The following is a 69,925-nucleotide window of genomic DNA, read 5'->3' as shown; positions in this document are numbered from 1 at the left end:
GCGTAGGGTGGTGAAGAGTTAATATTCCAGCTTATCCATAGACAATGCACATGACGGTAGGGTGGTGAAAAGTTAGCGTAGGGTGGTGAAGAGTTAATATTCCAGCTTATCCATAGACAATGTACATGACGGAAGGGTGGTGAAAAGTTAGCGTAGGGTGGTGAGAGTTAATATTCCAGCTTATCCATAGACAATGCACATGACGGTAGGGTGGTGAAAAGTTAGCGTAGGGTGGTGAAGAGTTATATTCCAGCTTATCCATAGATAATGTACATGACGCTAGGGTGTGAAACGATAGCGTAGGGTGGTGAAGAGTTAATATTCCAGCTTATCCATAGACAATGTACATGACGGAAGGGTGGTGAAAAGTTAGCGTAGGGTGTGGAAGAGTTAATATTACCATTATCCATAGACAATGTACATGATGGTAGGTAGGGTGGTGAAACGATAGCGTAGGGTGGTGAAGAGTTAATATTCCACTTTATCCATAGACAATGTACATGACGCTAGGGTGGTGAAAAGTTTAGCGTAGGGTGGTGAAGAGTTAATATTCCAGCTTATCCTAGACAATGCACATGACGGTAGGGTGTGAAAAGTTAGCGTAGGGTGGTGAAGAGTTATATTCCAGCTTATCCATAGATAATTTACATGACGCTAGGTGGTGAAACGATAGCGTAGGGTGGTGAAGAGTTAATATTCCAGCTTATCCATAGACAATGTACATGACGGAAGGGTGGTGAAAAGTTAGCGTAGGGTGGTGAAGAGTTAATATTACCATTTATCCATAGACAATGTACATGATGGTAGGGTGGTGAAACGATAGCGTAGGGTGGTGAAGAGTTAATATTCCACTTTATCCATAGACAATGTACATGACGCTAGGGTGGTGAAAAGTTAGCGTAGGGTGGTGAAGAGTTAATATTCCAGCTTATCCATAGACAATGCACATGACGGTAGGGTGGTGAAAAGTTAGCGTAGGGTGGTGAAGAGTTATATTCCAGCTTATCCATAGATAATGTACATGACGCTAGGGTGGTGAAACGATAGCGTAGGGTGGTGAAGAGTTAATATTCCAGCTTATCCATAGACAATGTACATGACGGAAGGGTGGTGAAAGTTAGCGTAGGGTGGTGAAGAGTTAATATTACCATTTATTCCATAGACAATGTACATGATGGTAGGGTGGTGAAACGATAGCGTAGGGTGGTGAAGAGTTAATATTCCACTTTATCCATAGACAATGTACTTGACGCTAGGGTGGTGAAAAGTTAGCGTAGTAGTGGTGAAGAGTTAATATTCCAGCTTATCCATAGACAATGCACATGACGGTAGGGTGGTGAAAAAGTTAGCGTAGGGTGGTGAAGAGTTATATTCCAGCTTATCCATAGATAATGTACATGACGCTAGGGTGGTGAAACGATAGCGTAGGGTGGTGAAGAGTTAATATTCCAGCTTATCCATAGACAATGTACATGACGGAAGGGTGGTGAAAAGTTAGCGTAGGTGGTGAAGAGTTAATATTACCATTTATCCATAGACAATGTACATGATTGGTAGGGTGTGAAACGATAGCGTAGGGTGGTGAAGAGTTAATATTCCACTTTATCCATAGACAATGTACATGACGCTAGGGTGGTGAAAAGTTAGCGTAGGGTGGTGAAGAGTTAATATCCATCCAGCTTATCCATAGACAATGCACATGACGGTAGGGTGGTGAAAAGTTAGCGTAGGGTGGTGAAGAGTTATATTCCAGCTTATCCATAGATAATGTACATGACGCTAGGGTGGTGAAACGATAGCGTAGGGGGTGGAAGAGTTAATATTCCAGCTTATCCATAGACAATGTACATGACGGAAGGGTGGTGAAAGTTAGCGTAGGGTGGTGAAGAGTTAATATTCCACATAATTGACAATGTACATGACTCTAGGGTGGTGAAAAGTTGAGATCGTGAAAAATTATATCCATAAAAAATATGTACATGAGGGTGACATAATGGTGAATAGTTTATGTGATTTGGTATTTAAAGACTCAATATGCCCCCTTTCGCAGAGAAAAAGGCATATATATATATATGCATGACATGCTTATATTATGGTGCGGGGATTATATTGCAATTCGAAAGAAGATAATAACGTTTTTATTTCTAACATAAATGAGGTGAGGTCGTAGTATAATTCTTTGATTTGCCCTTAAGTTCTGCGCTTTACCCAACCCCCCCCACCCCCCCCCCCCCTCCATCATCTACTCTCATTATATCCGACCACCATGCCTATTTTAATTGGTAGCCAGCCATCGTTGCCTGATCATGCCTGATGGATACAATACACAAAGAATATATTGCGTGTGTGTAGTATAGCGGTTGTACACAATGCGATTCTTACACTTATCAAATTGGCAATTTTTACACATTGGATGGGCTACCTTCATCTCCGATTAGGTGTGTGAAGAAAGCTTCACCCGGTAGCGAATTTTTTTTTCCGTACTCGAGAGGGCAAATACCCCATGTGCGCATGCGCGTGGACTTGTGATTTTCTCTGCTACTTTCCCATACGAAATGTAATTGTATTCGCATCTACTGTGCACGATTCGCGTTCTACGAGTAAACGATGGCATAGTAGTCTTCAACAACAGACTCTGATTTGCCAGTTTGACAAAACAATTACGCATATATCGTGCGTAGCATAGTACTACTAGTATTCAAGTCTGAGTAGTTGTATGATTCAGACATTTTAGTGCTTACAGAAATGCATCCCAAATTGAAAGCATGGTATAGTAGTCTGCAAGCACAGACGCTAATCGACAGTTTGACAACATAGTGTCTTGAGTAGTGCTTTATATTCAAATATGTGTAGTTTTATGATTCAGAACCCTACTGGTGCGTGTATTGGAAAGGCATCTCAACTTGCAGAGTGGCATAGTAGTCTGCAAGCACAGACGCTAATATGACCTCATGGTGTGTGGGTTTTTTGTTCAGAGCCAGAAGGGCATTCGTTGTGTTAAGAGTTAACATCCTTCTGGCTCTCAGCAGACCATGATTATAAATAAAAGTAATACAGAGAGTGCGAGCATACTGGAGGGAGGGCTAGAGAGAGAGAGAGAGAGAGAGAAAGAGAGAGAGATATGGAGAGAGAGAGAGAGAGAGAGAGAGAGAGAAAGAGTGTGAGAGAGCAGTGGCACAATACATAGGCCTACCATGGGGTCTGGAATCATTAAACTACACAAACTTGCATAAAATCACTACTCATCAATACACAATATATTATTATGTCCTTGCAGACTACTATACTACACTCTACACATTGAGATGCATTTCTAACGCACGCACCAGTAGGGTCTGAATCATACATCTACGCAGACTTGAATAAAGTACTTCTCAGCACACTACTAGTATGTTGTCAAACTGTCAGATTAGCGTCTGTGCTTGCAGACTACTATACCATTCTATACAAGTTGGCGACTTGAATAAAGTACTTCTCAGCACACTACTAGTATGTTGTCAAACTGTCAGATTAGCGTCTGTGCTTGCAGACTACTATACCATTCTATACAAGTTGCAATGTATTTCCATATGCACTACTGGGTCTGAATCATACAACTACACAGACTTGAATAAGCACATCGCGACACATACGCATATTGATTTGTCAAACTGGCAAATCAGAGTCTGTGTTTGAAGACTACTATGCCATCGTTTACTCGTAGAACGCGAATCGTGCACAGTACATGCGAATACATGTACATTTCGTATGAGAAGTAGCAGAGAAATCATAAGTCCACGCGCATGCGCACATGGGATTTTTGCTCTCTCGAGTACGGAAAAAAAATTCGCCACCCGGTACATCATGGAGCTGATTTTTATCCAGCCGACAAAGAGGACGCTTGTCACCAAGCCTGCGATGGCTCCCTTTAAATAGGAGAGGGAAGGTTACGACCATTGGTTACGACATTATCATAACAACAATTATGATAATAATGATGGTGTTCATAATAATAACAATAATGATTCAAATTTAGGAATGGAACCTTCTTATACAGTGCGTCCCATAAAAAACGAAACCGAGAATTATCTATGTTTTATCATAACTTAAAGATAAACTTGAGTTCTGGTAAAAAAAGAAATTAATTCTCACAGTATCTAACGAAACTTACACTGAATGTTCAAGATTACAAATAAATGTCATGTGCCAAACAATTTGGAAGAAAATGTATACTGGTTGAGTAATGAGCATAGAAAGATAAGGAAATCAGGAAAGTACTAGCCCCGACACAATGTGTGTTGTCCCATATACACCTTTCTGTGTAAGTGATTGTTACTTTACCAAGACTATGTCAAATTATGATGATTTTGATGACTCCAAAACCTTGCATTACACACCATTACTTACATGCTATATGATCAACTTTTCTGATCCATTCCACACCTTTTCTTTCACAATGCAATCGCATTACCAGAACTCAAGTTTATCCTTAATGACACATAATTATTATCCGTAAAGCTTAGATCCTCATCTTTCATTTGATGCAACTCATATGATGCATATTTCACACATGAGTGATTAAAAACAATTTGAAGAACAGGTACCAACAAGTCTTTTGGCGAACGGTATCTAAATTTCAAAGTGGAAAATCATTTTCCAGAAAGTTCATTTTTTGTCCTTTCATATGACACCTCAATCAGGAAAAAATGAGCCAGGAATAACAAACTTTCGTTTGTTTAAAGTAATGCTTACATTTCCATAATTTTATTAAACGAATACGGCTGTCTGCCTATCGACAAAGAAGACGTAAGACTTCCTGCATGACTGATTGTCAACCAAACGGAGTATGTTGCTACGACAGGCAGCCAGTGAAAACGAATTCGTTTAATAAAATTATGGAATTATTGTAAGTTTGTTTAAACTGATAATCAACTATGCTCTGCATATGTTAACATGTCATATTGTTTTTTTTTAATGTTTGGAAATGAAATAGAAAAACAAAAAAATCGATTCTTATTAAAAACGTTCTCCCTACCGCTACCTTGCTATTACTGTAATGTTTATGCAATTTACCTATTTTGTTAAAGAATACATTCAGGACGGAATGTGAATTTTACTAACCTTCTGAAAGAAATAAAAGCACTGGAAACAGTTTCTTATCTTTGAGTTGCATCGATGCATGAATATGCCAAGAAAGAATACACCAATAATGCCACCATTTGTGATTCCCTTGATTGAAAGACCCAGCTATGAAGGAACACAATAAATGTATAATAGAGAAATAAAATGCAGTTAACAAAGTAAAATGCCTAAAAAACCTTCAGCAATTATCATAATATTATTATCTAAAACTCTTCCTTTATTCGAGACCAACCAGTAGGTATATGCATTTGTTTGCCTATATTTGAAATGAAAAAAATATTATAGTTAAAGAGGACCAAGATTAAGATCATCATAATTTCAATTATATCTTATGTCTACTACTAGTAAATACAGTAAATATAACCAACATTAATAAACATGCAAATCTGTATTTGAACATGTAACAAATCGGACTCTGGACCAGCGAATATAATTTCTCTTTTATAGATACTTTCCATTTGATCGGAGGATTGTTGGTCACATGATTTTGAATAAATAATCTACTGAACGACTACGTCATTGAGCGTGCATTTTGGGTTATATTCGCCGTGCATTTTTATACTATTTAGTGGGCTTTTGGGGTTATTTGCGACCCGTATGTTTGGTTTTATTTTTTTGGATATATATTTTGTTGATATAATTTGGGGGGATATTTTTTGGATATAAATTTGTTGATGTTTTATCGAACAAATATTGAATGTTTTCATTCGTTCAATAGTGCGAATATTTTCATGAGTTGAAATATTACCGTTCTTTTCAACGGACATCAGCCGAGTTTAATAGATCGTTAATCTTTCAACTCATGAAAATATTCGCATTATTTAACTCATAAACATTCATTATTTTAATACCATTAATTTCAACTCTTGATATAGCAGAAAAGTAACTTGCAACCCTAGCCCTAACACCATGCCCTCGACAAAATGAAGCCGGAGCATAATTATGTCAGATCACCCGTAAACTATACCAATCAGAAACAGATCAACATCATAGTTTTAGATTGCCCATCAAAGTTAATTTTGACAAAAGACAAGCTGCCAAACAAAAACGTAATACGGGTACCTTGGTATCATTTAACTCATAGGTAACCTCATCAGTATTTACCTAATTAGCACTGTACTCCCTAAGACCAAAAAAAGAAATCATTTGGTTGTCCTCGATTTCTTTTCTGGAGTAGGGGCGGGCGGGCGGATTTTTTTTATTTTTTTTTTATTTTTGTAATATTTTTTTTAAAATACATATTTTTCCATAAAAAAATAAAAAAAATCATGGAAGGTCAAGCATTTAAACGAACGAAGTCAATAAAAACACTTTAATATGGTAAAAGACTAGTTTAATGTACAATGAATATCAAAACCAACACAGAAAGTATTTTTGGCTTTGAAATACAGCACCTTTTAAATCTCCACTGTTATACTTATAGCTACGTGTGCCCTCTATGGAATAGAATGTTAAGCGAATTTTAAGAGGTAAGAGGTCACTTTTTATTTTTTATTTTTTATTTTTTATTTTTATTTTTATTTATTTTTTTATTTTTTTTTTGGGGGGGGGGGGGGTCTCGAAATTTGTAAATTTGACATTTTGCTCCCTGGGGGGGGGTAAGGTCACCCTTTTAGGTCAGCCATGGGAATAATTTTTTTTTTTTTATAATTTTTTTTTTAATAAAAAATAAATTAAAAAAATAAAATAAAAGAAAATCCAAAGGGGGGGGGGGGGGGTTAGGGGGGTTATGGGGGGGGGGGTTTACACACAGAAAATTACCAAAGTACCCCTGTGTACGCGCCTGCTTCTATCTCTGAATTCAACAATCTGCCAGCAAATACAGTGCCAGCTGACTGTCCAGGAATTCCAAAGGACTACTCATGAGGCATCTTATGGCTTCATCCACTCTCTCACGTGTCACCTTCTTCTCCCAGTCTCTCTCTCTCTCTAAATATCTCTTCTCCTCTCTCTCTTCATTCTCTCTCCTTCTGTTTAGGACAAAAATAAAATTCTACTTCAACTATAATATGTCTCGATATAACTGGACAAAAAAACTGATCTGAGTGACATCTCGGCTATCATCGTACGTACTTATTACGTACTAGGTAAATAAATCAAATATTCATTGAAATTGAAATGTTCTCAGCAAGTATATTTGACTTTTTATCAAAATTACTCTAGTTTGAAGTGTTTGGCAGACTTTCTGAATATCTGAATTGAATATACGTGTCAGACGCTATATTGCATCAATTTCTATCTCGTGATCGTAGATCGCATACAACCGATTCATTTCTGTTATAGACGGCACAATATTTGTATCCACGTGTTTAACTAATTCAATAGTTTCCATTGATTAATTGACATTAAGTTTCTTCATTCAATATATGAGGGTTATTAGGCTGACATTTAACAATTTATTGCAATGTTATTAACTTAAATGATATCAATCATGACGGCAGCTCTCATATGTCTACTTGAAGAACATAATTCTTAAAAACAGATACACACACTCACTCGAACACGAACGCCCACGCAAACAAGCACCCCTCAAGACTTATTGATATCTATATCTAAGTTCATAACTTTATTTCCTTTTTCAACAGGGTAAATTTTTAAAACATGTAGAAATAAATGAACAAAAAGCCCATATGGCGGAGAACTATTACAAATCAAATTACAATCGAAGTACAAAGGAACAGTTGTCAAACAAACATCACGAAAACGCAATGATAAAGACAATTTTTACTATTCGCCGTCATTGACTCAATTGCTTAAAATGACATTTGAACACTGCCTTCTTAAATACGAAAACCAATTCCATGTCTTCTTTTTTTTCCTTCTTCAATGCGAACATTTATACTTTTCAAAACGCATTAAAAATAATCAAGTGCGAGATGAAACTATGTTTGAATTGGTTACACGTTAGTATGGTGGCCCTGAAGGGACATCGCGAATAGACTAAATCGTGAAAAATATGCGATAAAATTCACGATATCGCCAATTTTATCGCATATTTTTCACGAAGAAATTCACGAAATTGACGATATCGTGAACTTTATCGTGAACTTTTCACGATGAAATTGACGATATCGTGAATTTTATCGTGAAAAGTTCACGATATAAAGTTCACGATATCGTCAATTTTATCGTGTACTCTATCGTGTACTCTCCTGACGGGCGCTTCGTAAACAAAACCAGCCCTAACTGGGGGAGACAGAGAGAAGGAAAAAAGGGAAAGGGAAAGAGAAGATAAAAGAAAGAAAGAATAAGAAGAAGAAAAGAGGGAAACGGGGGGGGGGGGCGAAGGGCTCTTGCCTCCTCCTCACTCCCCCCCACCGCCAAAAAATAAATAAGGAGAGAGAGAAGGGATAGGGAAAGGGAAAGAAAAATATAAAAGGAAAGAAAGAAGAGGAAGAAGGAAAGAGGGAAACGGGGGAAGGGCGAAAGGCTCTTACCTCCCCCCCCCCCCCCCCCCCCCCCCCGCCAAAAAAATAAATAAGAGAGAGAGAGAGAGAGAGAGAGAAGGGAAAGGGAAAGAAAGAAGAGGAATAAGAGGGAAACAGGGGAAGGGCGAAGGGCTCTTGCCTCCTCCCCCCCCCCCCCCCCCAAAAATAAATAAGAGAGAGAAGGGAAAGGGAAAGAAAATATAAAAGGAAAGAAAGAAGAGGAATAAGAAGGAAAGAGGGAAACGGGGGAAGGGCGAAGGGCTCTTGCCTCCTCCCTCCCCACCCCCCGCCAAAAAAATAAATAAGAGATAGAGAGAGAAGGGAAAGGGAAAGGGAAAGAGAAGATAAAAGGAAAGAAAGAAGAGGAAGAAGAAGAAGAAAAGAGGAAAACGGGGGCGAAGGGCTCTTGCATCCCCCCGCCCAAAAAATAAATAAGAGAGAGAGAGAGAGAAGGGAAAGGGAAAGAGAATAAAAAAGGAAAGGAAGAAGAATAAGAAGAAAAGAGGGGCTCTTGCCTCCTCCCCCCTCCCGCGCCAACAAATAAATAGGAGAGAGAGAGAGAGAGAGATAGAGAGAAGGGAAAGGGAAAGGGAAAGAAAATATAAAAGGAAAGAAAGAAGAAGAAGACGGAAAGAGGGAAACGGGGGAAGGGCGAAAGGCTCTTACCTCCCCCTCCCCCCTCCCACCATAAAGGGAAAGAGAAGGGAGAGGGAAAGAAAATATAAAAGGAAAGAAAGAAGAGGAAAAAGAATAAGAAAAGAGGGAAACAGGGGCAAAGGGCTCTTGCCTCCTTTCTTTTCTTTCTTTTCCTTTCTTTCCTATTCTCCCTCTTTTTCGTTTTTCTCTTTCTTTCTTCTCTTTCCCTTTCCTTCTCTCTCTCTCTCTCTTATTTATTTGGCGGGGGCGGGGGGACGAGGCAAAAGCCCTTTGCCCCCGTTTCCCTCTTTTCTTCTTCTTCCTCTTCTTTCTTTCCTTTTATCTTCTCTTTCCCTTTCCCTTTCCCTTCTCTCTCTCTCTCTGATTCATTTTTGGCGGGGGGGGGGGGGAGGGGGGCAAGAGTCCTTCGCCCTTCCCCCGTTTTCCTCTTTTCTTCTTCTTCCTCTTCTGTCTTTCCTTTTATCTTCTCTTTCCCTTTCCCTTTCCTTTCTCTCTCTCTCTCTGATTTATTTTTGGGCGGGTAGGAGGAGGGGGGGGAGTGAGGAGGAGGCAAGAGCCCTTCGCCCCCCCCCCCGTTTCCCTCTTTTCTTCTTATTATTCTTTCTTTCCTTTTATCTTCTCTTTCCCTTTCCCTTTTTTCCTTCTCTCTGTCTCCCCCAACTAGGGCTGGTTTTGTTTACGAAGCGCCCGTCAGGAGAGTACACGATAGAGTACACGATAAAATTGACGATATCGTGAACTTTATATCGTGAACTTTTCACGATAAAATTCACGATATCGTCAATTTCATCGTGAAAAGTTCACGATAAAGTTCACGATATCGTCAATTTCGTGAATTTCTTCGTGAAAATATGCGATAAAATTGACGATATCGTGAATTTTATCGCATATTTTTCACGATTTAGTCTATTCGCGATGTCCCTTCAGGGCCACCATACGTTAGGCCTATCTTTTGAAATAGATCATAATTATATACAGCGATTTACAACATCAATGTCAAACGTAAGTTGACAATATTTCATTAACTTCCAATTGCAATCAACACTAGTAAATGGAAATAAAAGCAAAACTTGATTTTGTATTAACGAGCAGTATTTGTAATTAAAAGTTACTACTGCATAAAACTGAGATTTCTCAATAACAGTATTGTTCAAAATAGTTTTGACAGAAGGAATGCAACTTCGGACAAAAATGAACTCTGATGAAAAAGGCTTATTAAACTGAGCCGTCTCGAGTTATGTAAATACACATATTTAACAGTTATAGTGTTGGATCTATCATGTTCAAAGTCTTAATCGACCAATTTGATAAAGTGGTCACTCCTCGGCCCAATTACAAGGTGATTTAACATAACAGTTTTCAGAGTGAAGGGGCACTCAAATTAGTTCTTTGAATCTGTCAAATTGTATAAACAGTATACCCCCGCACCTTCGCATCTGGAATCAACTACCAGCCACTGCAGTTACTGCCCCAACAGTTGCTGCTTTCCAGATGACCGCCCTCCCTGTCATCAGAGGGTTGGAACCTCCTGTAGTAGGTTCCAGAATGCTGTAAACCATATAACAGCATGATTTTTTTTTACTTGCACGTCACTATTTTACTGTATAAAGAAATTGTACACTTTTTTGTTGTCTGCACCTTCACCTGTTGTCACAACACATCCCATCCCAGTATAGCTTGGAAAAGCTGTTTCAGGGATTACCTCATCAAGTATCAAGTACCCATCCCAACACGATACATCCGGACCTGATAGCTCTGATTTGATCCCCCCCCCCCCCGCCCCCACCCCTCTCCCAACCCCAACCAACAGCTGGGCAACCCCACCCATGCATGTATACCACTGATCTCTTTCCGTAGAGATCAGTGGTGTATACACAACTTTTATCTCGTTTCGAAACGATAACCAACTACGCATGCGCGGCACATGTACAACTGATCGAAACGAAATCAATTAATAATACTTTCTGTCAAATATTGGACAATCAAATAAAGAAATATCATGGCCAATGACGATCCAAGAGAGGTAAATTGAATCGTTTCGATTTTTTTGATGTTTTAGTGAAATAGGTTCATAGAAAATGTGTAAGAACTAGTCGATAACGTTGCTTGTTTTTTTTTTATACAGTCCCATATTGTCATTTTTGTGTTGGTCTGTGATTGACTGGAGTGGCATGTTGATATCGCTTACCTTTCCAGCTTTGCCAAGTTTGCTTTGTCTTTTAAAGTTTGAGTTTGACTTTGTCTTGTCTTTTGGATGCACAGCTAGCAATAGTCTGAATTTTTCACTGAAGTAGCTTTATCGATAGTGTCTTAATAGTGTCTTTTCAGGATCAGGATTCAGGAAACAACTTAACCAGTTAACAAGTGCCAAGTCATGATTTATTTAATAATGTTGCGTTGTCCTTGTCCTTGACAAAAAAAAGAAAGAGAAACAATAAATATAAAACAAGGAATGTAGGCCGAAGGAAGGGTCACTTAAGGAATTCAACAGTCGCACTATCATTGCAAATTGACATTGTCCGTACATTAGGTTTACTGTTACATGTGTAAAAAATAGGTCCATTTTGTCACAAAATTATTTGATTTAGGTCTAGATCTAGATCTACATGTAGGTCTAGACCTAACTTTAACCCTTTGAGAGCGAGCCCGGCGCACAGCGATTGTTTCCCCTGTGACGGAGCGATTTCGGTTACATCGCCAGTAATGGAAAATTTGGCGGTGCTTTCTACTTTCGCCTAGTCTACCATTGCACCTCATTCAGTCGTTTTCGTGATTTTTTAGTAAATGTAAACTAAAAATGAAAGATCAGACTTTTTTCTTTCTAAAAATATAAGTTTTGTTCTTCAATACGAAAAATAAGGTCTGTTATTTTTGAGGGAAATTGCCGTCTTATTTTGCTGAAGCTTCACGTCTTTCCTTTTCAATACACTCACAATACAAAATGCGCAAGCACCTCCATTCATTCCCCTATTGTCAATGACAATGATTGTCTTCTGCTAAAGCTCGGCCAATTATCCTACATCCTCTTCTTTCAAAACAGTAATCTTCCAGAGTAGATACTTCTGTACATTCGTTTGTTCCTCTAAGTGTAGGGTCCTGAGATGAGCTGAGATAAGCGTTTCATAAAAGAAGAGGTCCATAGGCATGATTCGCTAAATTGGTCATGTTGATGAAATGAAAAGGCACTGGTAATCATAGGGGAGAAGAATTATCAACTCCTTTTATCAAAGCATACTTTTATACTTACACAGTTTAGAGTAAGGTCGGTTATTTGTAGCCAAGTGAAACACGGCGAATCGCAAATTTAATTTAAAAGGAATAGGTCTTTATGAATAGGACTACTATAGGCCTAATAATATTATTATGGGGGCAGATCATTTGCAGTTGCTGGACCAAACCTTTGGAACAATCTCCCCGAATTCATACGACAGGCACCCACTTCTACAACATTCAAATCTTCACTAAAAACGCACCTCTTTGGCCTTAATTAATTAGACTATCCTAACTTACGTTCTTTGTTCTTGACCATGTTAGCTATCTCTTTATTATGTTATTTACTATGTTAAGTTAGTCATTTTAGTAGTATAAGATTTGTATATTTCTCTGTGTTAATTCATTTTATGTGATTATATATATGCTTGTACAGCGCAAAGAGAAACTTATGCTTATTTTGCGCTATATAAATATTGTATTATTATTATTATTATTATTATATGAATAACTACAATTCATCTATCGAAATGTGGGAAAAAACGCCCTCTCATATTGACCAGCGAAAATCATCCAATCACCGATGGAAAATCGCCATGTAATCATCTTCACCAACAAAACCAATAATCCAAAGCCTTGAATCACGGCAAGAATGTAGAACGGACGCGCACGTACGCGTCCGTCTCCAGCTGTACCGTCTGTACGGTTATTTCGATCCGAACACTAACTTAGGGTAAAGTTGAAATGATATCACCTTTTTCTCTATTTTTTCCCACGTAACTTTATTATTTTTTTAATAGATGAGATGAATGTATATCTAAATAATACTTCAAAGAACTTTGGCACATAATATCTAATAATAAGCTGGAAAACTTTGTCAATAAATTAGGGATACATCTCGGCTTCTGTAGAAGCCCGTCATTACAGACTTAACAAGTCGCTCGGCTTCTGTAGAAGCCCGTCGTCTCCAAAGTGTTAAATTTTGGTTTTCTAAAAGTTTTAGAAAACCAAAATTAAAAAAAGAAAATACAAGGGCGAATGGGCATCCACAATATGTGACAACATCATTTCATCATGGACTCTCTGATTCACTTTTGTTCTCAAATGAATAATATGGTATTGGCCCGTCCCCCCCCCACCCCCCCCCCCCCCCCCCAAAAAAAAAAAAAAAAAAAAAACGGGGTCGAAGGGACCGCATTCGTGTTCTTAAAGTCTCTGGTAAAGGGGTACTTTTCATGCAACAAAATCCGGCCCGTATTGACTTTACACACCAGAGATAAAGAGGTTCTTTCAAAGGGAGGGAAGTTCAGGGAACATGCATACGGGTACCATAAAACTGAGTTGGGGGGGGGGGTGGGGGTTTTGGTAACAACACTTCAGGGGAGTAAAAATGTGTACATATCTAACTACAGTCCATATCAGAGACTGAAGCTTTCACAACTTCCCATTTCAGGCTTTTTCAGGCTTTATATTGTACAGCACATATGGGGCTTTAATATGTTCTGGCTTCTTTTCAGGCCCAGTGAGTAAAACTGACTGGCATCCATGCTTTCAGTCTATTCCTATATCTGCAATTTAATGTGACATAATTTATTGCATTTTGTTTAATTTTTATCCCTCTATTCAGGTAACCGCATGCAAGGACAAATTACATCAAATGGTAAGAGTCTGAATTGAAATACATGTACATCGCAGATCCAGTGCTTAGTTAATCAATGCAACTTTGACTGAGAATAATGTTTGAGAATGAACTCTAATAATGATAATAATATGAAAAAATATGTGAAATTATCGCAAGAAATAAAAACTTTTTAATGTGATACTTTTCAAATACTTTTGAAATGAAGTAATAATTTTCTAGAGCTCAGTATTTGCTTCAATTTCATTTTAACAGAGATTTATTCTTTTTAATTGTTTTATTGATGGTTTTGTTAATGTTCATGTTTCAATGTTGGATAGTACTCAGAGTAAATGAATTTATTTGTGGAGCATTTCTTTGATTATCATTTGTGAAAGATGTTCAAATATTCTATGAAATTAGTGTGACAAATTAGCACCTTAAAAATTAGGACTACATTATCATACTTTGCATATCATCTTTTGTATTAATTCCTTTCATTTTTAAGGTCTTTGAAAGTCTTAGATTTGAGATATTCAAACATTTCAATGATTGAAATGTTAGTGTCTGTTTGAAAGGTTGTTTTAAAAACAACCTTTCACCAAGTAATATTGCAAACATGCAAGTCTGTTTTAGTGCATTATCGTCATGTGATGGAATTAATGTGACAAACTTAAACATTATTTTATATGCAATGTTTCTAAAAGAAAAAAAAATCTTTCTCTCTCTCTCTCTCTAAACAGTCAGAGAACCTGGTGAAAGTTTTGTTCCCACAGAAGATTGGAGAGTTAGGGGAATTAGTAGAGGTAAGGGTTTATTTTATTCACTATTTTTTTTAAATTCATAAATTACTTCATTCTATAAAATGAATATCCTTTGGCTTTGACTTTTATTTTTACCCATCTCTCTCTCTCTCTCTCTCTCTCCTTTATTAAAGGAGATGACATGATTTTATTTTGGATGATTAATGATGAAGGATGTGAAACTGTTTCCTGAGGTGTGAATGATTGGCTAAAAATCTCTCTCTCTCTCTCTGTCTGTCTCTCTCTGTCTCTGTCTCTTTTTCTCTCTCTCTCTCTCTTTCTATATCATGCTCTTTCTCTTGCTTTCTATCTATATTACTAGTAAACTTTCATTGCTTGTGTGTACTTAAACCCCCTCTGTCAACTGGCCAATATGACATTTTGTTTCTTTAAAAAAAAATTCACATAAAATGTAATAGTATTCAAATTATGAAGTATGTGATATTTAGTATAGATACATACAATTTAATAATTCTTTGCAGAGTGATTTGTTCAAGCTAAGTCGTATGTCAGAGGTTGTATGCAACATCAACATTCCAGTTCCTGCTCCCGTCATTCTCAACAATTCCGATGGAGTGGATGATGGGCTCAAGGCACATGTAAGTGATAATGGTATCCGGTAACTTTGTCTCAGATTCTGAAACAAAATCCTTGATTTAGCTCATACAGCAATGATAATTATAAACCTTTAGGTCAGTAAGGAACCCCATGACTTTTACAAGTCGATCTGATTATCAAGATATTTATGTTTGGAAATCGAAACCAAATTTTACGTTTTCCTAACGGTTTTCATTACACTACAGTCTATTGGATAAAACGAGTATGGTAAAACTGGTCACTCAAAGATTTTTCCTTTTTTGAGGCACTTCTTGCTCTTTTTGAAGCACAATTTTTTTAGGGCTTCAATATTACACCATATCACAGACACTGATAACACGTAGGGCCGTGCATCTTAGATTTAACATTGTTAAACGATGCCTTTAATGGTGTTGTTTAACAAATCTGAGATGCATGGCCCTACGTCTTATCAGTGTCTGATATGGTGAAATATTGAAGCCCTAAACAAATTGCGCTTCGTAATGATCATGAAGTGCCTCAAAAAAAATGAAAATCTTTGAGCGACCGGTTTTACCATTCTCATTTTCCCCAATAGACTGTAGTGTTATGAAAACCGTTTGGAAAATGCCAAATTTGATTTTGATTTCCAATCATAAATATCTTGATAATCAGACAAGCAATAAGCTTGTAAAAGTCATGGGGTTCCTGACCTAAAGGTTTATGATTATGATTGCAGCATGAGCTAAATAAAGGATTTTTGTAGAATCTGAGGCATAGAAACCCAATCCTTTTCAATTTTTTCAATTTTCTCATTTTTTTTTCTTCTCAGGGGAACATAATTTATCCCTGAACGATCGAAATAGACTGTTATTTCGGCCTAGTTAAAGCCATATCAGATTAAACCCATCCCAACACTATACATCAGGACGTGACAGCTCTGATTTGACCGCCCCCCTGTACATTTTCTGTGTTTTGACTGATGGTTGTTTGTTTGATAGTTGATATTTCTACCTCTCGACTACCACAATTCGATCCAACTATTGTAGTATATTAACCTTTAACCCTATTAAATAAGCCCCCCCCCCCCCCCCCCCCCCCGTACAAAAAAATGTTAACGGAATAAAGAACTTGCTCTGAAGATTGTACCTTGCACATCATTTTAAACAATTTTTTTGAAAATCATTATCATAAAAAAATTAAAAAATACACAAGAAATTATCAAAACAATATTATATATATCATAAGGAATAACCTGGCTCTTTCAAATTTTGTTGATGTATTATTATTCCAAATGGTCTAAAAAGTATGTAGTGAAAACGAATGTTTAATATATGAAAATTTTATGACCTTAATAAATTGCATAAATTACCATAAATAAGCAAATTTTCAAAAAATTGCAATTACCATAGTATTGTATACATTTCACTTGACATTCAAGCAAGTTATCTTGCATTCTCTTTTATATTTACAGGCAAAGAAAAGGAAGCATGACTCGGGCAATGACGTGACAGGTAAAAAAAATCTATCAAATCTTTTTATACAAGATAGAAAATTAGATTTCATTGATGGAAACTTGTATGGAAGTATCAAAATAATGTCAAATCAGACACACTGGTAACTACCGTAGTTGAGAGGTAGATACCTCTTGAATACTTTAACGGCCAACTTGTTTTAATGACTTTTGATCTTTCTTACAAATTACAAGGTGTTTTATTTTCTCCCTTTGGGATTGGTACCATTCAACAACCAGTTACGTGAGCTCAAACCAAAGATATATTGCCTCATTGAGAATTGTTTCTCAACCTCATTCAAATTTTCACCTCTGACCTTTGACCTTTGCTCCTACAGGTTGCAAGGTGTTTTCACTGCCTGGAGGGACGGTTCCATGCAACAAGGAATTATGTGAGCTCATAGACATTCTCAAACCCAAGATATGTTGCCTCATTGAGAACTGTAACACACTGAAGATGTGGATCCAGTTACAGATTCCAAGGATCGAAGACGGCAACAACTTTGGTGTCTCCGTCCAGGTAGGCAAACCACGATATAGCTCTCAGAACCTGGAGCTCCGACATCTGCACCAGAGGTGAATGCTCAGGGGGGGGGGGGGGGGGTGGGAGGGGGCTCTAATTCATCAAAGAAACAGGGCTTAGATTGCTAAATGGGTTTCACGTAGGTTAAGGATTAGGGTTAGGAAAAGTGTTGGTTCTTTGCATAATTCTTTAGCTGTGTGCAGAATTTTGCAGCTATCCGTTATTCTACCCCACCACCATCTCATCCCCCCTCCCCCATTCTGCAAAAAAAAAAAAATAGGGTTAATAGTACACCATTACCTTTGTCATAGCATACATTTATCCTGCATTTGGAAAAATGGCGTTAGCAGGAACATTCCAAGTTAATTTCCCACACCAATCTATGGGTACCTATCACTATTTTCAATTTTAGGGGGCATACAATGGGTGGGTGATATTGTTTGCTGAAAATGAAAATCAATTTCAACTCAATGATGAGTATTTGATATCATAATGTTTAGAAAAATGTGGGCTTTCCTGGAAACAAAAAGACCTAACTCCACCCAACACCCCATTGAAGTCAATGGCTTGTGAAACATAGACTTAACTCCTTAGGGCCCAAGTGTTAAGCGACACATGAACCACTTTTTCTCAAAATGGAGTTACGTCTTTGTATCACTGACCCCTCGATTTCTAACTCTAAATAACAGGAAGACACATTAAGTGAGCTACGGCAGGTGGAGAGTGAGGCTGCTGCCTACCTAGACCAGATATCACGGTATTACATCACAAGGGGGAAGCTAATCAGCAAGGTCGCCAAGTACCCTCACGTGGTAAGTTGACGATCGAGCTTGTCCATTTGTTATGACTGGTGCAGAGCTGCCAACCAGTACAATTTAATCATTTAAGTAACTACGACAGTACGATATTCCTCATTAAAATATGATTTTCAAACAAAAAACAAAAACAATTTTTTTTTTTTTTTTTGTAATAATAATTATTTTGTGTGTGTGTGTGTGTGTCAAATGCCCATTCTATCCTGTTAAGTATTCTATGAGCTTCTCACATCGTCAATTTGGGGATTTTCATTGGTTCATTGAACACACCAGTCATGACGAAATCATGCATATTCAACCAATGATCCCTAAAAAAATGTCTTCCTGTATGTAGGAACCGTAATAGGCATTGATCCATGTTTGTTTTTTTAATACAATTTTTGTCAGTAAAACAAAACTTTTGGGATTAAAGAATACAGTTTTTGAACTCCAGAGGTTGGCAGGTCTGCCAGTGCTTACTTCTTCAATCGGGTAATTCCACGGTAACGGAAGGACACTCGGACAAGATTTTTGAACTTCAGGTTCATACTAAAAGAACTGTTTTATTAGTATAAGATGTGAAACAGTACAGATATAATACCTATATAAGTGCCTTTAATTCTCCCCAAAAAAATTGTCATTATAGTTAAGTAGTTTAAGAATGTGCATATTAATTATCTCGGTAACGGAAGGACATAAAAATGGACATGGTTTTTCCAGTTAATTAGTGTTTATCCAAACTTTGTGAAGTTGATGAAGCTTTCCACTTGACTGAAACACATTTTGTTCCCAATAGTTTAATACATACTAATAAAACATTTCTTTTAGTATGAACCTGAAGTTCAAAAATCTTGTCTGAGTGTCCTTCCGTTACCGTGGAATTGCCCTATCTCCTTTTAAGTGGCATTTTACATAATGCTCTGAATTACACATTATACATGACTGAGTAGAAAGTTCACAAATCGCTGGAGAATGTGAGTCCATTACCGTTGCAGTATTTTGTGCTATCCATCAATAAGAGCGATGTAAGGGAAAATTATCTCTTGGTTGCAATCACTAATGATAATAATAACAATACCTTCCATAAGATAAAGATTTTGTTTCAAAATTCCAATAAACCTGGTGGTGACTTAAATCATTCAGAGACTTTATTCACGTAAACAGGCGAATGACTAAACACCTTTACACACAAATGTAACAATCATTTGAAATACTCAATCTTGGTGCATGTTTTTTTGTTGGTTCTTTATTTAGGATGACTACAGGAGAAGTATAATAGAAATAGACGAGAAGGAGTTCATCAATCTTCGCCTAACATGCCTGGAGTTGAGAAATACATACGTGAGTAAATTTCTGCTTGTTTAATTTACTCATAAGAAGTACTTCATGTGTCGATGGATGCGTTGTCAGTTGTACCCACGTATACATTTACATGTGGGATATATCATGAATTTGGCCGTTGTTTTTTTTTTAAATATTACTTGATGATCCAATTGATCCAGGCTTTTCTAAACGAAAATGGATTTGTTTAGATTATAAACACTAGGGAGGGGGTGGAGGGATAGGGGATAGATTTAAATAAAAAAGTGAATTCTCGCTACCCTAAATATGTACGAAAATCTCGAAATTCGCGAGACGAGGTAATTTTCACTCTCTCGGGTCGTCACTACAACTTCCGGTATAGAGTCCCATCCCAAGTCATGGCCTTCATCCACCCCCATTTTTCAGGGTTCTTACGCTTGGAATCATGAGCCCAGCACTGTGCAGCCTCACAAAAGAAAACCATCGTCACTGATGTCAAAAGACGCAAAAAACAACGAATGAAATGTTCAAATAAACGTTGAAATATTTGCAAAAAAAAAAACAAGACCGAGCAGACGACATATTCGGTGCATACACGTTGTGTGGCGACGGCGTTTTACGTTTGCGCTATCGCGCGCCTGCACAGGAAGCTGTAATGTCGAAAAGCTATCCCATAATGCAATGCGCGTTTTCAGGATTTTCCCCGATCTCGGCAGAATCGCTATTTGGGGTAGCGAGAATTAAGGCATGACAACAAAATTGACTAATAGCTTGATAATCTTTTAGGGGTAAGCTTGTCTAGGGAGTTAACTGTCATAGGATGGTAGTCAATGTGTAAGTTGTCCCAGAATCACATTTTGTTTATACAGCGCTTTTATTTCTTTCTTATTGTTGGATGGCTGTGGACATTCACATAGTTCTTTATTCCCTTGTATTGTTCCATGTTACCCCCCCCCCCCCCCCCCCCTCTTTAGAAAAAAATAAATAATGAAGTTACCCTCATGTCTCCTTTTAGCTTTCCCTTCATGATGTCATCACAAAGAACAAAGACAAGATCAAGAAACCCAGAGGGAACAACACGGAATCAATGTACTGAGGACCATACCATCATTACCAACACAGATTAAAAGCTTCCCAAGGCCCAAGGCCCTTCCTATGTATGGCATCCACCTGGGACCTAGTCAAGACCAGTCTCTAGTTTAAACCAAGAATCAGCTTCATTACCAAGATTAGTACCAAAAGAAAAGCTTCACAAAGGAGCGCTGCGTTGGTATACTGTTCACAAGCAGTATAGTTGAGACAGAAATTGCATCTTACCAGCACAGATTGACTTGCTTCCCAAGGATGCCCCTCCTAGCACCAACTGGCGATGTAGTTCTGATGACCACACCATCACAACAAGAACAGGGGGGGCGTTTCACAAAACTTGTCGTCAGTGACAAATGACAGATTTTGTTATAAGCTACTGAAATCCTAGCTTCTGATTGGTAATCAGCAGATTTGTCACTGATTTTTGTAATTTGTCATTGTAAAAAGACTTTGTGAAACAGGTCGCAGATAGACAGCTTCCCGAGGCTCATCTTTGGTATATCTTCCACATCATTATTACCAAAATAGATTCAGTTTTTTGAATCAGTCCTTGTGTCAGTTTAAGATCCACCATTGATTTTATAGTCAAGACCTGTCCCATTGTTTTTACAAAGAATTCATGTACTGAGGATCACCCCATCATTACCTGCAAAGACTTAAAGCTTTCCGAGGTATTAGATCATGAGAACAGTCTCAGCGCTTTCGGTGTTTTATAATATTCAATGACTCTGAGACATTATTCTAAATGGATTTAACCAATGACCTCCCCCTCTACCCTCCCCCCCCCCCTTTCCCCATGGTCTTGGTTTGGGGCCCTTGGTCTTAAGTATGCTGTGCATGCCATAGTGGCCTGAGGGCAGTATAGTGATATGAATTGACCAAAGTCACGGCAGAGACAAAAAACTGACGATCACTCAAGCATGATATATATATATATGCCACACCATTTTAAATAGTTTTAGTCCTCGCTAAAATTTGATGTGTCTCTCACATTAAAAATACATGTTGTGTGGCTCATTGATGGTTTTTTAGATGTTATTTTAATACAGGTAAATTGCGTTCTGGGTTGTCAACTCACTGCGTATTCAAATTAATATTTTATGGGTTATTTTTATAGTGCTCGGGGGCTATAGTATACCATGCAATGTGTCTGGAATGACATATGCCTTTTATCCATTTCCTTAATTCATGCAAAAATGAAAATCCTTTTATTGGACTTATGAAAGTATTACCAGACAAAATCATTAGTCAATGGTCAAATCAAGAATTTGTCATTTTTGGTATGAAGCAGATGGATTGAAGACATACATGCATGTTGTACTGCAACATTACACGGATCCGCTCTTTTAATTTATGTTATGATTTATACATGTAAATTAACTGGAAATATCTTTCTTAATATTGGAATTGATATCAGAACTACGAGTGTATCTTTTAAAATGACATCAAAGTAATGAATTTTACATATTTGAGGATGTGAAACCTAAATCCACTTGAATGAAATCAATTGCTCAAGGCGCAATTTACTCGGACCAATTTCATTTTTTTTAATTGGATACAAAGTTCCGAGATCAACTATCCAATTGTACTGGTAAAGATTATCTACAGTCATTGAAGTAAAAATAATATTTCTAAATAAATGTTGCTCAGAATCGTTGGTCATCATGGAGCCAATAAGTATATCCTCATATCGTCTGTTCAGAGCCAGAAGGGCGTTAACTCTGGTGTGAAAGTAAAGAAGTTAAAGATAACCTTGAGTTCTGGTAAAAAAAAGAAAGTTAGTTCTCACAAAAATCAAACGAAACTTACACTGAATGTTCAAGATTACAAATAAATGACATGTGCCAAACAATTTTGAAAGAAAATGTTTACTGGCTGAGTAATGAGCATAGAAAGATAAGGAAATCAAGGTAGTACTAGCCCCGACACCATTGTGTAGTCCCATATACATCTTTCTGTGTACAGTGCTTGTTACTTTACTAAGACTGGGCCAAGTTTCTTATCATTTTGATGACTCCAGATTCCAGAACCTTGCAGTGCTCACCAATACTTACATGCTACATGATCAACTTTTTCTGATCCATTCCACACCTTTTCTTTCACAATGCAATCGCATGGCCAGAACTCACCTTTATCTTTAATACTCATTTAGCTCATAATGGACAATTTGTAATGCAGCTGTTTGTAGATAGTCTTGCAAATGTCAATCAAAGTTAATAGAACTTGCTGCACGTCAAGTACTCTGAAAAGTTCTTACACAGATATGCACATGTGGGACAAGGTATTGTACTGTGGCTCTGCAGGCTTTTAACTTCTTCAATTTTTAATCCAAATTCATTAAGCTTGAAATGCATTACATAATGTTATGATGTACACCCATGAAAAGAAGGGAAATCTAGCTAAACGCCCACACACCTGTTTTGCTGTTACATGAATTGTGTTACTCTAGGTTGGTTGATTTGTGCCATTTCATTTGTATTTTATGAACTTTTTTAAAATAATCATCCTTATCTGATCCTATTGCTTGTTTGCCAATGTCGTTTTATCTTTACTCTCCACGTAGCTCTTTAACTCTTTCACTCTGTTCTCCTTTTTCTAAAACTTTTTCTCCCTCTCTAGTCTGTCTTTTTTTCTTCTCATTTGATCAACTTTCATCATTTCTTTCTCAGGCTTTTGAAAGTAGATATATTTTTGTTTAGTTAATAAATGGAAGAATACAGGTACATTCAATTATATGTTCAACCAATTCTTTCGAAATACTGTTCAATATACCTTCCCCTATGTATGCCTGTTAAGTCCCTCTATTTCCTTTTTTTTTGAGGGGGGGGGAGGGGTGAGCTGCTGTTTGCTTCCATGTGTAGATTAGAAGTAAAAATTATTTAAATAATAAAATGACTGTAAGCCTTATCTTGCCTGTATATGGTCGTTTGTTTTATTGATGTTGAAAGTATACATTTTCATTGTTTTTATGCCTTTTTTTCACTTCATGGGAATTTGCAATGGGTAGAGAGCACCAAGACCCAGTTACTATTATTTATTTTTTAACTATTTCAGAGTCGACAGTGTCTTTAAAGGGATTCCAAGGCATGGGAGAAGGTGCTTAAGAAAAAAAGCACTGTATATATATATATATATACATCATATTGGAGACTTTAACAAATTGCCAACTTTAGATTCGGTAGAATTAATTACCTCATATTACAAGCATTCACTTTCCAATTTATTTCAAACTTTCTTCCTTCTGTTTCTGTGATTTTGTTGCTATCATATAAATGAACTTATTACAAAGGGTGGATTGCCCTTTAAACCTAAAAATTGTCTATTTTGCAAACCCAATATACATTATTCATGGACAAAACAAACCAGACATGACAGAAAACAGTTTTAGTGTGAGAAATTTCTTCCGATACATATTTAATATGAAAGCTACAATGTGTTTTATTCTTTTTAACATATCAAGTCTTTGAAAAGATCAAAGTGCACATAATTGTTCCAGGAAGAGACAGACAACATTTCAATTCCTTATCACTTTTTTTCCATTAACATTTGATAACCATCAGCAATAACTTGCTGAAATTGATCAATAAAATCTTCAATTACGAAGCTAATCCTAAGGGAATATATTGAGGCTTTTTTATACAAATTAATTATATTTGAAACAAGAATTGATGGAACATGCCACGTGAAGAAAGAAACCTGGCACAATTGATGGGTAATTATACTACCTAATCTAAGTAGTGCTCCGTAAAGTTTTCTACATTTGCCTTCCCTTCTAAAATTAATGTTTTCATGATTTATAACAATATCAATAATAGTACAACTTTCTCCCATACTCTCCATTTTCTTAAATAAAGGTGAAAGTGCTGCAAAACAATCAAGAAATTAAGAAAGTGATGTTTGTTTACATAGCAAAAACAAGACATGCATATATTTTGGAGTGATAAACCAAATTAGCATAGTTATCAATCCCGTATGGTGTGGAATGAGTTTGTATGTTTGTATGTCTTCCTACATTATTTTAATAATACGGGGTACAAGCTTGATGCATACAATCATTGTAAATACCATCGTCTTGAGGCGAAATGTTGACAGTAGGGGGCTTTCTAGACATTATTTTCTCAACATTTCTGTGTAAAAAGAAATAAGAAGGCAAGACCTAAAAGGTTTTTTATCACGGGAACTGGCCTTACGATATCAGATACAGCATTTTGATGAGAAGACACTATTAAAGAACTCATCCGTACCTCCCGAAATGAAGGATCGACAGTAAAGGGCTTTCTAGACATTATTTTCTCAACATTTCTGTGTTAAAAGAAATAAGGCGGCAAGACCTAAAAGGTATTTTATCACAGGAACTGGCCTTGCAATATCAGATACAGCATTTTGATGAGAAGACACTATTAAAGAACTCATCCGTACCTCCCGAAATAAACGATTGATCTAACCTAGCACCCCAAGTCAGTCATAAAAACTATATAAATCTGATACATGACTTAATGTAAAGAGAAGGAAACAAAATATGTACTGGATAAGAATGATTTTACACTGTACAATACTGTCCCTCAACATAAGACTGCAAATATATTCAGAATGGTTTAAATGATCTCATTTTTGTAAATACATAATATAAAACAAATCTACTCAGGAACATCCATCTATGTACTAATGTTCCTTCTTCGCACTCCCTTCTTCTACTACTTCTTTTAGTGTATACTCGATATACTTTGGTGAATTTAAAACTTTTGCAAGAAGTATACATCAAAATGAAAATGGAAATGAGTTTACTTGGATGTTTCGGTGAAATCTACTAGCTGCATCAATAAATGACATATCATTTTTTCTTTTCTTCTAACAGTTTGGACGAGGAAGATCAGATTTTGGTCAGTTTGTCCAAGAAATTAAAAAACAAAAACCCAGGCTATAATCAGATATGCCATAAATATTTGGATCTCTCTTTCTCCAGCTTTATCAAAGACACATTCTTCTTCTACTTCTTCTGACTGATATGTTCATATAAAACGCCTTTTCTCACTCAACTAAAATATATTGATAAATAAGAATAAGGCCTCCTTTTATGTAAAATGCAATGAAAACCATGCAGCCTACACCTAAACAAACACAAAGGAGTACCTAAAGAGCTATTTAATCGTTTTATTTTTTTTATTTATTTATTTATTTATTTATTCTCCACTCATGGGATGGATTGCCCTTGTCAGCTATAAGGTGTTTTTCAAAGGGGTCCAAGAATATGTTTAAATATCTTATTTCAAACCATCTACAACTGGGTAAGTTTTGATACGACCATATTTCATACCAAATATACAAGCACAAGTGGTATAAAGAGCTGCAAATTTACAAGGGCAATTGCTGATATTTGAGTAGAAAGACTATATTTTTTTTTCACAGGTAAGACTTCTGGACTTATAGAGATACATGTTTGTTTTACATTGTCTTTCTGACTTGCGAAAGGAAACAAGTGGTATTTTGAAAGTGCTCTAAGGCTCGTTGAGAAGTTGGTGTGGTGGTGTGACGGAGGTATCATACACACAGGCTCAACTTGAGTTCAGATAGAGGAGTTTAATGAAATCATTGAAATTGATCATTTTTATACAAGGATGTTAATATCAAACTTATCAAACAGCACAGTTTGAGACTATGGACTCCAAATGAAGGGGGTCATAGGGGGGGGGGGGGAGGGGGGAGGGCGGGGGCTCTATTGTGAGGATCAGAGTTCGTAGGCCGTTTCCATGTGAAGTATATCAGTCTCAAGGCGGGTCCTGATCTTTGTGTTCCAAATCTTTCCACGTCTCTTGTTCTTCCGCGATTTTTAATGTTTCTATTGCTGGACAAATGTTCTCCCTCTGCGGAATGACACAGAAAAAGAGACAGTGAGAAAAATTAATTAATGATGGGATGTTGTTTAAAGGCACCGTTTAACAATGTTAAATCTGAGATGCATGGCCCTACATGTTATCAGTGTCTGTGATATGGCGTAATGTTGAAGCCCTTAAAAAATGATCATGAAGCACCTCAAAAAAGGGAAAAAATCTTTGAGTGACCGGTTTTTACCATACTCATTTCCCCAATACACTGTAGTGTTATAAAAACCGTTAGGAAAACGAAATATGAAATTTCAATTTCTAATCATAAATATCTTGATAATCAGACAAGTCATGAGATTCTTGACTGACCTAAAGGTTTATAATTATGATTGCAGCATGAGCTAAATCCAGTATTTTGTTTTAGAATCTGAGGCAATGTTACTGAGTCACTTTAAAGGCAAGATCGGCTTTTCATCTACTGAGAGCCAGAAGGATGTTAACTCATAATCTTTCACACATAGTCAATGCCCTTCTGGCGCTCAGCAGATTAGAAATTGATTTCTTCTTAAAATGTTCTTCTTTAAACTATAGCAGAATACTATCCTTCTTTTAGTGATGTTTGTACTTCATATTTTGATACAGAATGCTAGGAAATACATGAGCAGAGAAGGAGAGACTGACAGACAAGACAGACAGAGGGAAAGGAAGAGGGTACTTGCAAGAAAGGAAGAGGAAGATGGAGAGACAGACAAGACAGAAGTCCAATTTTTTTTCTTTCTTGAAATGGCTATACTTTTTTTTTTTCCTCCATAAATAATGGAACAAAGAGGGAGAGAGAAATCGGAAAGGAAAGAGAGAAAGAGAGAGAGAGAGAGATAGATAGAGAGAGACAGAGAGATAGACAGAGAGAGATAGATAGAGAGAGACAGAGAGAGAGAGAGACAGACAGAGACAGACAGTCGGAGAGAGATAGATAGAGAGAGACAGAGAGATAGACAGAGAGAGAGAGACAGAGACAGACAGACAGAGAGAGAGAGAGAGAGAGAGAGAGAAGCAGAGGAAGAAAGAGGGAGACAAAGTAGGAAAAAACAGATTGACATTTACAGTAGAAAGATGTGAACCAGGAAAAAGATTTAAAGTGAGAAAGTAGGGAAGATGAGACGAGGTAGAAAGTAAAGAGAACTCACGTTACGGTGGTCTTCTTCTTGTCTTTCTGGTTGGGGTCTTCTGGATGAGCTCGGTTGAGGATCTTCAAGAACTCAGAGGTGCGAAATCTCATTCTGGAATGGATGTAAGCCTGGTGAAAAAAAATGAAAAGAGGAAGAATAAGAAAAAATTAGAGGAAAAAAAGTGATGATCATTTTGGATGTATCGGAGTAATAAATCTCTATACCTTCACAGATTTCATCCTCGACACTAAAATCTAAAAATTATCACTTGCATTGGCATCTTTGTGATAGCAGGGCGCGACAAACCCGCTTGCCCGACGTCCCGGGGCAACCAAATTGAGCCGTCGGGCAAGTAAATCAAATTATCACTTGCCCGATTCGGGCAAGTGATACTTTTACAGTAATTTCCTAGTGTCCAAGAACTCTACCATTCACCCGTCAACTTCTTACCCGTCGTCAAAATCCAGAAGCAAAAAAGCGATCGTTCCGATTTCGAAAAAACTTCACAGACAGCTAGCCAGCTCAGCTAGCTCAGCGCGCATGCAACAGTGACACTTCAAGCCATGAATGCCGCTCCGCCTCCACGCACGGCCGGCCGTGAGCTAGCTAGAGACAGCTAGCGCGATCGTACCAGCTGCGAGCTTATTCGCGCTCTCTCTCTCTAGCTCTGCAGGCCGCACCGACAGGCCTTTGCTATTCTCTGATTGCCGATTGGTTGAATCACGCCAAATATGACGTCATTATTCTAGGGAAATGAACACGTGCGAATCGGAATGGAATAAACAACAGGGATTTTCTAGTAAGTACAAAAAGTCAAATGTTTGATATTTATTCATAATGACTGTTAATGATTGTGAACATATTATTTAAAACTCGCTGCTCATATAAATCAGATGAATGTTTTTGTCTCGTTTTCAATTTATTACTGCGGTCTCAAGATCCGACCGAGCGAGTCATTTTGATAATAGTATCGAGACCCCCAGAATATAAGCCGTTGTTGTTTTGTTTTCATGGTTTTAGCGACGTTGTTTAGTCTAGTTTTCGCATACTTATCCGAGATTTATCGTAAAATATCTTCAATATTATTATTTAGTAAGAATTTACAAATTTTGGCATGATATTTATAGCAGTGAATGATGAAATAAAAATGTCCGTACTTTATTTAAAATAGTTGATTACCCATTATTTACATGACGTTTCTTGATGGAAGAGTTGACCCAAATTATTAACAGCTGAAAATTAGCCTACGTTTCCAAATGACAGCGGCTTGCACAGACACACATGTGATGTTGCACCATGGTACATGTGGCTACCATTAATGACATGTTTGTATCATATTTTTTACAACAGGGTCATTATGCTTTTTTACATGACTGAATATTAAAAACTTAAACCTGCTTGAACCATTCTACCTTGCCGAGATTCATGTGAATCTGATTATTTATGGAGAATCAATAAAATGCGTTTTTTAAACCTTCAACCATCCTTTGTTGACCATTTTCTTTGACATATTAGGTTATTATTCAGTACAGTTACACTGTACATGTATGTGCATTAATTTGCTATCTAAAACACTAACTTATCATTACGAGATAATAAATGCTTTAACCTCGAGTCCTTTTTCGCTTTAAAGTTTTGGGCAAGTGGAAATATTGTTTGGGCAAGTAAATTGAAAACCCACTTGCCCGACAGGGCAAGTGGTGAAAAAAATTCTTGTAGCACCCTGGATAGCCTATAAATGTTCATCATGATTATCTTTTACACATCCAAAATCATCATCTTCATTAAAATCACCACACTTTCTCTCTCTCTTTCTCTCTCTCCCTCCCTCCCTCCAAAAATCATCATCTTCATTAATATCACCACACTCTCTCTCTCTCTCTCTCTCTCTCTCTCTCTCTCTCTCTCTCCATCCCTCCCTGCCCCTGCCCCTCCCCCTGCCCCCCCCCCTGCCTCTGCCTCTCCCCCTTCCCCCCTGTTTTACAAACCAAAACAACTTGGGCCGACATCAAATGTTTGTTTTGTTTACCTTTGAGCACTTGATGTGGTAGTGTAGATAGTCTCGGAACGTATGGATGAGGTTGATAGTGTTGTCTCTCGCACCCGCGTTTGTGTGACGTGGCTCCAATACTACAAAAAATATCAAAGAAAATCAAAGTTTAATGGAAAAAAAGAAACTAATGATCATTGGAGGCTTTTGATGACATCATACGGTAGCCTTATTTTGATCAAAAGAACTCTTGCCAAAAATTTGATGGCAAAATTTCAATTAAATTGTATTATAAATGTGAAAGAGGATGTCATTTAAGACACATTTCTTAAATATTGATGAAAGAAAAGACAATGTAGGTTTTCTGCGTACAAACACTTTTTTCGGAAGGGGGGGGGGGAATCTTTGCAAAAGTGGGTCTTAAATTACATCCTCTTTCACATTACGTTAAGATTTAAGTATAATTTTTGCCATCAAAATTTTGACGAATTTGGGGCTACTAACATTTTAGAGAGGCTTTACTTTTTACGTCATCATTTGCCACATCATATCTGCATGAGACATTAGGAAGAAGTTGCACTTGGTATATTTTTCATATAATTTTCCCGCATTTGAAATTAACACCAGGGGGTTATTCACAGAAGGCTATAACACTTACAGGCAAGTAGCCTGATCACAAGTGAACTCACCGAATGTGATGTATCCAATGTTATCTCCCGTCCTTGCGTCCGAGCCCTGAAGTTCACGGGGCGGCTCTCTATGGCTGAAGAGAACCTGGGGTGAGGTGTGACTGGCCTTGCGCCCCTCCTTAAACTCCTAGGTGGCACAAGATACAGAGTTCGGAATCGAGTTGAGTAATCATACAAACTACCCAATTTTTTTTCTTCTCTCTCTCTCTCTCTCATGATAACTTTTCACTATATTCAAATCTAGCAATATCTAAATCAAGTGATTATAATATGATCAAATAATCAAAACATTAAATTAATTATATATTCAGGTTTCCCTCTTATTAATGTACTGGATATACATGTACATGAAGTAGCATAATTCTAAATTCGCAGTGTATAACTACGGTATATATTGATAATCCTTTGATATACTTTATTCAAATAATGTTTCAATGTTGTAAATTACTAATACCAGGTATATGTTTCTTTTACTTTCTGATCAATGTCATGGTATTATTAATTTGTATACAAAAAAAATCACAAAAATAAAAAAATCAGCAATTCGGCCCATAAGCCACAATTTTTACTGTTAATATGATTTTGTAAATATTTTGTGCAATTACAAACAATAGCCAATTCAGGTATCGACAGATAATTGTTGACAGCTTGTCACACCAGCAGTCCCTGTAAAGACATTTCCAAATACACCAATCAAATCAGCTTGCTACTTACTTGCATAAAAACTTTTCCTATAATGACGTCATCGTTGTCCTTGAAAACCGTACTGAAGATTACAGTGACTCTGTCTTTACTTGCTGAGACATACCTACAAGTGCAGATGCAAAAAGAAAAATGTTGAGTTTTATTTCGAGATCTCTCCTCTGTTAAAGGTAATGCAAAGTTTTGGGAAATTTTGAAAATTGGAAGGATAGTAATTCTTTACAATTTTGATACATTTGGATGCCCCTGTGGATGTATTAAAAACACTCAAAAATTTAGCCCCACCGCACTAGTTTTGCCAGGAGGGATTAGACTTCCCTGCATGGTCACTGACAGGTGGTTATCTCATCAAATCAGCTCTCATCTAACATAAGAAAAAGAGGATCATGGGGGGCCAATGGTAACCAATTAGGCATGGTTTGCTATATAGTAGCTATAAGTAGTGCAGTGGGGCTTTAGACTATACTCGCCTATACTCACGACAGAGCCCGAGGGATGTTGGATCATCCCTCTACTTACATCAGGAAAAAAATATTAAAAAATTTACAGGGGGTACTTTTCAAGCTTGCTTGCATGATAACACTCTTTTAATTTGTTTTGCATTGAACTCTATGCAAATTTTTTTGGGCTCTTTTATAACTTTTGGGGGCTCTTTTGGGCATTTCAAGGGCTAATTCACCCCGAGCCCCCTCAAATTATTTCCCCTGACTTACATGGTTTCATCTTCCCTGTAGTTGATGATGGCCCTTTTCTTGCTGGTGACCTCATTCTCCTGGTACTTGAAGTACCTCTCAAACACGGAGGCAAAGCAGTTCCTTTTGAGGAGCGCCACCTTGGCGGCCACCTCTTCCTTATTGGTCGGTACGTTTTCTAAGTCAATCAGCAGCGTCACGCTATAGTTGCTCTCGGGAGTGGTCAGGTAGCTGCCGTACTCACGTTGAAGGAGCTGAAAAGTAAAGACAGTCAGTTATATATAAAGTTAATGATTGAATTGCTCATACCTCTTGTAAATTTGATATTTTTTGTGTTTTTTCGTAACTCAAGAATGAAAGGTGGACTGGTTGAATACTTTTAGATGTCGGCTTTAAAGGGATAGTTAAAATTTGTTGCAGAGGGCGCTACACAACATTTTTTTTTTAGAGCATACAATTTAATTAACAAAATCATCTTTTGATCAAAATCAGTTCAGAGACACGGTACCGAGTCTCTCAGAGAGGACTTAAAGCCATCAGTCCTCTGGTTGCTTACTCACGAGGACACATATGCTTTCTTAGCGGTCAGGTAAAACAATCATCATCATCAATTCATCATCAATAGCTAGCTCTTACCTCATCTGCTCCATGCTCCTCTAGTTCCTTGTAGAATTTCAGACTGACACTGACCATGAGCTTAAGCTTGTTTTGGTCCGGATTAGAAACGTGGTAGAGAACCCCATCAAAGTCTGCACACAAACAAAAAAAGTTACGGTATTGCTTTTTCAATGGAGTTCCATGTCACAATACTACATGTGTATTTTGAACATGAGCTTCAAATATTACTTCTTTAAAGGGATCGTTAAACAATGTTAAATCTGAGATACACGGCCCTACGTGTTAGTAGTGTCTGTGATATGGTGTAATATTGAAGCCCAAAACAAATTGCACTTCAAAATGATCAAGAAGTGCCTCAAAAAAGTAAATATCTTTGAGTGACCGGTTTTACCATACTCGTTTTCCCCAATAGACTGTAGTGTTATGAAAACCGTTTGACATACGGTTTTCAAAATTTATAATTCCACTCATAAATATCTTGATAATCAGACAGGCGATCGGCTTGTAAAACTCATGGGGTTCCTGACTGACATAAAGGTTTATAATTATCATTGCAGCATGAGCTAAATCAAGAATTTTGTTTCAGAATCTGAGACAAAGTTACAGGTTCCCTTTAAAGAGATATGGCAAGTTTAAATACTCTCTCAAGACTCAACTAACATACATGTACATGTACATCAGTCTCATGAGTAGACTGCTTATTGCACTTGAATGTGTTTGCATAGAAGAGGGCCCACATGGAACCCAAATCTGACTTGGGTTTCATATTTTTATTATCTTTACATGCCTGGGCCGGTTTTCAATTCAATACTTCAGTTTGAAATAGGAGTATCTACTTAGTCTTTAGCTTAGATAAAATACCAGGTAGATTTTTATTATGTTGATTGTATACATTCTTGCTATTCATAACTTATTAATTTCTTAGGTGATTACAAGTAGTTAATTTTCACGGGAGTTCCACCCTGATATTTATTACTTTGGTTTTAATAGAGACGAGAATTAGAGACAAAAAATTAGGACAGACAGATCAGTGAAAGTTTGAGGAAAAGTGGACAATAAAAAGTTAAGACTTTTTGAATAAAAGCAGTTATGGATTCTTAAATTAAATTAACAGTTCATTAAACGAACATGAAATCCCTAAAGAAGTTAGCAACTTTGTTAACAAAATTTTATAACATGAACTACTGATCCATTTCTGTGCTCATCTTATTCTATTATAATGTTTGCATGTTTCCCTAAAATCCGATAACCTCATACCTTTTTCAAGTTCATATTTATAGGAAAAGTGATTTCATTTTTGTATTCAAATTCTTATTTTCACTTTCTTTACATACAGTGGGTCATGTACATGTATTCATGCATTTGAGAAATGGAAAGATAGTACTCAGCCCTGGGGGGGGGGGGGGGTGTTTCATAAAGCTGTTTGTAAAGTTATGCATGACTTTACAAACGACTTTCATATGAAGTGCCAGATAGGATGCCCAAAGTTTTTGCTGATATTTTAACAAAGTGTGACTATATTTCCAATACCGGTAACCTCAATTACATTATGGCAAAAAAATAAACTTTGCATTAAAAATAAAATTATTATCTACATTTGCACAGTTCAACTTTAGTTGATGCAGTTAATAATAATTGAGCATCCCATTTGGCTTTTCATATTTAAGTCATTTGTAAAGTCATGCGTAACTTTACAAATAGCTTTATGAAACCCCCCCCCCCCAGGTACTTACAGGAAATAAAGGAAGAACATTTTATTTCTAAGAGGAAGGTTAGAGACTTAGAGTTGCATAAGATCAAAGTCTACCTGTAAGATTTAGAAAGTTTTCTGTCATGACGTCGGTTCAGATTAACCATAATTTCATTTGGTCGTAAGAGGGCGTTTGTAGTTCGCCAGCCTAAAAGTCACGAAATTTGAAATGTTTTGTGGACAGTGATTCCATCAGTAATCCCCGACAATCGAGACAAGCCCAATGTTGTAAGTACTATAAAGCTGTTATTTGTATAAATCAATCTTTAATTGTTTGTATGAGGCCAAAAATGGCACAAGATATAAATCTAGTTTTCTGTAATTTTAAGATGAAAAGTACGTTAAAATGTTGTCTGTGCATGTAGCACCACATATAGACAAACGTAGGATAACGTGTGTGAATGCACAATTTGTGCATATATCAGTTTGTGTTGAGGATAATCTAGATTTGTGTGTAATGAGTGATGATAATTGACATGAAACAAAGAGTATGAATTGTTTTCCTTGGTTATAAAGAATGTCAAGGGTGTAGAAGCAAATAGGAATTTAGTTCAGGAACCAAGTAAAGAGTGTAAGATAGAGGCAGGAAATAAGGCTGGTCGAGGGTTTATTTGTGTATGACGTTAACCTACAAGATAGAGAGGTATGATTTGTAAGGGTTATATTTGTAAACAAAGGTAGAATTTGAGACAGTTCATTAGAATAAGATAAATGAGGCAGTTATACAGTTTGTGTTTGCACAAGTGAGCTTTACTCACATAGTTTATTCTTGAAGGTTTTCTTTACTCAGTTATGCATATTAAGGTCATTTATGGCAAGCTAGTTGTGCGATACAATAGATGTTTGTTTATTCATGTGAATTTGTACACATGCTTATGATTGCTTGTTTGTTTTATTGATATTACAGATGAACTGCATTTTATGCACGTATCTCAACTTGGATGTCGTCGTCCTTTCTTTAAGCCTACTGTTGGGGTCACTTCAGCAGAATTTAACGTCACACAAAGTTCATAACAGCTTTAGCATTCGTCACCATGAGTCAAGTAGGTGTTGATGATGTCAATCCAGAGGATTCTGCAAGTCAGGTTGGGAAGAGTTCCACCACGTCATCTGGACTTAGGACCAGGGCCAAGAGGGCTGCAATAGCAGCAGAATTAGCAGTTCTTCAGGAAGAACAAGAGATAGAACTCGAAGAAATACGCCTTAAGCAAAGGAAGGCTAAGTTGCTCTTACGTGCCAAGCTCAGCGCAGCAGAGGCAGAAGAAGACGTGTATGAGCAACACAGGAGTGGCAGTAAGGTGTCGAGTATAGGGAATAGGAGTTCCAGTCAGCAGAATGTCAAGCAGGTGCATGAAAGTGCAGAGCATGCTACGGAACATCATCATCATGTCAGCAATCATGATGTCAAGGAACCTGCGCTCCTACAAGAGACTATTCCTTTTCCAGCTCAGCAAATGGCTTCATCTCCCATTTCAGGTCAAGCTTATCAACCACGAGACGACCGAGAATTTTATCTGCAGACCCAAGTTCAGCAACAACGATGGTTGGAAGCTATCAGTCTGGCTAATGTAGAGATGATGAAGTTTGATGGGAGTCCTTTGCACTTCCATGAATTTATGATGTCGTTCGACAACTTAATTGGTCGATCTTCACTCGATAGTGGGACAAAACTTATGAAGTTATATCATTGCTGTGAAGGAGAAGTTAAGGGCATCATACAGTGCTGTATGGTCATGGAACCACTGTATGGGTACCAACGAGCCAGAGAGCTGTTGGTGGAACGCTTTGGCAGCAAGTACAAGATAGGAGAAGCCTGGATCAAACGTATAACCACTGGTCCAATCTGCCATGCGAATGACCGGAAGGGGCTGCAGAAGTTTGCAGATGAGTTGAAGATCAGCATGGAAACTCTTCGAGCAATGGATCTACTGCAGGAAATTAGTAGCCAGAGAGAGTTGCTGAAGGTGGCTGAGAGACTTCCATATTACCTTAAAGGTAGATGGTTAAAGTTGGTGAGAGACATCAGACAGCAGGAGCGTTCTCCCGATATCTCGGACATGGCAAGGTTTGTCTCCAACGCTGCTGAGGAAGCCAATGATCCTGTCTTTGGAGATCTGACAGCAACAACAAAAAGAGTTGAAACTTCAAACCCAGCTTTCAACAAGAAGAGTACAAGAAGTAACTACATGTACGCTACAGAGGTAACAGAAGTAGCAGTCAACCTGAAGTGCCTGAAGTGTAGGCAAGAACATTCCTTGTTTGGGTGCGACAGTTTTAAATCCATGGCACCCGAGATGAGATTTCAGTTTGCTCAGGACAACAGACTATGTTTCAACTGCCTGCAATCTGGCCACACCAGTAGGTTTTGCAGATTGAATAGAAGATGCTCAGTACAAGGATGCCAGAGAAAACACACAAAATTTCTCCATTTTGCACAGGATGCATCTTCATCTGCAGGAAGGATGACAACGACACAGGCTCCAGTTGAAACCCAGAACAACGAAGTCCATCAAGTCCAGAATGGGTTCGTTAAGAAGTGTGTCACAGGGGCCGGAAGGTGTGTGCTTCCCATTGTTCCAGTGAGGGTTAGAGCTCAAGGAGAGAATGTATTTGTGAATACATATGCACTGTTGGATTCTGGTTCAACCAGTACATTTTGTACAGCCACTTTGGCCAGAGAACTCAATGCTACTGGAAGGAAGCAAAGTTTAAGCCTGACAACACTGGAGAAGCGTAATAGCCCCATAGAGACCTCAGTGATTAGTCTGATTGCAGACACGGGACCAGATACAGACTGTGTGAAGCTACCCTGTGTGTATACCAGAGACGCCATTAATATCAGAGACACACACATTGCCAATGTGGATGACATTTCAGGATATCATCACTTAGAAGGAATCAACCTCCCGATCATTGAACGACATGAAGTTGGACTGTTGATAGGGCAGGATTCACCTGAAGCCTTGATACCTATCGAGGTGAGACGAGGACAGCATGGCCCTTATGCTGTTAGGACCAAATTGGGTTGGTCAGTGAGTGGACCTGTAGGTTCCAGTTCAGATGGTGTACCCAAAGCTACATCCAGCTTCATTGACAGTAATGATAGACTGGAGGAACAAGTCAGCCAATTCTGGAAGATCGAAGCTACAGATGTGCTTAAGAAAGACAAGGCAATGTCAGTCAATGACAAGAAGGTAATGGAAATATGGGAGAGGGACATCCAGCGGGAAGGTGCACATTTCCAACTACCGGTGCCCTTCAGAAGGAGACCACCTAACTTGCCTGATAACAAGTGGAGTGCAGAACAGCGTTTGAAATCGTTGGCAAGGAGATTGCAAAGAGATCAAGCAATGTATGTGAAATACAAACAGGGCATAGAGGATCTCCTCAGGAAAGGCTATGCAGAGGAAGTTAGTGAGGAGACTAGGCAACCCAAGGACACCCCTGTTTGGTATTTGCCCCACCATCCAGTCTTGAATCCCCAAAAACCAGACAAGATGCGAATCGTGTTCGATTGTGCGGCCAAGCACCAAGGGGTATCTTTGAATGATGCAGTGTTACAGGGGCCAGACCTTATCAACAATTTGATGGGAGTTTTGCTTAGATTCCGCCAGCAACCAGTAGCACTCATGTCAGATATAGAGGCAATGTTCCACCAAGTGAGGGTACCTCCAGAAGATCGAGACGTGTTGAGATTCTTGTGGTGGAAGGACGGAGACTTCAACAAGGAACCGCTGGTCTACCGGATGTGCGTCCACCTCTTCGGAGGTACGTGGAGCCCAAGTGTGTGCAGCCATGCACTTCGTCAGACAGCAAGAAACGGTGATGGTAATGGTAAAGTGGAAGCATCTAAGGCCATTCTCGAGAACTTCTATGTGGACGACTGCCTGGTGTCAGTTGAGAATGAAGAAACAGCGGTGAAACTTGCTGCGGAGTTGATGGTCTTGCTCAGTGAAGGAGGCTTCAGATTAACCAAATGGGTCAGTAACAACCCATTTGTCCTGCAATCCATACCAGAAGAAGAGAGAGCTAAAGATGTGAGGGGTCTGGATCTCAATCATGATGCTCTTCCAGTCGAGAGAGCACTTGGAATCAGCTGGGATGTAGAAACTGATTGTTTGCTGTACAAATTTAGACCCAAGGACAAACCCCAAACCAGGAGGGGTATCTTGAGTGTTGTATCTTCCATCTACGACCCTCTCGGTTACGCCAGTCCTTTCATCCTAAAGGCTAAGATGATCTTGCAGGAACTAACCAGACTTAAACTTGCATGGGATGAGGAGATTCCAAGCAAGGAAATAGAGAGATGGAATGAATGGTTACAGGAACTACCCAAGATGACTGAATTCCAGGTCAACAGATGCATCAAACCACACGACTTTGGCAAGGTAGCAGAGTATAAGCTACATCACTTTGCAGATGCTTCAGAGAAAGCCTATGGAGTCGTTTCCTACCTGCGGATGAAGGATGTTAAGGGTCAGGTGCACTGCAGCATACTATTTGCAAGGTCACGTCTTGCACCCCTGAAGAGGATGACAATCCCACGGCTTGAACTGATGGCGGCTACACTCTCTGTCACTATAGACAGTATGATACAACGGGAACTGGATCTGCCGCTCCAAGAGTCAGTGTTTTGGACTGACAGTTCAATAGTACTTCATTATGTGAAGAATGAGGATAAACGTTTCCATACGTTTGTAGCAAACAGAATTACAACCATTCATGAGGGATCTGAACCAAGGCAGTGGCGACATGTTAACACTGATGTCAATCCAGCCGATGATGCCTCGCGTGGACTGACAGCTGAGGAATTGACTGGACGATGGAAAGAAGGGCCAAAATTTTTGTGGTCAGAAGAATGCGATTGGCCTAAAAGCTTGACAGTGAATGAGTCTAGCTTAGAGCATGACCCAGAGGTAAAGCAAGACAAGACTGGAGTGTTTGCTGCAGCCGAATCTGAAGTCAAGGCGACAGATAGACTCCTTGAAAGTTACTCGTCCTGGTTCCGGCTGAAGAAAGGTATTGCATGGATCCTGAAGGTCAAGGAGTGCTTGAGAAGAAAGGCACGCAAAGATATGAATTTACTGGATATGAAGCAGCCAGTAACAGTTGATGAGATGACTGTAGCTGAAGAAGCAATTGTCAGATACGTTCAGCAACAGACCTATGCTGAGGAGTACAGAGTCTTACAGCAAAATAAGACTACACAACGGTCACCCACTCGAATAGCAAAATCCAGCCCACTATCTAAATTGAGCGTGAAACTCACAGACGAAGGATTGATATGTGTTGGAGGAAGACTACACAATGCACCACTAGAAGAGCAGACAAAACACCCAGTGATTTTGCCTTCCAAGCATCATGTAGTACAGCTTTTGGTGAGACATTACCACATTATGTGTGGTCACTCAGGGAAGGAGTATGTGCTATCCCTACTCAGACAACGATTTTGGATAATCAGAGGGAGGTTAGCAGTTCGTCATGTACTACACAAGTGTTTCACATGTAAACGTCAACGTGCAAAACCAGTGGAACAGAAGATGGCAGATTTGCCGGCAGATAGAGTGGTACCAGAAAAACCTCCATTCAGTAACGTGGGAGTTGACTGCTTTGGCCCATACATGGTGAGACAAGGAAGGAGCTCTGTGAAGAGATATGGATGTATATTCACTTGTCTGGTTATAAGAGCAATACACATAGAGGTACTGCATTCATTGGAGACGGATTCATTTCTGAATGCCCTTCAGAGATTTATTTCACGCAGAGGACAACCAGAGATTATCAGATCCGACAATGGTACAAATTTCATAGGTGCTGAACGTGAACTGAGGGAGGGATTGAAACGATGGAACCAGGAGAAGATCCACGATAATCTCCTTCAACAAGGAATTGATTGGAAATTCAATCCACCGAGAGCATCCCATATGGGTGGATCATGGGAAAGACAAATCAGAACTACGAGAAAGGTCTTGAATGCAGTCATGAAGCAGCAGGTTCTGAATGATGAGGGCTTAACGACTCTTATGTGTCTAGTAGAGGCAATTATCAATGGGCGTCCACTCACCATAACATCTGATGACGCAAGGGATGCAGAGCCTCTCACACCAAATCATCTGCTGCTCCTGAGGTCAAAAAATGCTCTACCACCTGATGTGTTCCAGAAACATGATCTGTATGGACGTCGACGCTGGCGGCAGATTCAATACCTGGCAGACTTATTTTGGCGCAGGTGGGTGAAGGAATACCTACCTTCCTTACAACAGCGGCAGAAGTGGCTGAAAGAGACGAGAAATCTGGAGGAAGGTGACATCGTGCTGATTATCGACAATCTGCCGAGGAACAAGTGGTTGACGGGAAGAGTAATCGAAACCTATCCTGGGAAGGACAAGCTCGTCCGATCGGTGAAGCTGAAACATAGCACCGGTATCCTAGTCAGGCCTGTGCAGAAAGTATGTCTTTTGGAAGAAGCAGATAGCGTATTGGTGAACCACAGCGACTAATTGGAGCATTCATTTCTTATGTGAGATAATTATATTGATGCACGGTGAATTAAACGTGCGAGGTGAGAGCCTAGCGCCGCCTCTTGTGAATTTTTGTGTCGCAATTTTCCTGATCCGTGACGAGCGTAAGATCCTGATCATCATGTTTCAGTTTTGGAAGAAGCAAAGAGCGTAAATTGGTGAACCGTGGAGAGCGATCTCAATTTAAATGGATCCACAGCGAAGAACGACTAAATTGGAGCATTAGTTTCTTATGTGAGATAATTATATTTGATGCACGATGAATTAAACGTGCGAGGTGAGAGCCTAGCGCCGCCTCTTGTGAATTTTTTATGTCGCGATTATCCTGATCATCATATTCAAGTTAGACTGACGTCGACGCAAGACAGAACTCGTTTACAGCAACAAACTTGTTTAAGCGCAAGAAATTGATAAAAACAGTCCTCAGACTTTATACAAGACTATTTGCGGTAACATTGTGCCCTTGAGGTAAATCGGGCACGTTATATTTGAGGACAGTGGACTCTACTCTTGAAGAGTAATAAACATTTCAGCCTTGTTATAGACTATGTCATATTATTATGTTTATTAGTCAATACTTGAAGAAAGACTATAATGGACTTCAGAATACATGTATTCATTTCAGTATTGAACTGAGACTATTGCTGAAAGATTTTTTTTTTTGTTCGAACGATATTCATACGTAATTTCTTACATGTTTTTTCCTAAGAGCAGGAGTTAAATATTTGACCACTACAAATGAGAATCATTTGTCATGATAACATGTTATTTGGTCAATGCATGAGCATACAAATATGTAGTGTCTAGTTCAAGTTGAAACTTTAAAGAACCGAATTGTGTTGATATTTGATGCATAGACCCAAAAGAGGATATTTGATATGAAGGGGATAGTTGAACTAAAGTTTTGTATACCGGAAGTAAATTGACAATTTACTCAAGATTGCGAATGATGAGAAAGTTTAATCACAGAAGCACCATTTTCTGAATTTGAAAATCATTTTTTGTGTGTAACCCTGTTGTACTTAGTGGTGGGCTACTGAAATTTGCTTGAAAACTCACAAAAAAGGGGGTTTAGTTTCAAGAATCGAGTACTGAAATACACAGTTCTGAGTAGTTAGCAGCTCTAGTGCATAGAGGTACATGTAGAATCATTATGTTTGAGCTGATATAAATTCGTATTTTCCTTTGGTAATTCACTAGATAACTCAAAGTGTGTAAGGAATGTCAAGGACTTTAACAATCCTTGTTATTGTTATTTGCTACAGAGTGTCAACAATTGTGTTGAGATTTAGTTAATGTGTACTCTATTAAGGCAACTGATCGTTTTGCCCAATGTTACTTTAATTGACCTGTCGGTATACATTTTTAGACGACAAGTGTTTGTTGTGTATAGGCTATAAATTCACCCTAAAGGCATTTACTGTAATGTACTACATTGTGTAAATGAAATTAATGGAATGTGCTATGCAGAGTTGAGTGTAAATTCTGAATGTTTAGTTGTGTTTTATTAACAGAAAAGTTAGACAATTTGAATGGAAGTTGAAGTTATTTGGATAAATGCTTTGCTGTGGCTACGCATTTAAGGGGCCGGGATGTAAGATTTAGAAAGTTTTCTGTCATGACGTCGGTTCAGATTAACCATAATTTCATTTGGTCGTAAGAGGGCGTTTGTAGTTCGCCAGCCTAAAAGTCACGAAATTTGAAATGTTTTGTGGACAGTGATTCCATCAGTAATCCCCGACAATCGAGACAAGCCCAATGTTGTAAGTACTATAAAGCTGTTATTTGTATAAATCAATCTTTAATTGTTTGTATGAGGCCAAAAATGGCACAAGATATAAATCTAGTTTTCTGTAATTTTAAGATGAAAAGTACGTTAAAATGTTGTCTGTGCATGTAGCACCACATATAGACAAACGTAGGATAACGTGTGTGAATGCACAATTTGTGCATATATCAGTTTGTGTTGAGGATAATCTAGATTTGTGTGTAATGAGTGATGATAATTGACATGAAACAAAGAGTATGAATTGTTTTCCTTGGTTATAAAGAATGTCAAGGGTGTAGAAGCAAATAGGAATTTAGTTCAGGAACCAAGTAAAGAGTGTAAGATAGAGGCAGGAAATAAGGCTGGTCGAGGGTTTATTTGTGTATGACGTTAACCTACAAGATAGAGAGGTATGATTTGTAAGGGTTATATTTGTAAACAAAGGTAGAATTTGAGACAGTTCATTAGAATAAGATAAATGAGGCAGTTATACAGTTTGTGTTTGCACAAGTGAGCTTTACTCACATAGTTTATTCTTGAAGGTTTTCTTTACTCAGTTATGCATATTAAGGTCATTTATGGCAAGCTAGTTGTGCGATACAATAGATGTTTGTTTATTCATGTGAATTTGTACACATGCTTATGATTGCTTGTTTGTTTTATTGATATTACAGATGAACTGCATTTTATGCACGTATCTCAACTTGGATGTCGTCGTCCTTTCTTTAAGCCTACTGTTGGGGTCACTTCAGCAGAATTTAACGTCACACAACCAACAATATTGGTTTCTTTTCCTTTTTTTACGCAGCATGTACATGGAGGAGGAAGTTACAGTTCATACATGTACAGGAAATTACATGCAATGATGTATTTTTTTTATCTTTTACAATTTTATACCTCGTGAATGTTGGCTCGGAGGAAAAGAAAAACAGTGCACATAGGAAACCCTGGATGTGGGTCTACACCTATTTGATATTTGTTCTATTTATTTAGGTCACATTGAGCCAATTCTTCCTGTCTTTTCTTTTGCATTTTTCTTCAAGTTGTCATGAGAAATTCTCGTACAGAAGTTTGTGTTAAATAATGAAAGTGGTCGATATCTAGAACCAGAGTCACCATCCCCTCCCCCCTCCCCCCCCCCCAAAAAAAAAAGTAGATACAAAATAATAAAAATAAAAAGATAATTTTAAAAAAAGGAAAATAATAATAATAATTTTTTGTTTGATATGAGTGTGAAGCCCTAGCTGCCTAAGTTAGTACATGTAAAGTTAAAGAGAGAGATTCTCACCTGCTACTTTTATGTCAATTCCATCAGGCTTTCCTCTGTCACAAAAAAATACATAACAACATTTTTAAAAGTGAAGTGTTATGATGCTACTACACGAAACAAATTAATGAGGGACTAAGATTTTAACATGGCTGCGTCTCTGATTACATCCCAGAAGGGCCAGACCCTCTATTGACAGGCTACATGAAATTAAAAACGCGTGGCGCGACCCGAGGGAAAATTTGGCCCCCCCCCCAAAAAAAAAAAAAAAAAGTAAAAATTTGATTTTTTTTTTTTTTTTTTTTTTTTTTTTTATTTAAATTTATTTTTTACAAGTATTACAAGTAATTTGATGAATTTTTAATACCATACCTGCCAACCCTTACGAATAATTCAGAATATTCTGTTTTGGGGGATTTCTAGGACCAGAAAATCCGGAATTTTGAATGCTGGGATGTCCAAAGTTTATGCGCACTAAAATTATTATGTCTCAAAAGTCTTCCTTCATTTGGAAGACGACACCAACGATCAATGAAAGTAGATTAAAATGTAGGGACGATGGAAGATCAGATCTTATTTAGACTTTATGTTACATAGGTCTACCTGTAAAAACCTGATTACACACACAAACGTATAGGATTAGGAAACCAATCATTCTTTGAGTAGACTATATGTAGACTATGTACACAGTTGTCATTTTAACTTTTAAGCACAAATTAACATGAACAAAAATTAAGTGACTAAATAAATGAAGCGCTAATAAACAACAGCAGAGGGAATTAAATTTTTAATTGAACAAGTGATTTCTGAAAGCCTATTATTTCATGATATTTCATGTTACATGGTAATAGCACTTCAAAAGAAGACCTGTCATTATTCACCTTTCTTTTTATTCACAAACCTCTTAGATCACACGCTTCTGCAATTCACCTCATCTGAGCTAAATTAAGACTGTAAAAGATCAGAGGCAAAACTAGCTAGGCAAAAATGGCATGCACACACAGTACAGCTCATTGCATTGACTCTACACGTACAAAGATGGGAGGGAACCCACGATCACAAAATCACTTCCTTACTCACCCGGCTTGTGCTACTTCGAATTTGTTTAGAAGCGTCTCTTCAATTATTCTGTTCTTTATTTCTAATAAAATCATCTTGATGATGGGTCTATAATACCAGGCAGAATGTTTCCACTTTTTTTCGCACTTCCTGGAAAATAAGGTGTTTTTCTCAAAGTGGGGGACGCTCTTTCGTACACGGTCTTCACGAGAAGGAAGTGGATGTAACACTTGATATGTGCTGCCCTCTAGTGTTTGGGCGCGGGTACTATTATGAATCATTGACATTTACCCCCCCCCCCCCCCTTTCTTGGCAAAGAAGGAAATGACTTTTGTAAATCAGTTTCTTTGTTTGTTTGTTTTATTAATCTAACCACGGTTAATCACCTGCCATCAGCCATAAGGCTGTTTTTCAGCACGTCCGTTAAAAACATTCACACAATAGGCCTATAAACAAAACAAAATAATTCAGAAGGGAACGATATTATTGATTAAAAAGAAAAAAATAATTACATAATTATAAATCATCTGCAAACGTACAAATGATGAGTGCTTTACCTCCCCTCCAAAATTGGATGCTGAAGAAAATATTTTTTTTAATAGAAAAGTAAAGGGGGGGGGTCACCCACACAATGTGTGCGACAATGCTCAAACTTAAGTCAGTCAGCGGACATGTGAAGGAATTCAGAATTAGATACCTTCCTCTATTTTTAAAAAAAAGTACGAAGGCATGTTTGGTTTATTGCTAAGAATCTTAACAAACACCGCTGTAAAACCAAAACAGTTAATCGATCGTGATAAGAATATACCATGGAGTGGAAGTTAGATTGGAAGCAGGAGGAGGGGCGTTTTCCAGAACTCTTCGGTCTTACAAGGAGCCCGAAAGAGGGATGACTTATTGTGGGGTGGAAGTAGTCGAGCGTTCGGCAGACAACCCAGCCCCCTCCCTCCCCTCCCTCCCTCATGATCTGACACGATCAGCTCCCCCTGAATTAGGAAACTACGCTTCGTGAAAGGTTGGAAAGTCGGTGATTAAGAGATGCACTCAACGTGTTTGTAAATTCAGAAGGATTCTAACAATTTCTCAATTTTCATTTGATATTTAAGTATACCAAATAAAGCCTAATATTTCCTCAGATGGCAACGCGCCACATCTTCGTCATTTGAATGGCATTACCCAGAAAAAATGTGATTAACTTGATGTTTTATCAAGAACAAGATACAATTATTGTTATAAGCTACTAAAATCCTTGCACTTGTTTGGCTGTGAGAAAATTCGTCATATATTTGTGGCACTTGTTTTATGAAACCAGTTTTATGAAACCGGGCCCATGCAGGTTTGTGGTTCATGTTGATGTTTTATATATCAATTCATTCTGGACCTACTGAGTGGGTGGAAGGCCCCTATATGACGTCTCAGTATCGGATTACCCGCAGGGCGGATTGCATGAATTTATAAAATAAAAAAAAGTGGGGGGGGGAGCAAGTATATTCCCAAAATGTTCTGACATCAAAAACATAATCAGATATTTTATTTTTATTTTAAGGGGGCACAGTCTTGGGGTTGTGTACTTGACGTAAGCCAATTGGGGTTCCAAGGGGGGCAAGCACTAAATATGATCCGACCCCCCCCCCCCCCCCCCTCCCCCTCATCCGCCAGTACGTGCCGAGACTTGATTAGTGATTTCTCCTTCTCAGTTAGTTATTACCACGCGATAATCTATAGCACACCCCACTTGGGGCACTTAATCCCCCAGAAAATGAAAAATAATGATGAAAACAAATCCTGAACCGACGGTATAAAGGTATACCAACTTTTTAGGGTTTCAACAGAAAAGGGGTTACAAAAACGCACGTTATATATTTTAGGTATGGCAAGGTTGGTTTTTAAAGAGGCACGTTATGCCCCTTTTAATCTGTCACTGTCCACATTTTGTGATTATGGTGTAAATTATTATACGGAGAACAGAAATTCGATCAAGGGACATTGATTGGTGAAACAGGTCGATCGTGCGATCATACTGTTCTTTTTTGTTTTAATATGCATGTAAATGCAAACATGGCAGCCAAGGCAGTCAAACGTACATTAAATATTTATCTCACCGAAAGTGATTGCTAAAAGCGCCGAAAATAATCGTGTCCGCTCGGAGACGCATACCTGTGAGCGCTGATTGCTTTTTTGTTGACAAAACAGATCTCATCGTTCTTCGCACCGCATTAGGATTATAAACAGTCAGGTGTCAGCTATTTTTTAATACCTCTTCATCTCTTTTAAAACATAATTCATTTCATATTGAAATACGAAGATAGAGACATTATAAACGGCGCAGGTTCATGAAACGGAACTGTTAATTGGTAATAATGGTAATGATGATGATGGAGATGATGATGATAATGATGATGGAGATGACGATGATGATACAAACTAATTGGATACTGTATTGACATGTCATTTGCAGCCGAAAATTGAAGAAGAAAAAATCAAATTGTCGCCAAAGGGGTCAACAACCACCTGAAAACAAGAAAGGAGGGTACCGTAGTCTACCCATGAAAAAAGAGACCTATAAATGGTCAATAAACCCCCATTAGATTTTGTTAGCTTATTACTCGGTATGAACAATTTTCTATACCACTTTTTTCATTAGAATTATTTGAAATTGACTTTAAGTATCTAATTTCCATCATAACCAGAACTCAAGTTGACCTTTACACTCATTAAAAAAAAATCCCTTTAAGATAATTTCGTGACAGGGTTGACGATAACATGCTTCGTGTTTGATGACAAAAGACGTCTGAAATGATAAAATTATAATGTTTTTTATCAAGAGGGATTTTGTAATAAGCAAGCAAGGGCTGCTCCAGGATTGTCAGAAGGAAGCGGGAAGAGATTTTCCCGATAATATTTCATGATAATGATTTCGGGAATACCTCCAGTTCTGAGAAAGATACATGGGCCCTTTCTTACAAAGAGTTGATATTAATCACAACTTATATGCGATTGATATCAATCACAACATTGGACATAAGAGATAGGAGATTGCAAATTTGTGATTGATTGGAGGACTTACAATAATGATTTGGATCAATCGCAACTCTTTGTAAGACAGCCCTGCATGAGCTATACGCGCATACCCATGTAACCCACTATACACTTCTGTTAATATCTTTCTAACTAGAGAGAACTATATAGGGGCGTACACCGGCACGTGGTAGGCCTAATATAAGAATTAGTTTTTTTTTTCTCTCTCTCTCTCCCTTTCTTTCTTCATGTATTTATTATTATTATTATTATTTATTTATTTATTTATTTATTTTTTATTTTTTATTTATTTATTTATTTATTTTTTATTTTTTATTTATTTTAATTTTTTTTTTTTTTTTTTGGGGGGGGGCTTTTAAGGGGAGGGGGCTTTAGCAGGACTTGTGGTTCTTTCATTCATTTCTTTTATGTGTCGTGCATTTTTTTTTTGGGGGGGGGGGTGGGGCTAGTAATATTTTAGTTTATCATAGTTGTTAGGCGGGGTTGGGCACCCTCTAAACTAGCTATCTTCAATTATGCTGGATATGCCTCTGGCTCTGTGGGTTATAAAAAAGAACACCGAAGTATCACGTCGATGTAAAGCATGTAAGCAACATTGGCAACTCTGATGAAAATCAATCAATGTTGTAATGACATAGGAAATGAGAAAATAATGGCGCGTAACGGACACAATTTTCAAGCTCACTGCTTTCCCATAGTAGTAGTACAGGACGACCTATTCGTAGATGCTTGGCGAATCTTATCATTTCTTTTGCTTAGAATATTTATTATTTATTCTCATATGATTACTTCTGTATCACACACATGAACATTGACATGTGAACAAATTTGTATATATATACATGCACAACGTGCTGTGATAAATATTTAAAAAATGATTTATGAATAATACCTGATATCCAGGCCCGTAGCCCCGGGGGGGGGGGACACGTGCCCCCTCCCCCAATTATGTTTTCTAAGATGTATTCTAAGATGTATGTGCACCCCCCCCCCCCCCCCAAAAAAAAAAAAAAAAAAAAAAAAAAAAAATCAAACCCTGGTGATTTCGAGTACTATAAAGACCAGGTAAAGACCAATATTAAAAACGCCCCAATTTCAAAATATGAAATGGAAGCTCTTGGCCAAATTTATTATGATTTTGATGACTCCAGAATCTTGCAGTACACACCAATACTTACATGCTACATGATCACCTTTTTTCTGAACCATTCCATACCTTTTCTTCACAATGCAATCGCATTACCAGAACTCACCTTTATCTTTAAAGGGGAATTAACCTATTGAATAGGAAGCAAATATCATGCCATATAGAGTAAAGCAACGATTCATAATTTTGATATAAAAAGCATTGCTGTAGGCCAAATAATATCGTCTTGCAAGTACAATAAAGAGACCCTATACTTCGCTTTATTTACGACGTCGTCTGCTCCCTAAGGAAGCTGCTATTTTGTCGAGTTTCCCTTCAAAACTTTCGGGTTGTGACCCCGGGTTGTGACGTATCACAAGGAGAACTGATGTAACGCTCGGTGCTCGCGTTATATTATGCACTTCACGTCAAACATGGTGTACTGCCAAGTTGTTGGTAGTAATAGTTGTCCCTCGAAAATCGTAGGGAAATAGTTTCATCAATTTCCAGACCAACACAATCGCAAGGAAATATTCAAGCTATAGGCTGGTAGCAGCTCTGAAGGTGGAAAAAAAAGCGGAAAATCTATGCGATACGTCACAGAAAGCGCAAACACAATGGCGAGGTTATGAAAATTATCAGAGCTGCGAAAGACGACGGATTCTGAAGAAGAGTTTCGTCCTCCATTTCGTCAAATGTATGACGTTTTATATTTTTCATATAATGTTTTAAATGACCTACAAACTAAAATTAACATGTAGTTTGAGGTTAATTCCTCTTTAAGTCCACGTATTGGCATAATATGACGCAAAAATGATGAACCAGAGACGGATCATGCTTTAAATTCAACTGTTTTTAGGTCCTAGGTCAGGAATTCTCGACGTACCATCTAACGTCTTTATCAAGTTATCATGACAAATGTTGATATAATGATTCTGAAGCTTTAAAACTGTTGTATTAAAAGCAGAATGCTTCACTTCTTCTTCATTGGTTAGTTGGTTACATACACATATAAAACGAGATTACTAGTGACAACATAGGCCCTAAACCAATGAGATATTATAAAGGTGTATATAATTATAAACAAGAAGAGAAGAAGAGAACTCTTTCAAGGATTTTTCTTTCAATCTATTGCTTTCATTTTTATTTGGTTATCGCCGTGCAGAGGGGAAAAAAATTATTCTATATAGATTTTTGTCGATACAAAAGTGTATTTTCCATTTCTCTTACTCCGTTGCCCAGGCATGATGTGAGAATACACCGAGTCTAGTAGAAATATGAATCTAGGCTCCCCGTCTTAGAATTATAAATTATCCAGTCAAAAATCGCTCAGACACCGGAATGATTTGTCAAACGCCGCATAATGTTGGGATAATAACATTAAAAGAAGGTACAAGCTCAGCGAGCTATTATACCGGATGCCCGCCGCCTGAGGGCTAGAAGTGAATGGGCGATGCCACCAATGAGGAGATTGGCAGCGCTGAGAACTGATGCATACAAGCATTCGTGAGGGAGTGTACGTTTTCGGTGCGTTAAAGCACGAAAGCTCCACTCGCCTGCACTAGACTCATACACCGGATTAAAGCAATACATGTATGCAACGCGGCGGAGCTTCCGACTGTTGTCCTGTGTGAAGTGTATGCGAGTCTTACGATTTTACCCGCCAAAAATACAACTTACGAGGTAAGCGATCATTGTAGAATATAAAAATGTGTTCTTTTGTGATGTTCAAACTTGTGAATGAACTTGTTGATAAATGAGTCTTTCACAATCACTTGTATTTGCTTGTGTGAATAAGAAGGGGCTTGTTTTCAGTTTTAGCACGCCATATGGTACGCCGAATCTACATGTCAGGGAATGAGAATGGTGGTGACCGTATGATACAATACTTCTAAATCAAGGCCTCTACAAAGTATTAGCAGCTATAATAACAAAGCCCGGTGCCCTAACGCTATGCAGCTGAATGTAGGCCTATATTATTCGTTGTAATATAGTGCTGTTGCATATAGCCTATACACTTTTTTGTAACAGACGACTCACTGCGATCGTTGAGCGGTAAGTGTGATCGGTTTGCTTTCTTCTGAAGATGGTAAATTACCGCCTAAGCGAGCCCGTGCGTTGCTATCGTTAAAGCGTAAAGTGTGACAAATTAGATGCACATGCATGCAAGTCATAGACAATATTGAGTGTATTCGCAGTGAATGAGGAACGCTTTCTTTACTTTCCGGGAGTGATGCAGTGATAGTGATTCACAGTATGCCACGTAATGGGCAGTAATTTAATGCCATGTTTTGTGAGCCATTGCACTGTGACATTATTGCACTTTTTTAGTCTAAATTTATGTAAATACTATCTAAACGTGTAATGTATTATTTTATAGAATGGAGATTACAATATTTTTGCCTGTCCAGCGGCAAATATATAGGCATACTGCGCTTTGTTAAGATGTTATAAATTTATAATAAATGCAGTACACTCAAAATGTTTTCTGTGCCGAAGGTTGGTGTTGGCTGGAAAATGTTCGTTACCGAATGATTTTTAGACGCCCCTTTTTCACATTTTAAATAGCATTTGTACACTTTTTTCACACGTTCATTAAATTAAATCACCATTCACTGCACTATATTATTATGTACTTTAATTATAATGTCACTGCATTTGGGATTCTAGGTTGTTGGGGCGTGTTGTAGTGCGTGTGCGCGCGTGTGTGAGAAAGTGCATGTGTGAGGATGTTTATGTGCGTGTGTGTGTGCAAATAGTGCATCATTAAATCATGCAGATAATGTACTGTTATAATTATCTTCTTTATTCATATAATAAATTGTAAACTCATATATCAATAAAGCAGTCGGACGCCAAGAAAGGCAACCGTGAACAACTAAAAACTGATATAATTTATCACGAGATATACTTTTTTTTCTTCTCTGTTGTTCATATACACAACCTCATTGTGTTACACTGATTGAATACATATATATCCGTACTTTCATGACCTAGGATTAATTGAGCATTGTGTACTTCTAATTAGAAAACTCGCGTCATGATGGGAAAATTACATATTGATGACCTCATAATGACGAGGCCCTGACCGCTGTAGTAATTGGATTGTTAATAATAAACACGCAGAGCACAAGAGAGGCTGCTTATAGTATACGCAAATTAATATCCCTTGTGTATAATGTCTTATGGTTTATCTGTATATACGTGAAACGTTACTTGCCCTTCAGCAATACAGTATTTATCAAGTTCTCTTCATGCAGTATGATTCATTCCATGTCTCGCAGTGTATGAATCATTTTGGTGGTATTCATACACAGTTCTTTCATCAGTATCATGCATGCCTGAATGTGTTGTGCAGGTTTCAACCTTTTCTCTGCATTTTCTTACGACAAAGATTAAGAATTTTAGGAATATACTATGTTTCATGCATAAATGTAAGGGCATTTTCCATCTTTATTTGAACTATATAAATTATGGAATCCATCAGCAGTGATGATGATGCAACGTGAAAAGCGAAAGAAGATCTCAAAATCTACACCCTTATAGTCCAGTTGCGTAGGGCCGGGACGACGCCATCGGAAGGGGGAGGGGGGATGATCAATCAAGTAAGAGACAAGTAAGATAGGGAAAGAGGGGCGAGGGGAGGGGAGGGGGCTTTTCATTCGTGCTTTGAATTTATTAAACACACACAAAATAAAATAAACATGAAAATTGATGGCATGACATGCATAAGACAGTTGCTTTCTATGAGTACACAGCTCATTTATAATTCGAAGATTTACCCGCTCGATAATATCCAGTATAGCACACCCTCACCCCCCCCCCCTCTCTCTCTCTCTCTCTCTCTCTTTAAGGTAGACCCACGCTACCCCCACTACTCTAGTTTACCTATGAATATGTAACTATAAGAAAGCCGTTGGATGATCATCTTTAGATTATAATGCAGGAAGTGACTTCACGTGATGGACCAATAAGTACCGTCTCACGCGAATCGCTTATAGCGATTTCCAAATGTCATATTTGCTTTAAGTGGGGCCTATATTGATTGGATGTAGTCAACCAGGCGCAAAGTTAAAAAATAAAAAAGGGTCGAGAGATCGAGAGTGGAAGTCAAATCAGTACACAATTATTGTGTACTGATTTAAATTCCACGCAGAGATTCAACAGGAAAATACATATATCATTAAGTCTGTGATCGTAGAAAATGTAGCAGTACTTACCGTACAACACTATACTTAAAGGAGTCGTTTAACAATGTTAAATATGAGATGCACGGCCCTACGTGCTATCAGTGTCTGTGATATGGTGTTATATTGAAGCCCTACAAAATGTTCAAGATGTGCCTCAAAAAAGTAAAAACCTTTGAGTGACCGGTTTTACCATACTCGTTTTCCCAAATAGACTGTAGTTTTATGAAAACCGTTTGGCAAACGCAAGATTTGATTTCGATTTCGAATGACCTAAAGGTTTATAATTATCATTGCAGCATGCGCTAAATCAAGGATTTTTTTAAAGGATCTAATACATAGTTACCGGATCCCTTTAAGAAATTCTACATCACTTCTTTTATATTTTATTCGTTCGAAATGAAGAAAAATGAATTATTATACTCTTGGGGAAAACGTGTGAAGAGACGACCGTAATACAGGTTTCATTTTCATCTGATATACATGAACATGATTGTGTAATATGTACGTCAGTTTTGGTGAATTATTCAGGGGGCGTCTTGGGTACTTTTAAAAAATTGGGTCGTTCTTAACTATATTCTTATAGGTCGTGCAAACAGACGCAAAATAGTTACACTGTATGTACATTAAACTGCTTTTGTTTAGGGCTGGTTCATATCATTACGCTCATGCTGGAGAGGGGGGGGGGTGGCATTTTTACCCAGCCTTTTTTCCAGAATGTACAAAATCATCTAAGTTGCAATCAGCATTTAAATCCATCTTCTCCTGAGCCGCAAGCAAACACCAAGCCTACATGACATGTATCGTAAAGATAGAAATAGCCACCGATTTCGATTTGGCGTTTATTTTCGTTGGCCAAAAACGATAATTGTTTTTTTTTTTGAGAAAGCGAGAGAGAGAGAGAGAGAGAGAGAGTTAGTGAGAGAGGCGAGGGTTGTCTGTCCGACCCGACTGAGATGTTTTCCTCTTTAAACACACTTTCCTGAAATCTTCTCCTGCTCCCCCTCATCCTGCTCCCCATCCTCCTTCATCATCTTCTTTCCATTTTCATCGTTATTTTTAGATTAATAATTGTCCTTGATAACAGCTCATTATGGCGAGTGAACAAAATATATAACAATACTCAAATTGATTTAGTGAATCTGTCGTGACACCAATTTGTAGTTAGGTGGACAGATCTTACAAATCAACACTGAACATGATTCTGATTTCTCAAAGTGGAAGAGCTTTATATATGTGTACCACATATAGCTCTCTCTCTCTCTCTCTCTCTCTCCATATATGTATTATATATATATATATATATATATATATATATATATATATATATATCACTGCTGAGAAATCCACCATCCTTAACTCTAGAACTGAACTCATTTCCACATGTAAACATAAGAGAAAGTTTTTACTCTCTGAATATGGTTAAACCCCTCCTTCCCCCCCCCCCCTGTACCACCATGACCTTTCCCCTTACCCTTAAACCACTTAATTCCACTATTGTATTATTGCGTTCGCCCTTACTTGGGTATTATTTGTGTCTCTTTTGTATTCTTGCCTGACTGCACATGAGTGTTTTTAACTTCGCCATGATTGTATTATGTATTTAGTTACTGATGAGCCTTCTGGCGAAACCGTCTGTATAACTCGTACCAATAAAGTGTAACCTTCCAACTCCTATATATATATATATATATATATATATATATATATATATATATATATATATACAGTTGAGCACTGTCAGAAATTGCAGTTTCACTAAACTCGCTTATATATATATATATATATATATATATATGGTGTATCCAGAAAACAGACAGTGCAGGAAATTACCTTTCGACTCTTTCGACTTTTACAGCAACGCTGTGCACGCATTATCTTTAAACCCTCATTTCTTTGATGGATGGGGGTGAGCCCCCGATGAAAACAAACACGTTAATTTTGATTAAAGCACATCCCCTGAAAGGATCGTCTTCTTATACACAAACCATTGATCTTTCTCCGATAACACGTCATCTCTCGTGTGGGCGTGTTCAGACCTAGGATACAGACAAAAGTTTACATTATCACTCTAACCTTACACATACTAATATCAAACATTATACAAAAATCCTCTCATTGAATATATATTCACTATCTTGCAGACGTTTCTAACATAATATTTACGATCAATCTCATCCATTTTAGTGTTTTTGTTTTAATGACTTTGTACCAAATCCGTTGTTTTTTTTGTTTTCCTTCTCTTATGAATTCGAAATAATTAATGACAAACACTACTAATTGTTTAGTTAAAGCTACTCTAAAGGCCTGTAATATATATTAACACTTTTACATACCCAATAAGGTAACATTTGTAATATTGAAAATATAATGCTTTTATGTATACATGATAACTCTCAGCGATTTAATTTTTTGACTGCTTATGTGACTGTTTTTCTTCGGACTGTTGTTCTTTTAATAAAAATAAATCATCAATAATTAGTCAATCAATATCTCGAGATACTAAAGGCCTAGTAAAAGCTATGTGGTTGAGGTGAATGCTATCTTTTGAGGGGCGCAAATCTGAGGCCTCATCTCAATAAAAGCTAGTTGTTTTAAACATAGTATTCATCACGTTTGGATAATGTTTTTGTTTTGTATCCGACTTGTTTAAAAAAAGTTAATCCAAGTTTTGACAACATTACCAAACAAATAAACAAACACAGCTCCGATGTTTGCCATGTGATCGTCTAAAAACTTGTATAAGGGTGTTTTCAATCATCCATTTTGCACCAATTTCTCCAAAAATAAAAGAACTAGGGGATTTGTTGTTTATGGCTAATTCTGCTTTTATATTGACATATCGAGGAACTGTACAACGTTCGAAGACTCTTTAATTTAGTCAATATTATCTAATAAAATAGCAAAACTATGCAGCTATTCCAGTATTCATGTAGCGTGCGGGGATTTTTGGCGGCCATATTGGATTTCAAAATGGCGGTCATCAATAATTTCTCTGTATTCTCACTGACAAACAAGCTAGTTTTTTTTAACGTAACCAGTACTCGACCTAATCTTAAATCTTGTCACTGATTCCTCCCTATTCGCCCCTGGCACGGGGATCCATTCTCCTTCTATCGCAGCACTCAACCAAAAAATGTCATCGTGGATGATTTATTGACCTTTGTAGCTGAAAAGCCTGCTACATCCTCAGTGGAATTGAATTCAATAGCAGAATCAGTGTATAATTCGCGCCTTGCTTTCTCCTCCCACGGCTATCCATCATGATCCCCAGTCGCTCGTTCCAGCTCTGAAATATTCATTCCTCTCTAATTACGGCGAAGTCCCATGCACATGAATAGATTGGGGCACCTCAGAGACCATGCAGTGGATCGGGAAGGGGCGTCACTGCTAGGATAGGGGGCGCTATGTGTCTTATTTAAAGAGAGTTAAAGAGAGTCGATGCAGGGGTTCGAGGAAGGGGCGTAACTTCCAGGAGGGGAGCGCCACGTGTTTTAGCTAAAGAAAGTCGATGCAGGGGATCGAGGAACGGGCGTAACTTTCAGGATGGGGAGGGGGGGGGGGTGTTATGTGTCTTATCCAAAGAGAGACGATACAGGGGATCCAGGAAGAGTCGTCACTGCCATAATGGGGGCGGGGAGGGCGTGGAGGGCGCGCAATATGTCTTCCAAAGAGAGCCGGTTATTACAGAGTATGCTTGCCCCCCCCCCCCCCCCAGACTATACCCTTGTCAGTCGTTGTGTGTAACAGTGTCTGCAAAATGAGTCTACAATAAGCTCTATACTTTAACTGCAGCCAGAAACTGGCAGATCTAGGCTCTGCTCAAGGCTTTAGAAATTGTGGTAAAGTGTCAAATTAGAGTCTGTGCGAGCAGACGTTACTCAACCTATTTCAATATACGCCTTCTTCGCGTCAAAGGTAGGCAGCCGCATATATACATACATACGTCAAACGTTATGAATCAAATCATTTTTGTTATTGTTTTTTTTTGTACTTGCAATTTTCATTATTATTGTTATTATTATAATCATTAGTTGTTATTATTATTTTCATTATCATAGTGGTGATCATTATGATGATGATGATGTCAACATCAGCATCCTCATCAACATTGTTATTGTATTATTATTATTACTATTGTTGTTGTTGATGTCATTATGCTACGCAATACAAAATATATAAAAAAAGAGTCGATATTCATTTTTATTCTTTAATTGAAGCAAAGAGTAACAGTATATGCTCCTTGCCCCATTCCAATGACAAAGTATGGCAGCAAATTAGTTATAGTTATTTGTTTAAAACATTTTTTAAAGAAACTATTAGAAACGTCAATTTCAAAACATATAGAAAAAAAAAACATTCAAATGATTTTCACGCAAAGTCGCCCATGATGTAGTGGATATTCCAAGACATATACGATTTCCCTCCTGTATCAGGATATTGTATAGTTGTCTGCTTGTTTGACTTTGATTATTTGGTTGTTTGTATTTATAGAAAGAGAATTAAAACGACATTTCCGTTAAACATTCGTTCGTGATTGCTGGATTTTTGTTTTTAAAAATAACGAAACAAAATAATTCAACCTCATTCTTGCCCCAACTTGTTTATTTATTTCGTTTTATATCAACAGGGTACCCCCATCAGTTATTTAAGATACTGTTATTCTTGGGGCCCTGCATAACATAACAATACATACAAAGACATACATATACATGAAAACAACATTACATGGTGAATAGTAAACATGATATATCAGAAAGAATACAGATACAATTTAAATGCAAACTCAGCAAGTCAAAATAAATTCAAGAAAATCGTTTATAATCAAAATTTCGAAACTGATCCTTATATCGTAGTAACAGAGTGTCTAAACATAGGTATACTACATAATTTGTAGTTTGTAGGAAAATTGTGAGAAATACAGTAATCTGTAATTGGTAAGTACTATTATATTCAAGTTTGTGACAGACTCCCTATTGGCGTGTACTTTGTTTTGGGTTTTATTTACATTTTTCTCAAGTAACTTGTGCAAAAGGATTTCTTGGTTTTGGCATTTTGTACTTCACTCGAGAGTTTGTTCTAGATAATTGCAAATAGGACAACAATAGGTGCAACATAAGTCAAAATATGGTATACCTTGCAGTGCATTTGCTAGTAACTCTTCGTACAAGATGGTTTTGACTAGGACAACAAAAGTTATAATAACCGCAAGGCCAGGGATCTTATGTCTCATTAAATAAATATCAATTTCTATCTCACACCATGCCGTGTTATGTTCCTGCAAACAAAAAGATATACCAGCATATTCAAAAAATCAGTTCTGCATAGAGAAACTGTAATTGATATTACAATCTAGACAAGCAAAAGTCACTTGATTCATGCAAACTGGAACTTGTCCGGGGATAACCTTTATAATCTGTTTTGTTTGTTATATATTTGTAAAAATGCAAAAGAAAAAGAAAATCAAACAGAAATAAATAAATCAAATCAAATCAAATCAAAACTAATTTAGATTTATCCGACATTCTATTTCACCATTTAAACGTCGGTTTAAGTGAGGTTTTTTAGACTATCAGTATCAAATAGAGGATCGGTGTTTTTTTTTTTTTTTTTAAAGATTTAAAAAAATATATATATACCAGTCACGTGCTGACACCGAATCGGATTTTAAAGAAAAAAACAACAGACAATAGACCCGTTTACAAACATATTCAAATGTATATGGATATTTCTTTCCTGGACCTATAGTGACGAGTTATTCCATTAATCTGTTATTAATGGTGAACTACAATACTTGGAATCCAGTCTGCATACATTACTTGTTGCTATGTCGGGCAAGCCTCGGGTAAGATTTCAGGTTGTCAAGAACAACCTTTGATTCAAAAGTATATGTAGAAAATTTGAATATGTTAGTAAAGCAGTCTATAGCATCCCGATTGGCCAGGAATCTGCATGGATAGTCTTACAGTTTGTTTCGTTGTGTTCTCTGAGAAGTATATTGTAAGGATGAATAGCTCAATTGAAAACTGTGAATAAGGAGCTTATAATGGTTTCAAAACCTTGGTTTTGTCACGCATGACTAAATACTGCATAACGCGATGAAAAGCCCCTTGATGTGTGTAGTAGTGACGGGACAAATGCAGAACCAGCTATGTGAATGAACATACAGCATTACAAGTATGCATACTTGCCTGTAAATAAACAAGCAGAGACTGAATGCACTATAATGTGGCGCGCAAAAAAAGGTAAGCTATTTTCTGAAATGCAGTGACTTCTTACATTGATTAATAAGTTTACGGTCTATGTGTATTGTATCATAAATAAGTATGTCTCATGATTTGAATGCTTCTGATGATCTCAGTCGTGTATCATTTTACAGGTTATCAGTATAAGCATATGGAAAGCAGAATTCACTATCATGCTACGTTGGTCATTTGGTCATGCTATAACAATATGATATAAACGGTACTACTCAAAAGATATTCTTATTATTATGCCATATAATGATTGTATATACTAGATAAAATTGCCAAGAGGTTAATGATGTGTCCAACCAATTACCTTAAAGCATCATTTATACCCAGCTTGGGTCTGAAAAATATATTACCCCAATTTTTATATATATTTTTATGTCAACATTTGGTCGCACACATTCATTACCCTCGTGCTGGGCTAATGTTTACACAATATCCACTCTGAGTCATGGTGTCTCCAAAAGATAAGTTTGACATATTATTTACATATTAGTCTGCTTGTAATAATGATAATGACCATGTTTAAAGACAGGGGCTTATCCTGGATGGGTTGCATGGGGGAGGGAGAGGGAGTCTCGACGGAAACAGTTCCCCCCTTGAATATAAACGAATTTGGAATTCCAGCCGATTGCAACACTTATATCACCCCCTCCCCCCCATGATTTATTCTTCTGAAAATGAGAGAGCCTCTCTCATTGGATTTTAAATTTCTGCCACTTTAGCGCCGCCCTTAGCGGAGTAAGATAAAGAACCATCACCCCCCCCCCCAACCATGTATCTCCTTTTAACCTAATTTGTAGGGGGCTATACTTATGAGATTTTTGTGATATACAGTGATTTAAATTGTCTTCAGTAGTAAAAACTAATAATCGCTGTCAGTGAAAAGACTCGCATTTTTTTCTTGAACGAAAAACTCGTTTTGTTAGAATTTGTATATCAAGAGGATGGATATTAGGATACTGAACGTGATAGTACTTTCAAAATCGAAAGATATTCAGGTGACTCGTGAAGTGCTTGATTGTAATCTGACGCGGTTAAATTACCAGCAAATTTGATGGTAATCACTTTCAACAAGCCCAAAGAGCCAGACATCTTTTTTTTTCTTAAAGACCGTCACCACTACTGGGCAAGAAGGGATTAGACCACACAGCGAGCCGTCGAGGTCACTGTGACAGGTGGCTATTTCATTAACTCAGCTCTCATTTAACATAAGAAAAAGAGGATCATGGGGGACCAACAGGCACCGATTGGGGAAGTTTTCTATATAGAGGGAGCAAGTAGCTACAAGTATGGCAGTGTGCCTTTAAAGAACGCCTTTCAAGGTTACACGTAATGGCGTTTAGTGTAATATTCACGACAAACATATGAATTATTTCATGAGGAATCTACATCATTACAAGTTGTGTTTTTCGTTACGTTCCCTCATATTCTAACCATTTATGGGCATTACGACATTCTTACTTCTTCATTTTGGGAAATATAACATTGTGTGTAATTGACTAATTGGTACAACTTTCTTTGAGTGATGCACTTGTACAGTCTTTTATGATTATGTATGGTATTAATCCGTGGCTGGGTTTTTTTTTCAACGAAGAAAATACAATATAAATTTTAAAAGCATTTGCCCATTTTGTAAATGAATTATCAAATTACACTCAGTGGAACGATCTTGTAAATTAACACCGTGCATTTACATCAAAATGTGATTAAAGGTGATTATTAAAAAAATGTCCATAGCAACGGCACGATACTACAGAAGTAAAAATGGCCAGAGGTGGCCCTTCACCATGAAAGGGGTACGAGTCTGTTCATATTTGCTTGACATGGATGTGACCCCTCCCCCTTACACACACACACACACACACACACACACGCACACACACACACACACCAACACACCAACACACTTACCCATCCAGGAAAATGCAAAGAGTTTTTTTTTGTTGTAATTGTCAACTGAGAACTCACTCTCACGCCAACAATTAGAATGATTAGTTTCTTTGTAATTATGGTTTTATTTATATACGCCCGTGATAATGCTTTGATCATGCAAGTCGCAAGCAGTTTTTGTTTCTTCCTTTTTCATTCTGTAAAGCGAATTATTAATAAAATTGTTCCATAATGCTGCTCCACTATCAATGACGCCATTTTGTCCTACTACAGTTCTACTTTCTTGAATTCTAACCAGTCGTATCAGTGATCATTGTCGTGTCATTCCAGTTTGTCAGTCGAAATACCTCCACTGCCTTTAGTAGGCCTACTTAGTTTTTAGATTTTATTGTATTTTAAAAGTACGAGCAAAAATCATCTAGTCATTTAGGCTAATCCCACTCAGTAAGTGTACGGAAGAAATAAATCATGTTTAGTCTCTTTCTTCATCAAATGTAATGAACAAGGTCGGACAATTCCAGTCATTAAAATATCCTCCTTTCAGTATCTCTGAAGCTTGATTTGCATTTATATTACTTTTGAATAACTCTCTGTTTTTATCACCAGCTAAATTTATAAAGTCTGAATCGGCGGTTTGGCATGTGTCCTAGCTTCCCTTAAATGATTGTACCAGTTTAAAACATTTCTTATTTCAGGATAGATATTGTGTGCCCCTTTTTAAGATACACTCCATAAATATACTGCCATATACATAATTATTAGAAAGAGGTAATGAATTTTAGGCTAATTGGGCTAACTAGTATGCTAGCATATTAAATTTATGCATAAATCCTGACGAAATCATCCCCTTCTGAGGAGAAAAAACTCGTGAGAGGCTTGCCTGATATGCTAGGCTATGAACGCTAACTGTAGACAAAAATTGAGGATGACAAAATATATTTGAATTCAGTTTGTTTCTTCGGAAGAAAAAGAGCACTCATAATTCATCTCGGTATTAACTGGGAAAACAATGGTGATTAGGGATGCCCTTTTACGTCAAAAATAGCAAATGAGAAAATTAATGAAACAGTTCTCACATTCCGGGGCCATTTTCACAGAACCCCAGCACCAAAGACTATACTCAGGGGGTGTTGCAGCATGACCATCCCCTCCTGACGTTCCCATGTGCGTCTAATAACGGGTGTGGATGGGGGGGGGGGGTCTAGAAAATCCAATATGTCTGGGCCACTGATCTCTGGATCTTTCAGGACAGGGATTTTTAAAGTGCTAAATTTATCACATATCGTTAGTCATATTGGCAACAATAATTTCGTTTTTAGTAATACACTGTTCTAATAAAATGTAATGTCTCCGAAAACAATACACATGGGTAATAACTTTGTCAAAAGTTGAACAAATGAAAGATTTAGAAAGATCTTTATGTGTTACCCATTTAAGAAATTAAGCTTACAGCTTTGGCCTATATTACCTTTAATTTCTGGAATAAGACACAAAATGTGCAGAAACATTTGCTCTTTCTACTCGTGCATCCGCTATACATGTTTAGTTGGTAGAGCTACGAATCAACAGTTATTGAGCTAAACCAAACATTATGGAGTATTAAAGGGCACATGACATCGAAATACATGTGTATTCCTGTTGGTGTCCAGTCCTGCGTACATCTCATATTTTGATATGTAAACTTGAAATTTTACAATGTACAATACATCATCGTTGCCTTTGTCTTCCTGGTGATGCTACAGCATGTCTGACATAGCAACTTGTATGTTGCTATTGTATTACGTATTGTAACAGGTGTTCGACTTCGGCAAAGATACATACCACTTTCTCAAGTTAGCTCATTGATGAATGACAGATGATGTCACAAGGGGAATGAGATCTGGAGGTTTTTGGTGTGGGGCTTAGCAAGTTTGAAAAACAAATATTTTAAAAATATTTAAAAATCTATGAAACAAAGTCAGAAGTTTACATATCAAAATATGAGATGTATGCAGGACTGCACACCAACAGGAATACACTTGTATTTTGATGTCATGTGCCCCTAACTGCCTCGAAAGGGTTAACGTGGTATGTTAAGTGACTTATCTCAGGTCTATCCTTTACCCGTCATTTCATTTCTCGATGGAGATATCTAATCATGCGAGATGAATTCTTTGAATACTGATCTAAGCCCGCCAAGACCCTCTCAGCGATATGATATGATAATGATCGGGATTAACGTCTGCTCTGTGTCTTACGAGATGCGGCACTACGTTCCGGTAATACATGGCATGCATATCGTAATGAGAGCATGGCGAAGTATAATTATGTCGGGCTTCCTGTGTCCGTTTTATACGTACATGCTTCGTTTTGCATTGTCTGATATGATCATGAATTATTTAACTTTATCTTATATAGATTCAGGGAAAACGTGCCCCCCTCTCCGTCCGTTATTCTGATTAATCGAATAACACCAGTGCCCCCCCCCCCCCCCACCTCCCCACACATTCAACAAAATGCCTTTGCCTTTATTGGTTAGTCCATGCAATGCCATCAAATATTAAGTGGCATAATGGACTACAGATCCGAAAAAGACCAAAAGTGTGGAGTGAACGGGGGTCATGATAGGAGGGCATTTTAAAAAAGAGGGAGAGAGGCACTAAAAATTCCTGGTAAATCCGCCCCACCACCCCCCCCCCCCCCCCTCCCCCCCATACAAAAGGGTCGGTTGGAATCGTTCCGTTTTCACAGTTGCCAACTCTGGATGCCACACTGGAATGCTATACAAATTACAAGAGAAGGAGGCATGATTAATTCAAATGTTAAGCAGGATATTAGTGGAATGCCCCTATTGAGTGGAAAAGGGGAATTACGTATTGAAATATAACAGGACACTCCTTTCATACTATTCATATCTTTGACGTCAGAATAAGATTTATTTCACTATCATCTCTTCTTTTATGCAGATAACGGAAAGAAGTAAGTGAACAGCGCCACTATAAACCGAGCTCCCACCTTCTTGGTTCCGCCCACCGTCACCATCCAGCCACGCCCACCACCCTTCTCCAGCCACGCCCATCACCATGTTTTGCTTCTATCTCCTCCTGGGTATCTCCCAAGCCCTAGCTGTCCTCATCCTCATCCTAGCGGGTTTCTGGACCGGCCACACCCTGGGCGGGTTCGCCTGGGATGGAACGGCCAAGGAGTTTAACCTCCACCCTCTGCTCATGATTCTCGGCTTTGTATTCCTCTACGGAGATGGTGAGTACTAAATGACGACGTGGTATAGTGGTTCGTTCATCTGACTCTTAATCCAAGAGTTGTGGGTTCGAACGGCCAAGGAGTTTAACCTCCACCCTCTACTCATGATTCTCGGCTTTGTATTCCTCTACGGTGATGGTAAGTAGTGAATAACATTTGTCGTGGTATAGTGGTTCGTTCATCTGACTCTTAATCCAAGAGTTGTGGGTTCGAACGGCCAAGGAGTTTAACCTCCACCCTCTGCTCATGATTCTCGGCTTTGTCTTTCTCTACGGAGATGGTGAGTACTAGTGAATGACACTTGTCATGGTGTAGTGGTTCGTTCATCCGACTCTCAATCCAAGAGTTGAGGGTTCGAACGGCCAAGGAGTTTAACCTCCACCCTCTGCTCATGATTCTCGGCTTTGTCTTTCTTTACGGAGATGGTGAGTACTAGTGAATGACAGAATGACAAAAGAGTATTGCTGAGATAGTAATTATTGCAGGGTGCTCCGGAAGAACAGCATTGAAGCTGATGAGGCTTCCCTGGGTAAACAAAATGATTATTATACAGTAGGCTTGCGGGTGCACCATGTGAGAGAGGGGAGGATTGAGGAGTCCTGAAAAGGACTGTTTGGTATAGTCTTGAAAAAGACTGTTGGTTATCTTTCTTAGCTTATAGTTCTAAGGAGAACTATAGCGCTTGGAGAGAATGAGTAGCGGGAGCTCCTTTTCAGGACTACAAACCCTCAAGAAAAATACCGAGAGTCCTTTTCAGGACTCCTCAATCCTCTCTCTCACATGGTGCACCCGCAAGCCTACTCTATATCTACATCACCATGCAAGCCGACACTTACAAGCAAAATGATTATTATCAAATATTATACCTATTGCATTCCACATGAGGCGTCATTTCCATTTTGTTGTATACCTGCTATTTAAGCCAATTTACTCAATACACCACTAATTTAACGCAATGTTTGCAAGTGTTCATGGCATTCATTTCATGTACCATTATCATTTCCACACGATGCGACAAATACTGCGTCAGTCGTTAACGCACTACGTCAAACACAAGTATACTGACGCCTTGGACTTCGTGCAACGTACGGACTTATTGTCTGTTGCAACGAGACGGCATTTTGTTGACGCTGGACTTGGTCAGGAGTGTTGTGGTCTTCGACGTGCCATGTTGTTTAACATAAATAAATGCATAATAAAAAATAAATGTCACATAAATATAAGAGGATGTTTAATCATATTCAAAGCTATAGATAAGAAAACTGTTGTTCCTGGAGGTCCATTAAATCAAGTATTGTAAATGTATCTCTTTACTACGCAGCAATATTGATGTTCCGCATCTTGCGGACCGAAAACAAGACTGCCGTCAAGGTAATCCATCTTTTGATGCAAGCTCTTGCTCTGATATGCGGCTGTATAGCTCTCAAAGCTGTCTTCACATTCCATACCACCATGGGATTCCCGCATCTTTACTCACTGCATAGCTGGGTGGGACTAACAGCTTTCGTACTCTTCGCGTTTCAGGTAAGGCCACTTAACAAAATATACATTTTAAGCATCCCCGCCCACTTCTTTTTGGGGGGCCGCCTCCTATTTCTTTTCTTTTTTTGAATTTTTTAAAAACTTTTTTTAACTTTTTATTTTTTTATTTTGTTTTGAAATTTTTGTTTAAAGAAAAAAAACATGAAAAAACACTGCTAAAATGGATCCATTTCTGATTTTATTTAAAAAAAAAAAAAAATGTCGGCGCCCATCTTGAAAAATAGCCGGACTGTCGGGGAAAATGTACCGAGCGGCCATTTTAAGCGGCAATTTTGAAGGAAAAAAATAAAGGGCCTCCTCCTTCCTATTTTTCGAAAAAACAGGACGCTAAACATGTTGTTTTTTTTTTGGGGGGGGGGGGGGGCCTAAGTTGCAAATATTGGTGGAGCCGTGGTGCCCTAAATTAAAACATAAATTGAAATCAAAATCAGAACAAAGAAGTGATTGAAATCAAATGGTGACGTAAAAAAAAAATTAGGATTCTCTAGTTTTTTTTGTACAGAAAATATATACCCGTATGAGTTGTTTCTGACTCTTCCTCTTCCTCTCTCAAATGTTAGACCCTCAAAATGCATCTTAATAATATGACATGTTCCCGCTTGTTTATGATCTATTATTTTTGTCTTAATGCATGTCAAAGATTTTTCGAGAAATTGGCACCTTAGCAATGTGACAGGCTTTTTTTCACAGGCTATTTTCAAAGTTGTGTCTCCTCTTCTTATACAAAATCCATGATCCGTTTATTTCCACTTCTTTGCCTAATGGGAACAGTTGATCGAATATTGGTAGTTCCATAATTCTTAGGTCGCTACCCCCTCTCCACTACGAACCCTACCTCATATGCCTATGTTGCTATATAACCAATTTCCTTTTGATCTTCCGCAGTGGATCGTGGGCTTTGTCTCGTTCTTTTTTCCGAAACTACGAGAGGAGTTTCGTGCCTCATATCTTCCTATCCATCGCTACTTTGGAGTCGCCATCTTTGCCACCGCTGTCGCAGCTGCTCTAATTGGAATTAATGAGAAATTGTTTTTCTTGTAGTAAGTATCGGGGGCAAGTTTAAAGTGATTATAAAGCTCACAATACGATCTCATAAGGTCCGACTTCGAATGAACATAAATTTGTTTATGTGCCCCCCCCCCCCTCTCTCTCTCTCCGATCAAAATTTTGACCAAAAAAGCACCTGGAGAATTTTTAGAGAATTGATGGAATGAAATCACTATCTTGTAACAGCAGCGAAAAAATCCTGGTGTTCCAAGTCTTGCTCTTGAAAAGGGAAACTTTCTAAATTGCAAATGATATGATGCTACATCTTAATGCTTTATTATTTTTTAACACTGTATTTGTAAGTTATCTGATACATGGACCCTGCACTCCCGAGCGGAATAGTGTATAGGTTATGATTAAAACGACATCAGATATTTGCCATCTGCCCCTTGCCCGAACACAAACAATCTTGGTAACGCTTATGCGTTACACTGAATGTAGTTTTTTAAGCTCTCTGTTGTTCGCAACGTTATAATGTCATTATAATGGTCTTTGTTTTTTCAGCTCTGGCACTGGCGATGCCCCGAAGTACGCCTCGCGTCCTGACGGAGCCTATGTGGGCAACTTTTTGGCCTTCTTCATCTTGATGTTCGCCCTCATCGTCGGCTTCCTCGTCACCAACCCGAAGTACGTCCGTGAACAGCAGCAGAACGAGGAGACGATGCCGCTCGCCTCGTCGGCGGCGATGAGACAGTTCCAGTCGACCGACACCGTGCCCGAAGCCGAAGAGGCGAAGTAGATAAATGATCATCGTCTTCTCCCATGCCCACTGTACACAAGGCGTCATTCGACTGACGCAAGACTACGTTATTACCTGCGCTAATCAGCCCTTGTAAAGACAATAGGCCATTATCATAATGTAAACAAACGTCTGTGTAAAGGGCCTCGTTACGAACTATTTCATTCACCTTTAAAATAAGTTGTATTTCAACAGTCAGAATGCAATTTGCGTACAAAATGCGTGTTAGGTTTTATTTTGATACAGTAATATAAACCAAGTGAATGTAATAAATCGTAGCAAGGTAAACCTGTAAATTTGAATACTGAAAATAGTTTATTAGCCCTTTCTCCGTTAATTGCTCTTCATTTCGCAAACATACTTTTGGAAAATGTCATTCTCACATGGCACATCTAAGACCGCTTCCGTCAGAGACGCAGCTTTGCGTCAGTCCAAATGACGCCCCGTCTGCTAAGGGCAATACAAATACTGCGTTCAAAACGGAAATTATTGAAGGACCGTGGCATACCTTACGATCTGACTTGGACGACAGGATTTTGAAAGAAATTGAGTAAGGATTAGATTGTAGAAATTCGAAACCTTAAAAATGTTAACTCTTCCTGGTCGAGGTTAAAATTGGTATGTCATTATAGTTAGGGTGTTGAGAACCTTCGGGTTAATAAAAAGACCCAATCGCCGCGGGCTGTGAATCATCATACAATTCGCATATTTAGCAACCAACTAGAGAGCCGATTAGGCTTAGAATACCCTGAATGTTAATGTTATTATTGATATGACCATTTGGTACCTAAATGTGATGCAATTTAACATTAAAATTCGATATTTCTTTCCTCCTGCAATGTCATTCAAATTACTCTCGTTAGGGTGTAAGGTATGCTGTGGCGCTAACCCTTTCTGGTAAAACCTTGCACAATGGGTTAACTTTTCAGTTCAATAGTTCAAATATCAAAAGACGATAACACAGTTTCTGTGCACCATGTGAGGCACATAGACTTATCAATGTTTAAGAACATATTATATCTATGAAAGCAGCTATTTATTTTGTTGTCTCGCAGTACAGTCACTGTATAGTATTTAGTTATGTTTAGAAATCATATACAGAGATAATTATGTTCATATCTAGAATAGTGGTTTAGGTGGCGGTGTTTGCTATAATGTACTGTTTTTGATGACGTTCAAGTATATAGTTATATCGGTTGGTTTCGCAGAATTTCGGTGCAGAACAGTTACTTTCTTTGTATTCAACAATAGTATTTTAGTACTGATTAAAGCAGAATGTTGTATGAGCGCGTTGCACACGACACGTAATTTCGATTTCAAGCGCAATTAAGTCGTCATGCGCTCGTAATTCCTGTAACGGACATGCACCAGTAATTCAATTTTCTTTTTGGATTCAAGTTGTGTGCACTGTCACACTCGTATGACGCATCTAAGGCCGCGCCAGTCGCTGACGCAGCATTGCGCCAGTGGCTGACGCATCATTATGTCAGGCAGATGACGTGTCGTGTGTAACGGTCAAAACGATCATGACCGTCACAGAGTGCTGCTTCTTACTCTCCGATCTTGTTATTATCCTAGCTTTGCCCATGCATCTTTGTGAAGTAAAGTGATTCCTTCCTAGCTAGTACCCACTTACAACTACTGGGTCGAAAAAGACATTTCGGGAAAAGATGCCTTATCTTATGATGACAAAATGGCAAAGTCTTAACCCCCACTGCACTACTTACAGCGCCCTCTACAGCAAACAATGCCTAATCGATGACCATTGGTCCCTCATGATTCCCTTTTTCCTATGTTAATTGAGAGCTGATTTGATGAGATAATCATCTGTCGGTGACCATGCAGGGATTTCTAATCCCTCCTGGCCAAACTAGTGCAGAGGGGCTTTAAAGCAAGATGAAAATTCACATCCCTGTGCTTCTCCTCTGTCCGTTAAGGACACACGCTAATCGTATACGATAACTCTGATGAATGGAATCAAATTTAAAAAGAAAATCATAAAACCTGCTAGGATGTGCTCCTATAATATGTTATATATTATGTGTATGAATATTCAACCTTGCATCGTTGTAGTGAAAGTGTTTGAGAATAATTCGCTTCACGATTTTATTGACTTCAGGTCAAAAAACTATTTATTGAAAATATGTTTTTGTGGTATTTGTTTATCTAGTATGTAAATTATTTGTTACTGTTGGCCTGAT

At 38.0% G+C, this 69,925-nt stretch overlaps 4 protein-coding genes across 5 annotated transcripts; 3 read left to right on the top strand and 1 right to left on the bottom strand.

Moving 5' to 3' along the window:
- The first annotated feature begins 11,098 nt into the window (after window positions 1-11,098).
- On the top strand, window positions 11,099-23,520 carry LOC585921 (proteasome activator complex subunit 3). Its single transcript, XM_030990131.1, has 9 exons — window positions 11,099-11,229; window positions 14,044-14,076; window positions 14,778-14,840; window positions 15,320-15,436; window positions 16,867-16,906; window positions 17,244-17,425; window positions 18,118-18,240; window positions 19,477-19,563; window positions 20,540-23,520. Exons 1-9 carry the CDS (start codon window positions 11,206-11,208, stop codon window positions 20,618-20,620), a joined length of 750 nt encoding a protein of 249 aa, XP_030845991.1. The 5' UTR covers window positions 11,099-11,205; the 3' UTR covers window positions 20,621-23,520.
- A 475-nt stretch (window positions 23,521-23,995) lies between these two features.
- Window positions 23,996-44,896, bottom strand: LOC585943 (actin-related protein 2/3 complex subunit 2). The gene is made up of 10 exons (XM_030990130.1): window positions 44,682-44,896; window positions 43,623-43,657; window positions 32,314-32,426; window positions 31,699-31,931; window positions 30,998-31,091; window positions 30,284-30,410; window positions 29,634-29,734; window positions 27,623-27,732; window positions 25,033-26,474; window positions 23,996-24,857 (listed from the first exon to the last, which is right to left on the bottom strand). The coding sequence occupies exons 1-9, from the start codon at window positions 44,753-44,755 to the stop codon at window positions 26,450-26,452; spliced, it is 912 nt and encodes a 303-aa protein (XP_030845990.1). The 5' UTR covers window positions 44,756-44,896; the 3' UTR covers window positions 23,996-24,857; window positions 25,033-26,449.
- On the top strand, window positions 34,104-41,119 carry LOC115925985. The gene is made up of 2 exons (XM_030990129.1): window positions 34,104-34,273; window positions 34,953-41,119. Exon 2 carries the CDS (start codon window positions 35,080-35,082, stop codon window positions 40,543-40,545), a length of 5,466 nt encoding a protein of 1,821 aa, XP_030845989.1. The 5' UTR covers window positions 34,104-34,273; window positions 34,953-35,079; the 3' UTR covers window positions 40,546-41,119.
- Window positions 44,897-50,333: 5,437 nt separating the features above from the next.
- Window positions 50,334-69,491, top strand: LOC592952 (cytochrome b561). 2 transcript variants are annotated; one of them, XM_030990127.1, is made up of 5 exons: window positions 50,334-50,508; window positions 64,102-64,396; window positions 65,718-65,920; window positions 66,824-66,978; window positions 67,490-69,491. In XM_030990127.1, exons 2-5 carry the CDS (start codon window positions 64,219-64,221, stop codon window positions 67,722-67,724), a joined length of 771 nt encoding a protein of 256 aa, XP_030845987.1. In that variant the 5' UTR covers window positions 50,334-50,508; window positions 64,102-64,218; the 3' UTR covers window positions 67,725-69,491. The 2 variants fall into 2 exon arrangements, with proteins under 2 accessions (XP_030845987.1, XP_030845988.1); XM_030990128.1 differs by lacking the exon at window positions 50,334-50,508 and adding an exon at window positions 59,137-59,257.
- Window positions 69,492-69,925: the final 434 nt, after the last annotated feature.

The sequence above is a fragment of the Strongylocentrotus purpuratus genome, unplaced genomic scaffold (assembly GCF_000002235.5).
Source record: "Strongylocentrotus purpuratus isolate Spur 01 unplaced genomic scaffold, Spur_5.0 spur5_scaffold_19, whole genome shotgun sequence".
In the NCBI taxonomy this organism is placed as follows: Eukaryota; Metazoa; Echinodermata; class Echinoidea; order Camarodonta; family Strongylocentrotidae; genus Strongylocentrotus; species Strongylocentrotus purpuratus.
This window is presented reverse-complemented; position numbering and strand designations above follow the sequence as displayed.

What these genes read in the sequence shown, in the direction of transcription:
- LOC585921 (XM_030990131.1), top strand. Translation starts at nt 11,206, where the DNA reads ATGGCCAATGACGATCCAAGAGAG. An exon ending in AGGACAAATTACATCAAATG is followed by an intron (nt 14,077 to 14,777) that starts GTAAGAGTCTGA and finishes CTCTCTAAACAG; the next exon opens with TCAGAGAACCTGGTGAAAGT. An exon ending in CTCGGGCAATGACGTGACAG is followed by an intron (nt 16,907 to 17,243) that starts GTAAAAAAAATC and finishes TTGCTCCTACAG; the next exon opens with GTTGCAAGGTGTTTTCACTG.
- LOC115925985 (XM_030990129.1), top strand. Translation starts at nt 35,080, where the DNA reads ATGAGTCAAGTAGGTGTTGATGATGTCAATCCAGAGGATTCTGCAAGT.
- LOC585943 (XM_030990130.1), bottom strand. Translation starts at nt 44,755, where the DNA reads ATGATTTTATTAGAAATAAAGAACAGAATAATTGAAGAGACGCTTCTA. An exon ending in TTCGAAGTAGCACAAGCCGG is followed by an intron (nt 43,658 to 44,681) that starts GTGAGTAAGGAA and finishes TTTTTGTGACAG; the next exon opens with AGGAAAGCCTGATGGAATTG. An exon ending in AGGAGCATGGAGCAGATGAG is followed by an intron (nt 31,932 to 32,313) that starts GTAAGAGCTAGC and finishes TTTACTTTTCAG; the next exon opens with CTCCTTCAACGTGAGTACGG.
- LOC592952 (XM_030990127.1), top strand. Translation starts at nt 64,219, where the DNA reads ATGTTTTGCTTCTATCTCCTCCTGGGTATCTCCCAAGCCCTAGCTGTC. An exon ending in TCGTACTCTTCGCGTTTCAG is followed by an intron (nt 65,921 to 66,823) that starts GTAAGGCCACTT and finishes GATCTTCCGCAG; the next exon opens with TGGATCGTGGGCTTTGTCTC. An exon ending in GAGAAATTGTTTTTCTTGTA is followed by an intron (nt 66,979 to 67,489) that starts GTAAGTATCGGG and finishes TTGTTTTTTCAG; the next exon opens with CTCTGGCACTGGCGATGCCC.